General features: G+C 37.6%; 1 protein-coding gene across 2 annotated transcripts; it reads left to right on the plus strand.

The window, feature by feature from the left end:
* Positions 1-10,484: 10,484 nt before the first annotated feature.
* Positions 10,485-52,045, plus strand: DCN (decorin). 2 transcript variants are annotated; one of them, XM_036298713.1, is made up of 8 exons: positions 10,485-10,720; positions 14,623-14,878; positions 29,215-29,327; positions 37,828-38,041; positions 39,015-39,128; positions 43,485-43,578; positions 46,649-46,787; positions 51,299-52,045. In XM_036298713.1, the coding sequence occupies exons 2-8, from the start codon at positions 14,656-14,658 to the stop codon at positions 51,491-51,493; spliced, it is 1,092 nt and encodes a 363-aa protein (XP_036154606.1). In that variant the 5' UTR covers positions 10,485-10,720; positions 14,623-14,655; the 3' UTR covers positions 51,494-52,045. The 2 variants fall into 2 exon arrangements, with proteins under 2 accessions (XP_036154606.1, XP_036154607.1); XM_036298714.1 differs by lacking the exon at positions 10,485-10,720 and adding an exon at positions 13,690-13,845.
* Positions 52,046-72,089: the final 20,044 nt, after the last annotated feature.

The following is a 72,089-nucleotide window of genomic DNA, read 5'->3' on the forward strand; positions in this document are numbered from 1 at the left end:
TCATAAATACCATGTTCTTTGGAAACTTTAGACCAACTTAAGGGCCTTTTAGGCTTCCTCCATGTGAATAGGAGTTCACTTTTTGAATAATAAGAATTATATATGCCCTGACCAGTTTGACTCAGTGGATAGAAGGGTCCCGTGGCCTGTGGACTGTCGGCCTGTGGACTGAAGGGTCCCAGGTTCGAATCCAGTCAAGGGCATGTACCTTGGTTGCAGGCATATCCCCAGTAAGGAGTGTGCAGGAGGCAGCTGATCGATGTTTCTCTCTCATCAATGTTTCTAACTCTCTAGCCCTCTCCCTTCTTCTCTGTAAAAAAATCAATACAAAAAACATATAAAAAGAATTATATGTCACAGGGGGGCATCGGAATTTTAGATGCTTAGGTGGAGCATGACAAAAAAAGGTTAGGAACCACTGCTCTAGACATTGTTGCTCCAGGTAACTTCACCCGGTAAGAGCATTATGGGTAACCATCCCAGGATCTATACAGAGTATATTTAACACATAGGAAATGCAATCAATATAGCCCTTAGATTACTGTTATTGGGAATCTCTGCAACAGTTGGAAAAAAGTTTTGAATTATCTCACAAACAAGTCTTATTCTGACTTGATCTCAATAAACTAAAGGGGCCATATGTGGATAGCCCCCAAATATCTGTAACCCTGACGTCTCTTTTGGGTTAATCATTTCTAACATTAAGTTAACTATAAAAGATTAGAATTGTTTTTAGAAGATTGGGTTAGGAGTTAATAAATATTTTTTACAAAGTGAAACCTCTACCATTATAGTAGGCCATATGATTTTACATAATACACTAACGAATACTTTGATTATAATAATCATGCATTTATTAAAGCATATAATGAAAATATAACTGCCATATAATGATGTAAGTTTGCAGACTTGTGTATTATTTAGAGAAATTAGTGTTAAGTAAATAATTAATCATTCAAACATAGACGATGATAAAAAGTTATGATATTTGTAATCAACTGGCTGAATTTTGAGGCTCACTGAGTTATGGCAAAGATGAGGGTTGAGATAGGAAAGATGCACTATGGGAATGCCGTGGGATATGAAAAAGGATGTGGAGAGGCACATAAGGCTAATATCCAACCATTTACCTTCGCCCACTATGTGTCATGCCTGTTTTAAGCACAGAGATATAGCAGTGAATAAAAAACACAAATATCCCTGCCTTGATGAAGCGTTATTTCTGATATCCATACTCGGCATTCCTTAGTATAAATTAAGTTTGGAGTGAACTGAATTATGATTTTTATTTTTATTATTTTTTTAATATATTTTATTGATTTTTTACAGAGAGGAAGGGAGAGAGATAGAGAGTTAGAAACATCGATGAGAGAGAAACATCAATCAGCTGCCTCCTGCACATCTCCTACTGGGGATGTGCCCGCAACCCAGGTACATGCCCTTGATCAGAATCGAACCTGGGACCTCTCAGTCTGCAGGCTGACGCCCTATGCACTGAGCCAAACCGGTTAGGGCAGAATTATGATTTTTAAATTATGAATGAAGAAAACTTCACTTCTCCCACAGTTTTTGCCTGGTACTGATTTTTTTCCTAAAAAATCTTTACACAATGCTTAAATTATTTCTATTGTTTGAAATTAAACATTTAAATGGTTTGTTTTTAACTTCAGCATACTTAATATTTTAAAAGAAAATTTGAAAGTACTTTGCAGAAATGCTATTCTTTCAGAAAGATGTTGTCTTTAGTACTTTCATAAAAATAGCTAATTTGTATAGGAAATATCTTTAAGAAGACCAAGATTAAAAGTTTATTTGACTCTGTCAGTTTGTTTAACTGAATTTTATAGTTACAAAACATTCCCTTATGTTCCTTGTTTTATAGAACTGCTGTGACAAGACACAGAAACTTTACTAATGCTCAATTATCAGTACTGAGCAGAGAACTCAAAATATATGCCTACTAATAAGGAGTTAATACTGTCATTCTAAATGCATTAGCTGACCTTCATTATATCCTCAAATTTTGTAAATAAATATTTAATAATATTAAAGCTTCCTTGGTAAAGTACTTTCTACATAAATCTCTATATTTTAATTGTTATTGTTTAATTATAGAGGCCCATTGCACAAATTTGTGCATAGGTGTTCCCTCAGCCTGGCCGGCAATCAGGGCTGATTAGGGCTGTCTCGCCTAGTCCAGCGAGGAGGGACGGAGGGAAGCTGGCCAGCCACGGGAGGTTGGCTGTGTGAGTGCACTGACCACCAGGGGGCAGCTCCTGCTTTGAGTGTCTGCCCCCTGGTGATCAGTGTGCACCATAGTGACCGGTTGACCGGTTGGTCGGTCAACTGGTCATAATGGTCGCTTAGGCTTTTATATATATAGATGGGTACAGAGTTTTTGTTTGGGCCGATGAAAAAGTTCTGGAAATGGGTAGTGGTGATGGTTACAGAACATTGGAAATGTACTTAATGCCACTAAATTGAACACTTAAAATGTAAAATGGTAAACTTTATGATATGTATATTTTGACCTCAACACACACAAACAAAAATGCCCTTGAAACCATGAAATTTGTAATGACATCATTATATACTGGTTATGTAATGTTGGTGCCACCACATTTTAATTACGTGTTGGCAACTGTCAGGATTTGCAACTATGTAAGATAAAAAAAAGAAAAATCTTCACAGTATGTGGTGTAACCTCTCAGCAGCTGTCACTGAGTGGTTTTACTTTCCCCAGACAGGCATATAATGTTCTTATCATTTAGCACAGTGGTTCTCAACCTGTGGGTCGCGATCCCTTTGGGGGTCCAATGACCCTTTCACAGGGGTCACCTAAGACCATTGGAAAACACATGCATAATTACATATTGTTTTTGTGATTAATCACTATGTTTTAATTATGTTCAATTTGTAACAATGAAAATACATTCTGCAGTTCAGATATTTACATTATGATTCATAACAGTAGCAAACTTACAGTTATGGAGTAGCAACAAAAATAATTTTATGGTTGGGGGTCACCACAACGTGAGGAACTGTATTAAAGGGTCACGGCATTAAGAAGGTTGAGAACCACTGATTTAGCAGGTTAACAAATCACCTATATTTAAAAGCTGCTTTGATAGCACACATTTCTATGGTTTTTGGTCTATGGGAAGAATCAAATACTTTGTTTCTAGTTGGATTTTGTATTGTGTTGGACAATGAGTGATGCTAGGAAAGTTATTGAAACTGGCCTCCAGGAATGAAGATGTTTCATGAGAAGTCAACCTTTTGATGAAAAATACTTGGAAAATATGAAACCTTCAACACTAAATGTGATCATGCCTCGAATTATTTTTGTTATCTCCATGGTCTCATAATTATAAAGTAAGCTCACATATGTGTGAGTTAAGGTTTTTATAAATGATATGTTCAGACATCATTCTATTAAAATGCTCACACATAAATAATTTCTAACCAGTAATATTTCCTCAAGTATTTGAAGTGGATTTATTAAAAATGCAGGATTGTTTACAAAAATAAAAACATTCATATAATTTAAATTATAAAGCATGTTCTACTCTGTTGTCATGCTAGTCTATATCTTTACCAAAAATTTCTTCTCGTGAATTATTAAATAACCTCAACAAGGCAAATTACAAGGGATGAATTACTGCTATTTAAGGCACAACTTGAATCAAGGCAAACAGTTTTCAAGGTGTTATAACTATCTCAGAAAAATTTCCTAGTCTACATCACCATTTTGCAGTATAGTACATGGGATATTAGAATAAAGCCTTTCATCTATTTGCCCACTTAAATTCTGGATGGCTGTATTCTGTGGAGAAGCAGTTACTTTACCTAGGATACAGGACCAATGGAAAGGAGACTATGTATTTACAGACCAAGTAGGTGCCATGCAGTAAATATACACTGTGCAGACATGACCTGCATTTGAAAGCTCCAAACTAAACAGGACATAACTTTCAAGCTAGAGTATGAATCAAAGGCAAGAGGAAGAAGAAACAATCTCTTGAAAGTCTCAGTTTATTCTGAAATTTTTGTTACTTGACATGAACTTACATAGCTTATCCTATGAGACAGATTCTGTTCTATACCCTTTGCAAATAGGCTCATGGCATCCCCATGGGTAATAAAGTGCTATCAATGGGAAAACTGCTTAAGATCACAGGCATAATTAATGGCAGAGCCAAGAATCAAACTTGAGTGCCCCAGGGTTTGTGTATTCAACTATTATACTGTGCTACCTTTTTGAAAAGCTGGGGAAGAGAAGTAATCTTTGTGGCGGGAGATTACAAATACTGCAGGGGGGCTCTGCTTTCTAAAAGTCAGGTATCACACGTGATTCCATTCTATCTGCTGTGCTTGGCCACACTCTTTGTTTTCTTTGTTTGAAAAGAGAGTGTAGCACTTCCAATGCAGTCTGCGTAGGTGGGTTTATGGTAGCAGACCTTATTTCTAGCAACCCTAGCAACTACTAAGTAAACCAACAGAAGCACAGCCAGGAGGTGGTCTTTCAGGCATCGCCTGGCTTTTGTCTCCCTCTTTTGTAGTTTCCACTCCTGATATGTATATCCAAAGCTGGTCCCATCTGTAAAATGTCAACATTTCTGCCCTCATGGTGTGAGAAGCCTTTATTAAACACAAGGTCTTTTCCCATGTGAGAATTCATAGGGAAAGAGTCTTCGGTTAATCCTTCCTCCTTTTTTTATTCCATAGCACAGATTGCATGATTTCTCCATAATGAATCACACTAGAGTCACTATCAAGATCACAAATCATTTTTCTAGCCTAAAAGACGGACTCACACAGAATGCTTAATTTCTTAGGATGTTTACCTATATCGAGAGCTTTAGTTAACTTGATCACTTTTGTCTGGTGCCTTTTTCCCACTTAAAGAATGTCCTCCTTGGGATTAAAGATGCAAAGAACTGAACTCTTTCCTGCCATTGATTACACAGCAAAAGAGCTGGTTGGTGTGGCAAGGAAAACAGCGTGTGGAGTACATGACTTCTTTAAGCATTAGTTCTGTGCCTTTAAAATTATGGCAGTGCCTAACTGATATGGTAATGATGAGTCTTAGCTGAGATATGCCCTTAAAGAACAAACCACAGAATAGATCCTCCAATAATTTATCTTTAATATGTCACATGAGCTTCCCGAGCAGTGACCCAGTTTTTACCATGCTCATCTTCTTGTTACTAAGATATTAATACACCAAGATGAATGAATAAACCTGCTAGTTTTCTTGATTCTACTTTCCCCACCCCGCATATACTTGCTAGATTTCATTTGCAACAATAAAACTTTTATCATGTTATTACCTCCTTCACGTACCTTGATAACATCCAGCTACTGAAATAGTAATTGGCACATATTAATCACCAAATGAATACTTGCTAAATAAATGAGTGAATAAGAAAGTGCTCCATGGGAGACTTTCAAGACCTTCCACAGTCAGGCTCTACCCTCATTTCTTTCCTTGTCACCATTCAGTTATTACCATAGACTTGGAACTTCATTCATTGTGTGACACAACATGTCAGGCACCATGGCAGTTTTGGATATTCAAGGATGATACAAGAGCTCATGGCTTCTTTGAAAGGAAACATCCACTTAAGTTGCATTTGTTTATTGTCTTGCTTTCCCATGGCCAAGGATTTGATAGAGCTTTTTCACCAGCCTAAAAAGCTGTCTCTCTCCTTTCACATTCTTTTTGTCCCTCAGGATTCAGGTCAAATTGTACCTTGTTCTCCATAAATATTCACCTAACCACCCTAGTGTATCATGATCTTTCCCCATCCCTTCTCTGACTTGCTAAGATAATTATTATTAAGTACAACAACTTAACTTTGGCCAGGAATTATAATAATACTAGAGGCCTGGTGCATGAAATTCATGCATGGGGGGGGCGGGGAGGGCCCTCTCAGTCCAGCCTGCACCCTCCCTGCACCCTCTCCAATCCAGGACCCCTCGGGGAATGTCCGACTGCCGGTTTGTGCCTGCACTTTTAACAGATGGCAGCTCCATTGTTGTTTCTTTCTCTTCATGCTTCAACCCATTGGAATTATTAGGTATTCAAAGTGTGTATACATTTTGGGGGGGACACCCCGTATATCTCTAGTCAGTGGTGAAAGGAACCAATGGTGGATTTTGAACTCCCAGACAGGGAACTTCGCTCACTTCCCACATGTCACCCCACTGCACTCCCTCCATGTCTCCCTCAGCGGCCGGCCCAGGTGTGCAGGAGGCTTGGCTTCCTTTGTCACCTGCTCCGCCAACTCCATGGCTCTGGCCAGCACCGCCATCTTTGTGGCTATAGGCACCACCATCTTTTGTCGTGGAGTGATGGTTAATTTGCATATTATACTTTTATTAGTATAGATAATTCATTATAAATTTTTTAGTATGATAACTCTAAAATGTCCACATATATTGCTTATGCCCTATCTCCTTACTCCAGTCTAAATGCTTCGTGGGCATGTCTTTCACTTTATAATGTTTGTTTCTTGGTATCTTTCAGAGGGCCTAGTATTAACTTTTTCTCCCACAGTGGTTTCTCAGTCAATATTTGTTGATTGATTGATTGTTGATAGTTTACTGGGAATTTCCTTGTATTTAAAGAGAGTGTGTCTTGCACACACTACTAGATATTCAATAAATGGGGGCTTGTTTTCCCAGTGCAAACTGATTAACCAACATTGTAGAACGAATAATAAATCTGACTGCAATTGACAAAACAGATGTTCCTGAATATTCAAGAAGAGTAAAATAATTAAGAAATTTGAATACTTCTTGGGTTAAAGCAAGGTACACATCTCCATATCTTTTCCCTATCTTAATTTATAACTTCCCCTACCCTTGTCTCTATAATCATTTATCCTTCATTGTTCAGAGTAGAGATTTTTCAGTTTGAGATCTCTGGATTTTTATGAAGTCCATGAGTGGATTTCCACAGGATTTACTTGGAACCCAGTAAAACACTATGCATGAAGAAAGCCAAGCAGTTCTTTAACAAGTACAAAGTATGAGTTTAAATCCAAGCTCATCTAACTATGAAGTCCTTGTTTTTCCAATTACATCATGGACTAGGGGATTTCTCAGTAGAAAACACCTTGGGCTAGGAAAAGGATGCAGTCTGTTTAGTGGATTGGTGTGTCCAAGGAAAGGTCTTTATAATGACCACCACAAGAGTGCCAGCAGCAAATGGGACAGTACTGTGTGCTGGGATGTATCAGTCACAACTCTACATGTTTTATATATTAATCCTTTTTAAAACTCACCACAGACCTATGAAGTGGGTAGTGTTAGGGTTACCCACATTTTATGGATTAAAAAACCTGAGGAACAGAGAGGTTAAATGACTTATGAAAGGCACAAGGACACTGGACACAGTGGTGAGGGGCCAAGGAGTGGAGTCACGTGGGAAAGAAAGAAGATGCCCAAGGAAATAGTTTTCTACTGCACATCTTGTCTCAAGCCATCCCACATTCAAGGCTGCCCTGAATTCCACCCTAGTACTTTTCCTTGGCTCAAGGAGAAAATCTGTCTAGGGTGGCAGAAGAAAGAGCCAGACAACCCACTGTAGCCCCAGACCTGACTTTGAAGAGTCAGTCTAAGAATAAAGCAGTCACGTCAGGTTTGTGATACTCAGTTGCTTCCAGACCTCTTAGAAAATAAAAGGGTGTCATAAGAAGACCTTTCTGGGCTCTGGCATTCTTCACATCCTTAATCTGCAGGCACAATTTAAATCGCTTGCATTTGATGTCAGTGAGAGAGAGTGACTAGCCTTGGAATGAACTTTGACAGCTTGCAGAATATCCTTACCCTGTTAACTAGGGAGTTGTCAGTAGAAATCACACTTTAAGTGGTTTAAACAGCAGATGTGGTATGTGCTCTGAATTTGAATATTTCAAATATCTACACAGCAGCCAAGGTTTCTGTGAGCCCTACCCCCACACATTCCAAACCAACATAAATTTCAGTAGTCTTCTTACAAGACCTGCTTCTAGCCTCAAAATGTTCCCATTTCCCATTAGATTACAAGAGACCTGAATTCTGATGACGGTCCCATGGCTTCTTGGTGACTTAATGGTATATGACTTTGTAGTGACTTAGTTTCTTGTATCTAAAAGCAAGTGTGGCAATATATGTAACTTAATATCTGCAGGTACAGATTTTAAAACCATGTTTGATAAAATCCTTGGGGTTTTAGAGGTGAAGTTCTCATTAAAATTTAAAAAATGGAAATATCCATTCTTATACAAATACAAAGTTTAAAAAGAATTATAACTTGGTCACAGTTTTTAAAATAGTCTGCAAAGACATGCTACCCAAGAATTTTGATAGTTCAATACTTAAATTTCTGTGTCTTCTGAGTTTGATCTTTCTTAAAATGTGTATAGTAATGGAAAACTAGAAGACCTGAGTGTTAGTTTCTGCTGTGCTTCCTGCCAGCGAGGTGAACTTGGGCAGATCACTGGAGTCCAGTGTTCTCATCTGTAAATCATGTAGTAAATGAAGTAGTAAATATAATTTCTCTTGCTCATTAAAAAAGAGCTCCATTTATTGGGGTCATGCTTTGAGTTAACATGCTGTATGTATGTTGCCTCCTTGCATCTTCACCCCAACATTATGAACAAGGTAATAATTTTTGTCTACTTTACAGATATGGAAACTGAGACTTGGGGTGGTTAAGTGAATTGTCTGAGTTCGCTCAGATTGCTAGCAGAGGGAAGGATCAAGATGTGAACCTTAACCAAGATGATCCACATCATGTCTTCTCCTTTTGCCCTAATTCTACTTTTTCTTTAATACCTTTATACCTCCCTTCCTTCCTTCCCTTCCTTCCTTCCCTCCCTTCCTTTCTTTTCTCCCTCCCTCATTCTCTCTCTCTCTCTCTCTCTCTCTCTCTCTCTCTCTCTCTCTCTCTCTCTTTCTCTCTCTCTCTTTCTCCCTCTGTTTCTCAATAATTATTGCTGTTATTTGTCGGATATACTTTGGTAGGAATGCTTTTTGATGAGGAACAAGCCAGACTGGGCAAAATAATAATCATGGTGTGGTCCATAACCAATATTCTGAATGCCTTCATGGAGTCATTCAAGTATTTCCTGCACATTCACTGTATGCCATGATTGTGTTGGGTGCAGGGACTCTATAAATATGAAGATGATGTGCTTCCTTCAGGGGGGTCAGGCATGTAGATAAATAGCTACAATAGATAAATGCCATACAAGAGAATATCAGAGGAAAAATTAATCCAGGTAAGGAGATCATCTGCACCAATGTCCAGGGAAAACAATCCTTGCCTTTTTCTAAAACGTCAGAATTACTGGAATTATAATTATTAACTGTCAAGGGAAAGAGGAGTGGGGTAAGGTGTTAAAATTAGGGAGGCAGGGCTTGGGAAATAAGGTAAAATATAATTTGGTAACACCCTCTCCCCTCCTTTAGTTACCCACTCTAGAATTGAATTCCTTGAAGTTTCATCAAGCCAAAGAGTATTTGCTGTGGAATAGTATACTTAGATGGCCAGTGGAGGGAAGAAGGGAGGGTGGAGAATGGAGGGGGATCCTCTCATGTTTCACAGATGCTGATTTCAAGTTTCCACCTGGTAATAGCCTGGGGGAGAGCATAAAGATACAAGTCAAAACAGAGAGAGACACAGAGAGAGCTAACAGCATTCAGCAAGGGAATTACAAAAACTCAAAAAAGTCCCCCATTAGCTAAATAAAGGACTTTCCTTGTATTTGCACTGTCTTTTTTTCTATTTACTGAAATTTGCAAAGAACCGTAGACTCTATTGCCTCTTCAAAGTTCTAGATTATATAAAAGTGTAGTCTATGAAAATTAAACTTTGCATATCCAGGCTAAATTAACTTGTGACTGACTTCTAGTTTCTGTGTGTTTTATTAAACAACAAACAAAAAAACTCGGAGACAACAAGAAAGCTTTTAAACTATGAGTAATGAAAGTAACAAATGGCATGCTTTTCATATAAAACCACGGCTTTCATCCAGGACCCTTTAGAAACACATTCAAAATATATAGAAAACCTCCACTTGAATTTGCACAAACAGCCCTAGGCAAGTAGGAATCCGAATGAGTCTTTTCACATAAGGCTACTCATTTATTTTCACAGACCGCATTTAAAATAACTGCAAGATTCATTTCATTCCATTTGCCGGTCTTATACAACAAGAAAGCAAGAAAAACTGCCGTTTCAGAAGTATAATAAATGTTCCTTATAAACAAGACTGGGAAGGGCGGATAGCGGAGTCGGGGTGGGGGTGGGGAAACAAACCCTTTAGTTGCAATAGTTTAGGGAAATGCATCCACATAATAAAAGAAATTTCAAGTCAAGTTCCTCCACTCTAGCACATAAGCAGTTTAGAATCTTAAGCAGATGTAAAAGAAATAAAGCAAATGGGGGGGGGGGGAGGCCAATAAAGTTTCTGGCTACAATACAAGAGACATATCATTACCATATGATCTAATGTGGGTGTCAGCCGGGTAGTGTTCATTGAGGGAAACCTTATTTTTTATCTGGGCTATGGAGTAGAAGCAGGAGATTTTCAACCTAGTGACAGGCACAGAGCAGCACCTACCCCCTCCTCCTTCCCACACCTGCAAACTCTTTGCTTGGGCCGAATATTTAGTGTAATTACATCTCAGCTTTGAGGGCTCCTGTGGCAAATCCCCGGATTAAAAGGTATGGTTTTCAATAATTGTCCTGAACTCTGCTACAGACTAATAAAAACTTGAGGGAAATAGAGATTATTTGGTGGGAAAAAGAAAAGAAAAAGTAATTGTGCTAAACTTTTAATAATCTTTACGCAGCATTTAAAAAAAGTATTGCTTGAAAACAGAAGTTAAATATTTGGTTGAATGATCAAATGCATTGTTTTAGTTCTTTCTGTTCTTGCAAAAAGAAAGGGATATTTATTTTAGAAAATCTATGATCTAAAACCATGGCCATCTGTATTTATATATTTGTATTTGTACTAATGAAATGTTTAGCTCTTTCGAATCTATTTATAGAAAAGTATTGTAGACTAGCATATTATTCGTAGTTGCATTATATATTTAAGGATTTATTTTCTTCCTGAAACCTTGTTTATTTTAAGAACTTTTAAAACCTAAGAGAAGTCTCTGGTCATTAGTTGTAGAAGTTTAGTGTACATTTCTACAACCTATAAGAAAATATAAATTATCACCAAAGGTGAAAATAAACATTGGAAACATTTATGCTGATTATTAGAGACCTAACGAAAGTAATACCACATTTAATTACATAATTTCTTAAGTGTAAAGAAGAAACCCTGTCTGTATTTTCGATATAAATGAAATTTTATAAGGTGCATTCATTATGAAAGGAGGGTGTAGGTTATTTTTTATCTCCATTGCAAACAGGGTAACCTGATGGCCACTTGGTAAGTGGGCTCTGGTAATGTAAATACCTGTGGTTTTTTCCTTCCCAGGGCTGTTTCGACCAGAAAAAGAACCAGACGCCTCCTAGAGTAGCCCTTATTGGTGGATAAATGTGGTTCTACTGTTTATTTTAAAATTATTTCTATTTTATTGAGGTTTTTAATTCACCTAGTGCTGGGGGGTTTTAATTCTGCTCTGCATTTAGAGCTTCACTTATCTCCTGAGGGTTAAATTTTGACTTTGAAAGTCACTCATAAATGACATCATGCAAATATTGATCTGAAATGATATAGTTAATTTAATGGGCTGAAGTAGTCTCAGCAACCAGAGATTGTTATTTTTGATAAAATACTTATAAATTATGGCAATGAACTTTAGTAAAGTAGTGAGATTATTCTTAGCAATTAGCATTTAGGAAAGAATCATGTATTTTAGAGTACTTAACAACAGTGTAATGAAATTTATAAAGTCTTTTATCACAATAATAGCCTGCCTGGTTTCCACATGGGTAACTGTTGTTTTTTTTATTTTTCTGTTTTCTTAAGGAAAGAAGGAAATGATTAAGTAAATTATTAGCACCAACTGCCCACATTAATTGTTTTAAGATGCTGAGTATTCAAGTATTCAAGTGTCAAGGCACTATTTAAAAGAAGTTAGTTCTTGAAGAAATTTGTATAAAGTTCTTGGACATATTATTATTATTCCCCAGGACAATCAGGGTTAAAATGCATGCATACACACACACACACACACACACACACACACACACACACACACACACACTGACAGCTGTAAACTGCCTGTTTGCATGCAGCTTTAACCAAAAATAATTTTGTGTAGAGAATTCCTACCATTTTAACAAGAGTAAATATATATAAATGATAATATTTCCTTGAGCGAATGCTCAACATTTCCATATGTGGGTGAATGAAATAACCAGGTAATCTCTATCCTGGAGAAAAGATCCAAAAGTGACATCTGCATTAATTCTAGTTGCTGTTTATTAAGTCTGCAACTACTTTGCTTAATTTTTCTTCTAAAATTGTGAGACATTAAATATGCAAGGCTAGCAAACTTGTGGTAAACCATAAATTTTGCATTTTAATGTGAAACAGACTGAAAGTCCTTCCCTTAGTTCCAATCCAAGGGAACACTGCCAAGACAATAGAGTCTCCGTTAAAAGGCAATGCGGTAACTGAGTGGGAATGGGCTCCCAGAGGAAACCGGATACTGAACTTAAAGGGGCAGTGTGAATAATTAATCTTAGTAATATTTTTAAATAAAAATCCATAAGCTCATATTGTATATGTGTTGACTTTGACATACTTTAGTAATAAATATAAACTAAGAAACAAAAGTATAAGAAATTGAAAATATTTATTCCCTCTCTGGAGGATCTACCCAAAAATTTCCCAAAGATTTATTAGGGTTGGGGTATATGAAGACTTTTTTTCTTATGCTACAATTGGATTATTATAAACAATTATTTAGTTCTAGTTATAAATGTGCAGCTTTAGTTTGGATTCTTATATGTGTATAATTCAAAGTATAGGTGGTGGGACTAAAGATAATATCTGCAATATGTTTTGGGAATACTTAGAACATTTTCAACGAAGTTTTTTAAATATATCAACTCAAAAATAGACTGCTCTCTACATGATCAACTAATTTTTGTTACTCAGATTTATTAAGATTTAGTCAATTTTGTTTAGTTCTCTTAAGCTAACTAACTACATAATCAATTCAACAACGTAGCTATATATGTATCCATAAGTGCTTAATGAATGAATGGATGCATACTGTATGGATTTGCCAAAATTGTACTTTTTATTTGTTTATAAAATAATCCTATAGGTAAAACCAAATAATACGTCATATAAAATTCAGTTAGGATTTTCCATATGTGTTATTGGTTCATTTAAAGTGATCAGTTTGAGAAACTATCTAATAGAATTACTTTTAAAAGTGAATCTTGCTTATACCAAGTTGAAGCTTGCAGTTCTATATCTTTCTTGTGCTAGAAATTTGATATTAAAAAAAAAAGATAATTTATGTTTTAAAAAATCAGACTAACTGGTTGCTTAACACAAATTAAATAACTGGTGTTAATAAGTTGATGATCAATTGAGTCATTTACGTGCAAAATATTACGCAAGGCCGGGTACAAAACAAAAATAAGACATGCCCTGAAGGAGTACAACTTCTATTGGGAGGTTGGGGGGGAGGGGGGCAGAACAAGCACGCAGAACAAATTACAATATAATGTGATAAGTTCTTTAAAAGAGGTTAAGAGAACATGTTTTGGGAGCACAGAAGAGAGAGAAAGCAGCATCCTGCCTGGATGAGCCAGGGAGAAACACAGGAGAAGCCCATTAGCTCTCTTAATCTTTGCAACACTCTTACAAGGTAGGTATTTTAAATGGCAATTAGCTTTGAGGGTCAGAGTTTTGATGGGGCCTGGGAATGAAGAGAAAATGGAGAGGCATGTAGCTAGATGATCAGTTGGTACCAAATTATGAACAGTCTTATATGCACCACAGGGAACGTAGACCTTATTGCTAAGCCGTGGATGTCAACAAAGGGTTTCCAGCAGAAGATGATACAATTAAATTGGACTTTTAGAGGATAACTTGGGCAGCAGAGTGGAAGGTGATCTGGTGCAGAGGGAATATTCAAGGCAGATACCAGTTGGAAGCTCTTATCATAGTTCCAGGAGATAAGAAGGGACTGGACCAAGATAACTATGGTAGGATGGAGAGGTAAGATAGGCTTTCAGAGATATCTCTGAAGCAGGAATTAGAGATCTCAGGTATATAGTCAAAACTTTATTTGACTGTGGTATGGCTTGCATTGAGTGAGCACTGAAAATTTCAACATGATTCATCCATAACAATTTTGTAAATGATGTGAATATATAATAAGTTGTCTTCATTGAGACCCCAAATTTAAAACAAGTAATGTAAATAATATTCAATTTTTCCTTCATAGGTAAATAGCCTTGAAAGTCAGTCTAAATGTACCTTATCACCTTTTAAACACATTTTTAAGACTCTGCTTCTTAACAATCTATTAAAACACATGAATATATATATATTTTTTTACTTTCCTTTATGCTCACTTCACTGTGGGGTGTTATAAACTAGGCAAGGCTACTCTTCCAAACCTTTTGTTTTTTTTCCCCAGGTTCTTTGGTTGTGAAAACATATGAGATAAGTCATGAAGGCAACTATCATCTTTCTTCTGCTTGCTCAAGTTTCCTGGGCCGGACCTTTCCAACAGAGGAGCATATTTGACTTTTATGACCTCATGCAAGCAGATGAGGCTTCTGGGATAGACCCAGAAAATCCCACTTCTTATGATGCTGACTTTGAGCCTCTGGGGCCAGTGTGTCCCTTCCGCTGCCAATGCCACCTTCGAGTTGTCCAGTGCTCTGATTTGGGTGAGTGGGATGCAGGCTCTCTTTACCTACCTTGTTTGTTATATTCCTGGGAGTTCAGCACTTTCAGTTTTAATCACTGCATTTCCAAATGTGAGAGACAGTGCCACCTAATGAGAAGTAGAGGAAGCAAATAGGATAGAAAGAACTACTTCAAGGTTAAGATCATTTTTTTTTTTTAAGTCACAGCTCCATCACTTTGCAACCTTGAACAAATCATTTTTAAAAGGAAATTTTTTTTGAGCCTCATGGTCCCTCTTCTATAAAATAAAATTTTAAGCAAATCAATGTCTTACATTCTGTGATTCCAGAGTGATGGTTTATTTTAATTAGATGATTTTTTTTTTCATGAAGTCTTAAATATTAAGAAAACCTGGACAATCTCTTTATTCTTGGCTTAATCCAGACAAACAGAGTTCAAACATTGCTAAATTGTAAAGTATGCAGAGTTATCAGAAGCAAAACAAGTAAACTTTAAGAACAAAGGATTATCTTTCAAATGTCAGAATACTCCCTTATTCTCTGAGTCTTAGTTTTGCCTTTATTTTTGGTATTTTGTAATCTAGCTATTTATATTTTTTAGAATGTTTCAAAGTAAATATTTATAACTAAGGTATGGTGTAAATAGCCAGTATAATCACAGAGCACATATCTTTAGCCCACCACTGTATATACAATTTGATTTATCATCTTTCAAGAAAAATTTGGCCTGGGAATTTCAATATACTCAGAAGATAAATCTCCAAAAATTTTGAAGTCCCAGCACATGGGCCAAAAGGGAATCAACTTAGTTTACATGGCAGCTGATTCACATTCCTCTTTTCTTTTGGTACATTTTCCTTTTGGAAAAAAAAAAAAGAAAGAAAGAAAAAAAAATACCTCATTAAAGGATTCTACCATGGTGCACTTCCTTGTGGAAGAAACCCATAGCCTAGTAGGACTCTTTTTTTTTTCCAGAAACTTTATATTTATTAAAAACATGCTTTCAAGCAGAATTTTGCAGGGGAAATTGCCACTAACTTCTACAGTTGGAATAAACTACTCCCAGGACCCAGGAAAATATGACATGTTTAAGAACACTTAAAAACAAATACTTCGAAATAGCTTTTTCAATACCGACATAGCCATTTGAAACCCAAATAAGTGTACAGAAAGGCTATAAAAGGACTGTAGGATAATTCCACTGGATTCGTTCATTCATTCATTCATCAAATATATTGAGAGCCCACAATGGGCCAGATCTTTTTTAAGCCCTGGGGAGAAAGGAATGAGAAAGACAGATATGGTTCCTGTTTTTGTGAGTCTGAGATTCTACTGGTGGTGATTATTGCTTTTTTGACTTGTGTAATTGCTGCTGGGGAGATTAGGTTACTATCAAATTCAAAAGAAGCTTCTATAAACCTCTAGAGATTACATGAAAAATACGTGAAGGCAGAAAAAGCAATGGGGTTGAAACTATCTGCACAAAGGAATCACCATATAGGATGGATATACTAGAGGGAAAATTTTTCTGAAGTTACTATGATGGCTGAGTTACCAAGAATTTTGATGCAAGTTAAATCTCACCTTGCCTCTGAGCAAGGTTAAAAGACTTCATGATTACTCCAGCACATATTATCAACAGGGAAGGATTGATGTTTTTAAGAAGGGAAGACTTGTCAGTTGCTTCACTTAAACTTTATTTTTCCATAAATATAGTTTTACTTTGCTTGTACAATAAATGGTCCATAAAGTTTGATTCTGATAACATATTGGAACCATGCTCCAATTGTCCATCATGAAAAAGGTCCAAGCCTATTGTGCAACACTAAGCAGAACAGTATAGTGTTAGAACAGAAACACCAAGGTTCATTGGCTTGGGTGTCTGGTGCTAATTTTGTTGTTGTTGTTTTGTTTTGTTAACTTTGTGTTGTTTTCAAATGAGAATTTTTTTTACATGATCTTTTTTCTAAGGGCCAGAGTGTACAGCATTCTTTTATCATATATAGTCTTACTGACTCATAAAAAAATAAGTAGCTAAAATTCTAATAATGATTTGTTTTGGGGAACCATTTAATTAGGAGAAGTGAGTTTTAGTGACCATTGGGCTCCTCTAAGTCTTTTAGTCTATATTAATTCACAGATGCATATTTAAATATATTGTCAACAATGTTGGTCAGATATTTCTAAGATAGAAAATACATTTCCTTTTTATATATTGTTTTTATTTTTCAATCACAATGATATATATTATTACATTAGTTTCAGATATATAGCACAGTGGTATGACATTTATATAACTTACAAAGTGAAGAAAATTGAAAAGAAAGAGCAAACCATTGCCTTTAAAAAAGACACTCTATTCACATTTTCAACTACTATCTCATTCCTGCTCACTTCATGACTTTGGAAAACTATTCAGAGTCTTGAGATCTTTATTAGAAAAATCACAGTCAGTCTTAGAAAGCTCATTATAAGTGTGAGATACCTGATTCACAGTAGAGAATCAAAACTTTTTTTTCTATGTGATGATTTTGTGGAGTAAAAGATGAAAGAAAAGTAGAAAAAAAGCAAGGAAATGTAAACTCACTTATAGTAAAGGCAATGCCATTTATTTTATTGTTAGTTTTAAGTTCTCTGATGATCTGAACACAATGCTTGTATTATTAGAATAGAGAAAGCTGCTTGGCACATTGAGATAAATGTAAATGCTTATCTGTATCAGAGGCTAATGTTTTCTTTGGAATTTTCTTGGCAGAGCTTTCAATTAGCAGAGAGAAGCTACAGTGTTAAAAGGCAAAATCTTTAAACAACTTACTATCTAAATAATGTTTAATATAAACAAGCACTTTTTAATTAAAATGTTTGACTATTTTGCCACTACGAGTTATTTCTGACAAAGTTAAGCAACATCAAATTTATAAACAGTTCTTTTAAATTTAAGAAGTAAAAATCGTGAAATTAGAATTGAATAATTACTCCATGGGAAAATTGAGACCTTCAGGAAGATACACTGACTGTGTTCCTAGTTCTATCTTATCAGAATAATATTATATTATGTTTTCCTAGAACATGGCATATCAAGAAACTAAACATATGCCTTAACCTGTTGGAGAAAGTGATGAATTCTCCATAGATATTGGCCAAGTTGGTTTGACTCTAAGTATTGCAATTTTGCTTGTAATTTGAACTGGACTTTTATGAGGACTATATCTTCTTTCTTATTCTATCCTCTTAAAACATAAAAAAAATCACTCTTAATTATAGCATTTATAAAAATTATTAATATAAAGATAAATGTAGGAACAGCAAATTCAGAAATATGGGTTACTTTAAAATAATAAACTCACAATGCAACTCATTCTTGTCAGATCTTTTAAAATTGTCCTAATATTGGTCCTGTGACTGGATGCTGTGTTTTATGTACTTTGTACCTTGAAGAAAGACAGGTCCCCTTACTTGTGTTCTCTTTAGATTAGCACACCATCTTTGGATCAACCTTCCAACTGACACCATTTGTTTGGTAATGACTTTCATTTTATTGCTAAAAGGCAGATCAGCCCTGACAGATGAAATAAGCATAAGCGTTGTTTTTTGACTATTTATCTAAATTAAGGTAACAGCTATTGATACATTTCTTATAAACAAGATTCAAAAGAATTCAAATACCGTTTAAAATTATTCAATAATGGAAAGAACTTGGATTGTGCAGTTTAGCGATTCTGCTCAACTTCTGCTTTACCATTTATTACTTGTAACTTGAAAACTTTCAGAATCTGTTTTCTCATTTGATGAATGAGAATATATCTTCATTAGTTAAAAATAAAAATATTTTAAATGTCTACCATAATAACTGTTACATTCAATTTACCATTCAGACAAAGTTGGCTAACAATATGAGGCTATTACTGATATTTTATTTTATATTTCTTTGAAATTAAGAATTTCTAAAACTATATGTCTTGTCAAGTTGGATACAAAATTGTCTTCTTTCCCCTCCCCCCTAAAGAGGGCCACATCACCTCCAATGTAAATGGACAAGAGTTAGAAAGTTTAATAATTGTGCAATTATTAATTCAGTGTTCTCCAACACTATGCCTTTGAACAAAATGAGTTTGGTTGAGTGAAGCATTAAGCACAATAAAGCACTAAGCTATTTTATAATCATTTTATAAATGACTCACATCTACATACCTAGCCCTGTAGAAATGTCAAAAGATGGAAGGTTTTATTTTGTCATGTAAAATCATTAAAAATAAATACCATTCCTACAATGTACCTCATACCACAGAAGAGATTTTAATTAAAAAAATAAAAAACTTGAGAAAACTATAACCCTCAAAAAGTTGGTTTTCTTACCTTTTTTATATCATTTTCTCAACTGTTAGGGGTCACAACGTGGGACCTACTATAATCCAGCTCGTCTCTTGTTTGGGAAAGTTAGTTTACCAGGAACAAACCTTATATATGAACTTGTTATATTTCCATGAAATCAACACAGAAGAATAAATGAGAGCGATTTTGTAGAGGGGTATAAAGGATGCTGGAAGCTCAGTTGCTTTCTGGCTGTACGTCTGCCTCTGTAGCAGCCGGGATGTGGGGTTTAGATGCATCATTAGGAGTTTAGATAATCAGAAGGGCAACTCCAAAACATGGTATAGGAACAGTACTGTGCACATAGCATGCCCAGTAGGTTCCCTAAATTAGTATTGGATAGAGGTGGAGTATGACAGATCCTCAGATAAAGCAAGAATAATAGTCAGGAGCAACTCAGCTAACCAAGGCTCCAGACGCAAAGGGGTTACATGGGCAAGGGGAAGAGAGGAGTCAGAGAAGGCCAAAGGAAACTTCCATCTCCCTGACCTGAAGGAGAGCTGACACATTCTTGGTTTCCTTCTCAGTCTCAGGAGGGAGAGAGAGGCAGCTGTGTGGGATCAAGGCTTTTTGTGAGACAACAGCTGTGATGCATCCTCCTCTGTAAGACCATCACTAGCTCCAGGGGACAGGATGGGAGCAGGTTAGCCAGAAACTGGGTAGAAGGGGAAATGCAGAGACCCTTTAATTTTAACTTTTCTCCTTCAAAAGAGTAGCAAGAAGATTATATATTTTCTTGAAAATAAGGATAAAGAAGAATTAAACAAATTGGCACTTTAGTCTTAATAAAAGGAGAAAGCCTTGTAGCAGCTACACTCTAATACTCAAGATTAACCTCTAACTTTGCAGATTGCTTTAGAGGCAACTTCTGCTCTTGTCTAGTTCTGTGTTTTCATTGTAATATACATTTACCTTGATTATTCTTTAACAATAAATGATATATAATAATTATTATTCACTACCTTTTTATTACCTGTTTAAATATCTATTTTCTCTACCAGAAGGGAAGCATGACAACAATTTATCTTTATAGAACCTCTACTCAGCTAGATGCCTTGTACTTGCTAGGCTCTCATGCATTAATAAACACTTGAGGAATGAATACATAAACAAATGCATGGCTTAGTATGTGGATGAGGGAATAATCCTATAACACTTTTGATTCTTTAAAACTGGAAACAGGATGAACATGTTTGACTGGGAATCAGTTGTCATAGAATTGTGGTCATAGAATTATGGTTCACCTTCTTATTCTCTTTGGGGATGATCTTAGAAGGAAGCTTTAACCTTCCGTGAGTTTATTTGGAAAAACAACCTAATTGAAGAGGGAATCTTCTATTTCTCAAACCTGATCCAACTACCATTTCAGTCTAATTGCCATTTTTAAGAGGGAAAGAGAGAAACTTACATGGCTTGAGCAAAAAGGTATTTTGATGAGGCTGGACGTGTACATATTGTTTTGGTTATATGCCCAAAACTGAAATGTATCACCATTATCCTACATATTAAATTGAAGACAGAATTACAAAAAAATATTGTTGCAAATCAACAAGAATAAATCATGGATTTTGGATCCCTGCCACAGGGCAGGGGAAAAATAAAAGCATGTTTTAGGACAACCTGGCCTTTGTCCAACATGATGTTTGGCAGATTGCTGACACTGGCTAACAGAACAATGCTATCCATCATTGCAGCAGCTAGGGAAAAATGTACAATTCTTTTCACTAATAAGTCTTTATTTCAGAAATAATTTTCTGTTAACATCATGGGTTGAATTTTATTTACTTTAATAAACAATCATATTTTCAAGAAGATAAAGCTCCTTTCACAGAATTTGGGAGAGCAAATACTTAATTGAGCCCAGCCGGCATGGCTCAGTGGTTGAGCATCGACCTATGAACTGGAAGGTCAAGAGTTCAATTCCCGATCAGGGCACATGCCTAGGTTGTGGCTAGATTCCCAGTGTGACAATCAATGAATGATTCTCTCTCATCATTGATGTTTCTATCTCTCTCTCTCTCTCTTCCTTTCCCTTCCTCAATAAAAGTCAATAAAAATATTAAAAAAATACATAATTGAGAATAGCCTTAGAAATAACTGCATTTTAATGGAAAATTTAGAATTATATTAAAGTATGCTCATTGAAAAATAATTAAATATAGGGAACCAGTCTGTTCCTATTACTATTGCTGGAAAAATATTACCTCAAAACTTGGCAACTTAAAAATATAATTTAGTTTATGATTTAGGTACAGGAGATCTGAGCAGAGCTCAGAAAGACTGTTCTCACTTGGGGTCTCTCACGCATTTGTAGTCAGGTGTCAGCTGTGGCCATAGTCGTGGGGTTGCTAGCCTTGGGCTAAGCACCCAGGTAAGAGCTCACTCTCATGATGGCATTTGGCGCTGCTGTGGTTGAGAGCTCTGCTTCCTGACGTCTGGAGCGTCTCAGGTGGCGTCTCCAGCATGTGATCTCAGCACAGACGGGATTCTTTCTCACATAGCCTCTGGCTGCCCCCAGAGCAAGCATCCCAGAAGAACTGGATAGCAGCTGTGTAACCATTTCTGATCCAGCTGCAAAAGTCATGCTGTGTCACTTCCATCCACCACATTGCGTTAGTTCATAGAGGCATTATGAGGCCAGGCCAGATTAAAAGGGAGGGAAATTTGAGTCCATTTCTTAATGTGGTTGGGACAAGTGTGTATTGATATTGGATGGGAGATATGATAAGTGTCATCTTTGAAAAATGCAAATGTCTACACAGTCACTTACAATTATATGCATTTCTTGACAGAAAGAGTGGCCCAACATAAACACATATTTTCAGATTTGCAAAAGAGTGTAGCTTTGCTATCATTAAGATAGCAAACAGCTGTCTTATTGACTACAGACAGCTTTTAGGGATCTAATTATTTGTTGGGAACATGTGCTTACTAAACTGAGGGGTCAGCATCCAAAGATGGAGCTGGTAGATAAGCTGTCAAAAGGCTCTAACCTTCATGGGAACAATGATGAGTGCAGCAAGAGGAGGAACTGACTGACCAAACCAACCAAACCAAAACCCCACCCAGGACCAGAGCTCTAGGTAAAAAATCTGTGTGTGACATACCTTCAAAAGAGATTTCAACTTCTAGAGAACATGCATTTTAATTGTATTGTTCCGGAAAAAAAAAAAACAACAAAAAAAACAATCACCACCGCGTGTTACAGACATATAGACTAGTTATCAGCAAGGTATCTTCTTATTGATGATAATTATAGACCAATAATTGGGATTCTGCTAAACACTGTGATAGGATATTATTTTGCAGGATATGTTATTGAGTTATCAGCAGAATTTTATGGAAGATACAGGAAAACTGAGGGCTAAAGAGCCTAAGCAACTTGCCCAGTGATCCTAAGAATTAAGAAGAGGACCAAAATTCAAATTCAAATAAAAATTATAAAAAGATTTTAGAACATTTAAATATACAAAATTTACAAAATAAGAGACAATAGTCCACCCATCACCAAGTGTCAGGAATTTTCAATGGATGCCAACATTTCCCTATATATCCTCACAACTTTCCCCTCCCATATTATTTTGAAGTAGATTTCAGACATCATTTCTTTTTAATATATATATTGCTTTATATATATATATATATATATATATATATATATATATATATATTGCTTTTAGAGAGGAAGGGAGACGGAGAGAGAAATAGAATCATCAATGATGAGAGAGAATCATTGATCAGCTGCCTTCTGCACACCCTACACTGGGGATCGAGCCCACAACCCAGTCATATGCCTTGACCGGGAATCAAACCTTGATTTCCTGGTTCATAGGTCAATGCTCAATCACTGAGCCATGCTGGCCAGGCAAACATTTCATTTTAAGCAACAAATATATCAGCATATTTCTCTGAAATATTAAAAATTATATATAACACAATAAAAACAACCAGCTCATATCTAAAACTAAAAACAATTTCTTAATATCATCAAATATCTATTCAAAGTACAGATCATCTCATAAAACCATATGTTTTATTTTACAGTTTACTTGTGTGAATTGGAGTCCAACTGTAGTACATATATTACAATTATCTCTTTTAAATTATAGTTTCATCTACATTTCTTCATTTTTTGATGTAATTATTTTGTTGACAAAATTTGGATTTTGTTGAATCCATTACTTTAGCAGATGTTAGGATGTTCTTTTGACCTCTTTATGTCTTGGAAATTGGGAGTTACATCTTCAGACTTAATAAAATTCAGGATTGTAATTGTTTATTTGCTTATTTGTTTGTTTATTCTTGACAATAATAATCCAAAATTGAGAATCTGTTTCTATCTCCAAAAGTTATAATCAATCCCTTTCACAAGAAATATGAGAAATATATGTTGTTCAAAGCAACCATGTGGGACAGAAAAGGCAAGCTTATTCAGATACACATGTGACAAAAGGTTCCTCACAAATATATACAAATATATCAAAGACACATAAGAAAGTAAGAGCAGCCCTAACCGGTTTGGCTCAGTGGATAGAGCGTCGGCCTGCAGACTGAAGGGTCCCACGTTCGATTCCGGTCAAGGGCATGTACCTCAGTTGTGGGCACATCCCCAGGAGGCGGTGTCCTGGAGGCAGCTGATTGATGTTTTCTTCTCAACATCTATGTTTCTAACTCTCTATCCCTCTCCCTTCCTCTCTGAAATCAATAAAGATATATATATATATATAAAAAGGAAGTAAGAGGAGCAATTTTCAGGTGCAGATAATGGGGATGATATGTTTGATAATAGCGTTTATTTCTAAGATGTTCTTGAATAATCAAGAATCAGAAAGAAAATTGTGATTATCATAGCCAGTTGTACCCTAATACTTCTGAAGAAACATAGGAACCCTCATGAAAGCAAGATGTGAAGAGATGATTGTAATAAAATATAGCAGAAAATACCTTGAGGCCATGGTCTGAACTTGTTCAGTATGGGACATCAGGGAAGACGTATGATTTTAAATTTAATCATTCGAAAAACTGTCTCCTGTGTATAAAGCGGTAAGGTCAAAGCTCTGATGAAAAATAGTCATTTGTCCTTGCTTATCCAGAACTTATAGAAAAGAAAGAAATCGTAATACAGTACAATAAAGCAGAAGCATATATATAAAGGGTTTGGAATGGAACATGGGGATCATCATTAGCTGGGTTGCTTAGGATATATATATATATATATATATATATATATATATATATATATAGTATTTCTTTACTTTAGAGAGAGGAAAGGAAAGAGAGAAGCATCAATTGTTTGCCTCTAACATGCACTCTGACGTAGGTATGTGCCCTGACCAATACCTCCACCCCTGACCAGGATCATGCAGAATATTTATATGAATAACAGGCACATTGGGTAGTTCTAGAGTGAGGACTCATACCATCTTGGTCTTGGTCTAGTTTAGCTATGAGCCACCTAGGATAAGTCATTTTACTTCATTCGGTGTTTGCTTTTTTAACTATGAGAAGAGATTGTTGGACTAGCTCAGCAGTTCCCTGATTAATGGGACAAGTAAAGTTTTTTGATGTTGAACAAGTTAATTTTTTATTAAAGTCAAAACCAAATTCAACAACATAACAACCAGCTTCCATCTGCTATTAAAATTTTTAAAAAGTAAATAGAGGGTATATTTAAAATGAAGGCAGTGTGTGTATGTAAGTGTCTGTGTTATGTGTGTGAGAGAGAGATAATTTATATTAAAACTAACCAGAGTGCCTCATTTTCTTTTTTCTGATTTTGATGTAGACTGATAAGAACTTCATCATATAGTTGACCTAATCAGCATTTTGGAACCATAGATTAGCTGATACTTCCCCTTCTGAGAACTCAAACTGGGATAAATTCTCAGTTATCCTCTGCCTATAATTGTTGAGCAAGCTAGTTAACACCCCAATACTCTGTCTTGTCATTAAATGTACAACATGTTACTGGGTCTCTGTCAGAACAATTCTTGTTGGGTACACATAGGTAGGACAGAAAAAACATGCTGTTGGAAGCTGGCAGAATAGTCTTCTGGTTTGCATTTTATCACTCCCAGCTACAGGAGCTTGTTCATGTCATCAAACCTTTCTAAAAATCATCTGGAATAATGAAATGATCACACTGCCTTACCTATTTCACTGAATTATTATGAAGTAAACAAGATATTTTATTTTTATTTGTTATAAACTGTAAAGCTACATAAATTTTAAGAATAAAATAGTGATATGTGAAATCCCCCAAAGAGATATGAATTTGATAATATTTTAAAGAAGATTGTAATATTATGATTTTGATAATTAAAATGACTTTCTAAGAACTAAATTACAAAAATCACAAGCCTAAAGATGTTTTTAGCCCTAGCTGGTTTGGCTCAGTGTATACAGCCTCAGCCTGCGGACTGAAGGGTCCCCAGTTCAATTCTGGTCAAGAGCACATAACTGGGTTGTGGGCTCAATCCCCAGTAGGGGGTGTACAGGAGGCATTGGATAGATGATTCTCTCTCATTGATGTTTCTATCTCTCTCTCTCCCTTTCCCTTCCTCTCTGAAATGAATAAAAATTTTTTTTTTCCAAAAAAGATGTGTGTCTGCAAAATCATGAGGAAATAAAAGGTATTTAATCTACCCCAAGCATTTCCTGGTCTTATAAAATCTAGGATAACAGTATAATCATTGTCAGCCATCCAAATATATCATTTCTTTCTCTTCACATCTGAAATTTATTAGCACTTTCGCATTGAACAAATGTTAATAGAGCCACTAAAATTTAAGTCCAACAAATATAAAAGTAAGCAAACTGGTAATTAGGACTTTGACAAAGACCCCTATGAAGTAATGATGAAATGTAAGCAGTAACTTCTTTTCTAATTAAAGGAAATGTGCCTCTTCTTGTTTGGAGAACACTAATTATCAAAGATTTGGCAGAAGTCTGCCACTCCTAATTGCATGAAATAAGCAAACTGACATTTCTGAAAATGGCACTGATCACAACATAGTGTAGCTGAATAAGCCTTCTACAAGGCAGCTGTTCTGATGGTTGGTTTGCCGTTTGTCACTGAAAACACTTTATTCTTGTTATTTCTCTGTGAACTGTTTTTGTGAGTTATTGAAGTATAATTTATGCATGTTTAGAAACAGTGCATTTTTTATTTTTTAAATTACATTTTTATACAAATTTACTGTGGTGACATTGGTTAATAAAATTATACAGGTTTCAAGTCCACAATTCTATAATGCATCTTCTGTATATTGCATTGTGTGTCACCACCTCAAGTCAAGTCTCCTTCTATCAACATTTATCCCTGCTTTCTCTTCTATTGCCTCCCGCCACCCACCTTGGCCTTTGGTAATCACCACACTGTTTTCTGTGCCTATGAGTCTTTCTTTCCTTTTTTTACTTTGCTTAATCCCTTCACCCTCCTTACCCAGTCACAAACACCCTCCCCTCTGGCAGCTGGCAGCCTGTTCTCTGTATCCATGAGTCTGTCTCCACTTTGTTTGCTAGTTTATTCTGTTCATTAGATTCCACATATGAGTGAAATCATGTGGTTCTTATCTTTCTCTGACTGGCTTATTTCACTTAGGTTAATACTCTCTAGGCCAGGGGTGGGCAAACTTTTTGACTCGAGGGCCACAATGGGTTCTGAAACTGGACCGGAGGGCCGGAACAGAAGCATGGATGGAGTGTTTGTGTGAACTAATATAAATTCAAAGTAAACATCATTACATAAAAGGGTACGGTCTTTATTTTTTTTTTTTAGTTTTATTCATTTCAAACGGGCCGTAGTTTGCCCACAGCTGCTCTAGGCCCATCCATGCTGTCCCAGAAGGTGAATGCACCTGATCACATCTCACCTGCATTTTAACACATTGTTTGCGGGTAGTTTTTATCACGCGCTAACAGGTGGCACAGGCCATTTTTGCTAATTTTTTGCGCAAATGGCAACATTCAGTAAAATTAAATACGTAATTTACGTATTTACACGTTACCCACATTCTACGGCTAGTCTATAAAAAAATGTATTAATACGTGTCCCGCGCTCTACTACACTGGTAGAATGTATAAATACGTTTCCCGCATACAATGTGTTAATATTCACATCCTATATAATAAAAGCATGATATGCTAAGTGTCCCGTCGACTGGTCGGCCATGCAACCAATTAAAGTGTGATATGCTAATGATATGTTAAGGCCTCTCAACCCCTCGCTATGACATGCACTGACCACCAGGGGGAAGACAGTCAATGGGTTGACCAGTTGCTGTTATGTGCACTTACCACCAGGGGGCAGACACTCTGACTAGTAGGTTAGCTTGCTGCTGGGGTCTGGCCAATTGGGACTGAGTGAGATGAGCCAGACACACCCTGAAGCCCTCCCACGGTCCCTCCTCAGCGGACCAACCTCCCACGTCCTTCCCTGGCCCTGATCATGCAATGATCAGGTGGGGTCCCTCGGCCTGGCATGCACCCTCTCCCAATCCAGGACCCCTAGGGGATGTTGGAGAGCCAGTTTCAAATTGATCCCACAGGACATGCAGAGGGACCCCACTGGTATATGAATTCATGCACCAGGCCTCTAGTTTAAAATAATTATTGCTCACTAAAATGGGAACTAGACTTTTTTTTCAGAGCAGGTGATTTCAGATACATTTTCTGTAATTTTCACGGAAGACATGAAGATAAAATGTAGCTGCCTTGATATGCACTTATATGAGATTCAACATTGGAAGGCTATCTTCTTCCCAACATAGCAGTTATTATATGTGTTGTAACTTTTTAAATATTGAAAACTGTACATTGAATTATATTTCCCATGATGATGTGGACAATTTTTGTCTTGTTCCTATTCTGTCTCCAGTGCCTAATAAGTTGATGGTGTCTAGGAGATATTCAATAAAGCATTGTTGAATGAATGAAAGAATGATTTGCAATACTTCATATTTCAAATATGATGGAATGTTTGAAAAATATTTCTGACTTCTGATATACAACTTTAAAATACAGAAAAAAATCACATGAGTGACTAGTAGAAACTCAAATTTTGAGTGACTTCCTTCACCAATATGAAACAAAGTCAATGGAATAAAGGCAAACAGATATATAATTTAGTATTTTTCTCCATTAACATTCAAAATGATGATTTATTTTAAATGCTATTCATTTTGAAGAAAAGCAGTTCATCCTTATACATCTAGTTGAAGAAATATGTTTTAATACCATAGAACATTTGTTTGGTTAATGTGTTTACATTCATAAATTATAAATAATAACTCAGTTACTTAGACCAAAATTTAAGGTGTAAAAGGAGCGCTTCATATAATAAATTTTGGAAAAGCCACACTAACAATTTTAATTCATATTATTCTAATTCCATCAGTCATAAAACACCAACTAAACTGATATGGTTTTGGGATTCCAATTGAAATGGAAAGAACTTCCAAAGTTTGAATAAATTTTCAAGTTGTTGATGCAACAACATGGTTGCATATTTATATAACTTTAAATGTAGATCTGTGACCATGTTTGGTTTATCAAAAGGATCTTTACGTGATGATTTGGCAAAAGCTTTTCTCTACTGACGGGATATGTATATGAAGGGTACAGATTTACAAATAGCTTGCACTTAACACTTATCAAAACAATAACTTTCTAAAACAAGAACAATGAGGTATAATATACTGTATACTAATTATTTGAGCCATACTTTTACAAAATATTATTTTTTTATTTTATGAAGAAGAGTAATTAATAAAAATAATGTGTTCTGGTTACTGAGAAAATCAGACTTGGTTGGAAAAGGTAAAGCAGATATTTTAAACTATAATAGATATAATACCTAGAAAAGAAAAACATGATAATTGTAAAACTATCACTGCAACAGTAATTTCCTTGTAAACAAATCTTTTGTGACTCTGAAGTAATGTGCCCCATTTTTCTGACTGAAATGGCTTTTATTCTCATACTAGATCTAGACAAAGTGCCAACAGAACTTCCCCCTGACACTACGCTGCTGGACCTGCAAAACAACAAAATAACTGAAATCAAAGATGGGGACTTTAAGAACCTGAAGGACCTTCATGTAAGAATTTTTTTAAATTTTTGAGTTGTAACAAGATCTGACTAAAAATATTTTTCAAAACAAAACTTTGGTAAGGCCAAGAGTACTATGTGGTAATAAATAAGCACCTAAGTGTTTACTCAATTCTCTCCTTAGAATTGATAGAGGAGCATATCATAATCATTAACCCCTAAAAATCAGCCAATTTTTTATATATATGGCATATATACTTAGTATTTTCTTCTTAAGACTACATTAAATCTTAATCTCTCTCATGTTTCATGAATAAAAGTTTTTATCTTTCCAATTATATTGTACTTCAATAGTGAAGCAAAATGGACTGATCTCAGTATTATTTTATTACTTTGTTTCATTGTGTCTTTTGTTCATATAAGAGGTACAAATAACTTTGTAAGGTTGCAGACTGGCACCAAAGAAAAAGGGGTAATCATGTATAATTTATCAAGTATAATTCCATCTAAATTCCATATATATATGGAATTTATATATATATATATATATATATGTATATATACATATATATATATATATATATATATATATATATATATATATGGAGAGAGAGAGAGAGAGAAAGAGAGAGAGAGAGAGAGAGGTTGCGTTGTATTTCAGATTATGCATACTGCATTCTTATCTGTAACTTTGTTTTTATTATGATTTTCACTTACCTCTACTCTAGTACACAGCAACACATCCATTCTACCAGTCAGGATTCCAGCAGAAAAGAATGATATTCTCTAAAGCATTTCAGTAGATTTTACTAATGACTATTTACAAAGGGGTATGGGAACCAACAAGGCATTGTGAGGTACTCAAGCCCACAAGGCCTCAAGGAAGTAGGGAGTCCCAAAGCCATGAGAAAGGTGGGGAGCTATAGTCCTATCTCCTGATTTCTTGCCAGTGTCTTTTATGATTGAACCTAACTGGAGGTCAGAGTACAAAGACATATGGGTGATGAAGTCACCAGAGGTCAGCCTCCCAGGACATAGAGAAGGGTCGAGAAGGACAAAGAATGAATATAACTGTATTTGGGAGAGGGTACATTAAAAAATGAGAAGTGACCAACCTAATCAAGTAGGTTTAAGCCTTGCTAAGGTAGGCTTCTGTAAGAGCATATGTACTATCTGTTCACATAGGGCATCAGAATCCCTATAAAATGCATTAAGTAGTCCAGCTCTCCACCTGTGGTTTCCCATCAAAATATCATTGCACGGTTAGTGTTAATAAGCTAGATTTCAATGCCCAAAGAGAGACTAAAAGTCTCATTGTCTCTGTACTCTACTGTACTAAGCCACTCTTAAAATATTGAGTCTGGTCCTGGACATTTTACGAAGAGCATTAACCTTAGAGCATCTGAAGAAATATCATCATGAGGATAAAGAATCTGGTAGTTATGTTTACAGGACAATTGGTGGAGATGTGGATATCTAAACTGCAAGCAAAAAGGTCATGAGTGACACATTTGAAGGACCATGCTGGAGAAGATAAAATGAAATCTCTTGCTTCAACTACAGGATGCCAAAACTGTCCTATTGACAACTGAATGGAATTTTAGAAATGCAGATTTTTGTTCAACATTAAAATTACAATGTAAAGAGTTAGAATTTTCAAATAATCCAGAGGATTGCCTAGTGATCAGTTACCCATCTGTGGAGATAAATACCATAGAAACACATTCTTAATCTTGGGAATATAAAGGTAGAACACTCTAATTTAACATTAATATCTTTCTTTCTTTTTTAATTGTGGACACTATTGTAGATGCCCCTCATTTCCCTCCCACTCTTTACCCACCTCTACTCAACCCCTTTCACCCTGCCTTTGACCATCACTACACTGTTGTCTGTGTACATGGGCTATGGTTATATGTTCTTTGGCTAATCTCTACACATTCATTCATCCAGTCCCCTCAACTCTGACCACTGTCATTCTGTTCCATGTATCCATGCCTCTGGTTTTATTTTGATAATCAGTTTATTTTGTTCATTATATTCCACGTATAAGTGAGATCATATGGTATTTGTCTTTCTTTGTCTGGCTTATTTTGCTTATCATAATAATCTCCAGGTTCATTCATGATATTGCAAATGGTAAGTGTTCCTTCTTTTTTACAGCCTGTAGTATTCCATTGAGTAAATGTGCCACCCTTTTTTTATCCACTCATCTACTGATGGACACTTACTTCTCTTAACTGTTATAAAAAAATAATTGAGGGGTTGTAAGAATAAGCAATACACATTAAAATAAAAGAATAGTCTGGTTGCTATCTATACTAATAAAACTGTAATATTCTAATTAAACCAGATGACCTTCCACAGAAGCAGGGGCTGCAAGGGCTGAGGCAGAGGAGGCTGCTGTGGCGGCAGGGCCTGAGCCCCTTTCACGAATTGCATGCATTGGGCCTCTAGTATATGATAATAAAAATATATGTTCAAGGGAAATGATGTAATTTAAAGTAAAATAAACTGATCATAATATACTATAGAATTCATATAATGAAGACAAAATGTAGTTAGCAACTTTGTGACAGCCAAGATGAGAAAGGCAATAAGCATTTATCCACTAGGAGAAAATATACAGTACTTTAAAAGGAAGCATAGATTTTATTTTTCTTAAGGTTTAAAGATTCTCACCTAACTGGTGTAGCTAAGTAATTGAATGTCAACCTATGAACCGGAAGATCATGCTCAACTCCCAGTCAGGGCATATGCCCAGGTTGAGGGCTTGATCGCCAGTGTGGGGCGTGCTGGAGGCAGCCATCAATGATTCTCTCTCATTATTGATGTTTCTATCTCTCTCTCCCTTTCTCTCTGAAATCAATAAAAATATACTAAAAACAAGATTTAAAGATTCTCTTTGGAACAGTTAACTAAAATAATAGCACATATAAAGTTATGTAGTCAATCTATTGAAGTGTCCAACAATATAAACACAATATGATATCAGTAGTGAATGATAGGAGCACCAAATATGATAAAAATACCAGGCTACCAGTTAGTGTATTGAGAAAATATGGAACAAAGAGGTCTTATAATATTAACAGAATTTTTAAAAGAAGTAAGAGGTTTTTTTATTTTTATTTTTATTTATTGATTGATTGATTGATTTTTGGGGTGTGTGTGTGTGTGTGTGTGTGTGTGTGTGTGTGTGTGTGTGCAAGAAGAAAGAAATGTAGAAGAAAACAAGAAGCAGGCAAATAAAAATAGAAACTGGCAGGAATGAAACATCCAAGCTCCAAAACAGTGGAGGAGCTATAGGTGTCAAACCATGACCTAATGGGATCCATCTCCACTGCTAGGTTATTGGGCCTGAGCCCCTACTCGCCCTCTCTGCTTTCATGTTATGGTTTCACTGAGAGTGAGCCAATTATGCTGCCAACAAGGTTTGTCAATAACTATTTCATTCGTCACTGGACTAAGCTAAAAAAGGAATATTATTAGTTTCAATAAACTAAAATATTTTTAAAATATTTTTATTTTTGTTTACCCTCAAGCTACTTTTCTTTAAAAAAATGTTTTTATTGATTTTTAGAGGAAAAGGAAGGGAGAGAGATAGAAACATCAATGAGAGGAAACATCAATTGGCTGCCTCCTGCATGCCCCCTACTGGGATCAAACCCACACGTAGGCATTCACCCTAACTGGGTATCAAACCAGTGACCGCCTAGTGCATGGGTTGACACTCAACCACCGAGCCACACTGGCTAGACAAGCTACATTTTTTTTTTAAGGAAGGAAAATTCTCTTTCTCTAATTCTTACTTCCTGTGTGTTTAACTATAATCTGAATAATTTGTTTAAACTCCTCATAACCTGAAATAAGAGATATCAGATATCTGGATGTTCTCATTAAATCTGGCATTTATAATAATGAGTCTTTCTTTTCCATATTTCCTTCTAAGTATGTTTTTAGGTAATTATCATCTTGGCAATCTCTACTTCAAAGTATACATTGGAAGAAGAGAGAGAGTTTATTAGAACTTTAAGCACTCAGAGGATGTTAAACAGCTATTTTTCTCTGTCTCTTTCATTCATGATCATTTTAATCCTTGTTATTATGCAAATAAACACTATAATTTCAGGTAGGAAAGCCACACTTGAATGAGAAGGGAAGAAAGAAATGAAAATTTAGCAAGGATTAAAATAAAAAGGATTTAACTGAAAAATGTCCTTTTTCCCCCTTAATTTGATCAGTTTACAATTCTCTGGTTCATCATGAGCTGTACATGTTGTAAGAGGAGTATTTTACTTATAGGAAGTAGAAAAACTACAAAGTTATATAAAATAATAAAAATTGAGTATTATAATGTCAACATTCAATATATTTTAATTGAAGTTTAAAAAATCTAGTAAGGACAATTTTCAAATTAAAAATTGTCAAAGATTGAATAATAAAAACACTTGTTTAACAATTACTACTTAATAGATAATGTTCTTAATACCTTATATGCATTAACTTGTTTAATTCTTATAACTATATTTTTTGAGGTAAACACTTTTATTTTTAAACTTTTTCTTTATGTTTTTTACTGGTTTTAGAGAGAAAGGAAGGGAAAGGGAGAGAAAGAGAGAAACATCGATAAGAAATATCAATCTATTGCCTCCTGCACACCCCCTGCTGGGGATTGAGCCTGAAACTCAAGCATGTGTCCTGACTGGGAATCAAACCTGTGACCCCCTGGTGCATGGATTGACACTCAACTACTAAGCAACACTGGCTAAAGGAGACGCTCTTGGTAATCCCCTTATACAGATGAGGCCACACAGGCACAGAGAAGTTGTTATTTGATCATAATCACACAGCAAATAAGAGCCAAAGCTTGTGATCTAAACTCAGGAGCAGTCTGACTTGATTCTGCGCACTGATAATTTCCTTTTAAATTTAATAGACACCATATAATTCCTAAAAACAACACCTGGTGCAGTGTAAGTGGCTTTGAAGAAATTGTACAAATAAATTCAGGTTTTCATATTTTTTCTTTCAGTTTTATTGAAATATAATTGACCTACAGTACTGTGTATATTTAAGATGTATACCATAAAGAACTGACTTATACATATTACAAAATGATTACCACAATAAGGTTAGTTAACATCCACCATCTCATATAAACATTAATTGTTTTCATGATGAAAAATTTTAGGATTTGCTCTCTTAGCAACTTTCAAATATACCATAGTGTTAACTATAGTCATCATGTTGGACATTATTACATCCACAGTAGTTATGTATCTTATAACCAAAAATTTGTATCTTTTTATCACTCTCTTGGATGAAGATGGTGAAAATACTTTTGCTCCTACTTCTACCTAATTTCTATTGCTCATCATATTTTTCATCACCTCTCCCTGCCTCCCAGGCTAGATCACTTTTGTCTTTAGTTACCAAAGAAATAGGTTGTCCTGATTTTTTAGTATGTGCTTCAATTTTAGATTGAATGGTACTCAAGGCATTTCTTACCCCAAACAACACACTCTCTTCTAATTCAACTTCTGTGGGCTTAAGTTAACTAATGATAATCCATTTCTGCTTGTTTTTCTTTTCATCAGCTGATCTGAAGAACACCTGGGGTTCACCTTTGACCTTTTTCTCTGGCAGCTGGACTTTGTCATTCGCCGGTGTAATTAGTTGGTTTTTTTTCCCATCTCAGCGTTTAGCCTTGCCTGTTACTTTATAACTATGCTTTCTTAAATACATATTCCTTTGTATGGGACTAACATTAACCATCTTTAGCAATATTGCATATACACGAATAACTTTTTCATGTGTGGATCTGTTTAGATGAGGCTTTAATTTACTTAGCCCTTACAATTTTACCTCATTATAACCAAAATTTTCAGTTTAATTTTCAAATTTTTTTTTATTCTGAAAACAGAGATGCTTTTCACTGGACTATAACTTTCAACTCACAATAATATTTGAAAGGTGCCTTGCAAAGAAGCAGTCTATACACATTGTCATTTTTAATCCTCATAACCCTCTAGGTCAAGCATGTGAAACTCAAAGGCTAACATGGACCAAATAACCTAGGCATGTGGCCTGCAGGCCGTGAGTTTGACATGCTTGCTCTAGGTGCTATTATTATTTCCACTTTACTGAAGAAATAATTGGGGACAAATGTCACACTGTCACCAAAATTTAGCAGCAGTTATTTCTGCATCATACTCATAGGTAGAAGCATTATCTAGTTATTATCTAGTCAAAGACATACTACGTTATTACCTGAAACAGCAGGTAATACATCATCAGGTTGCCTTTTTAAAACATATTTTCAAACCATGTTTAATGCATTTAATTATATCAAACTTTCAGAATTTTCTTCCACAGATGGCAACTGAAGATTTCATTTGCACTTAAAAGTAAGCATCTAGCCCTGACCAGTTTGGCTCAGTGGCTAGAGCGTCGGCCTGTGGACTGAAGGGTCCCAGGTTCGATTCCGGTCAAGGGCATGTACCTTGGTTGTGGGCACATCCCCAGTAGGGGGTGTGCAGGAGGCAGCTGATCGATGTTTCTCTCTCATGGATGTTTCTAACTCTCTATCCTTCTCCCTTCCTCTCTGTAAAAAATCAATAAAATATGTTTAAAAAAAAGTAAGCATCTAGTGTTTGGGGTGTCTTTTAATGACACAAGTCCTCTCAATCTTTCTCTAGCTCTGGCTTTTACTGATTTCCAGAACATTTGGCTTGTTAATATAAATTTATTATTATGTAAATCTTAATAATAAGGTTTTTGAACTTTCTCTAATATTCATTAGAATTTCTTAGGATTTTGTTTCAATCATCAATACATAGTTTAGGATTTGATAAAATTATATTAGTTATAATAAGTTTTAACTAGTCAAATGATGTGAACTACATAAAGATGTACATGGTTTAATTAACCAGCTGTTAGTAAGAAGAAAATATTCTTGCATTTCTGAAAATGAAAGTTATTACTTTTCTGTTACTCTAATTCCCTTTGTGTCCCTCTTCATTTTCATATATGCATAAAAGTGTACCACAAGCCCTAGCTGGTTTGGCTCAGTGGATAGAGCATTGGCCTGTGGCCTGAAGGGTCCCGGGTTCGATTCCAGTCAGGGGCACAGGCCTGGATGCAGGCTCAATCCCCAGTAGGGGGAATGCAGGAGGCAGCCAGTCAATGATACTCTCTCATCATTGATATTTCTATCTCTCTTTCCCTCTCCCTTCCTCTCTGAAATCAATAAAAATACATTTTTTAAAAAAGTGTACTACAATCGAAAATGAAGGGTCAGGAACCAGGGGTTGGGGGACAAGTGAGAAAGGAAGGGGCCATCTGTAATATTCTCAACAAGAAAAAGTTAAAAAAAACAACTTGATAAAATTACCCTCTTAATTAGGCTTAGTTGATAAGAGACTTAAAATAAAAAGAATGGTGTGGTCCTTAGACATACAGATTGCTGGAAGAAAATTAGATAGTCCAGAAATAGGTTTGGCAATAGCTATAAGTATATGAATAAGAAGTAATTTCCTATATTAGGAGAACTCAGAAACAGAAATTTAAAAAATTGCCAAAAGTATTAATATACTTGGCCATATAAAACCTTTATATGTAAAAAGGGCAAAAAAGTAGAAGAAAAGTATATTTATGCTCTGCATATCATATCAACTACACCTTTGTTCTCTTAACTAGCTATTAAAATTTATTAAAATTTAATAAAAGTGAGAAGCATTGTGATTAGGCAATCCCTTCCCTTCCCCCAAAATACAGTAAATAGTAGTAAATGAATGGAAACTTCTTAAAGCTTTCAAGAGACAAGAAAATGCAAAGTAAAGTAACAAGCTACAACATAATGTACTAATTTGGCAAACTTTTGAAACATATTATATCTAAATTTTTGAGTCTTCAAGAAAATTTTACTGTTTTGCACTGCTGGTGGTAATATAAATTGATGACAATTTATAGTGGAATCCATGACAACAGTTAATAAAGATGGATGTAGAGGTTGAAAAACTGAAGAATGGATGCCTTTTCAGGTATCTTATATCACTCTAGTAACTTCAATCTTTAGAAATATTGTATATAGTTTTATATATGTATGTTACATTATATTTCCCTCTCCTTTATTTCTGATGTTCAGGTCTTCATACACTTTTTTGTTATTGTTGACCCTCACCTAAGGATATTCTTTCCATTGCTTTTCAGAGAGAGAGTGGAATGGTGGGGAGGAGAAAGAGAGAGAAATATTGATGTGATGTGAGAGAGACACATTGAGTGGTTGCCTCCCACACACATCCCGACTGGCGGTGGGGAGTGAACCTGCAACTCAATTGAACCCAAGACCCTGAGCCACACAGGCCAGGGAAGATCTTCATGCACTTCTTAAAGGAATCACATCTGCTTGATCTTTACTGATTTCTTGCAACTTTGCAGGTTTCTCTGCTAGTTCCATGAATGGCATGACTAGACTACAGACTTGTTTTATATATGTGTGTGGAAGGTTTTGGAATTAAGAAAAGGTTGTTTTTGTTCCCTATCTACAGACATTGATTCTTGTCAACAACAAAATTAGCAAAATCAGCCCTGGAGCATTTACACCTTTGGTGAAATTGGAACGACTCTATCTGTCCAAGAATCAGCTGAAGGAATTGCCAGAAAATATGCCCAAAACTCTTCAGGAGCTTCGTGCACATGAGAACGAGATCACCAAAGTGGGAAAATCTGTGTTCAATGGATTGAACCAGATGATCGTCATAGGTACAGATATTCTTATAACTCTAAGACCAGGATTCACACTTTACCTTAAGACAGCGGTTCTCAGCCTGTGGGTTGTGACCCCTTTGGCGGTCAAACAACCCTTTTACAGGGGTCGCCTAAGACCATACTGCATATCAGATATTTACATTACGATTCATAACAGTAGCAACATTACAGTTATGAAGTAGCAACGAAAATAATTTTATGGTTGGGTTACAGCATGAGGAACTGTATTTAAAGGGCCAGAAGGTTGAGAACCACTGCCTTAAGAGATTCCAAGTAAGCTTTAGCTGGAGGGAGGTAAATTAGCTAGAATTTACATGTTTTAAGTCTATAGGAATGGCAGGAGCAGGGTCAGAAGAAATGGGATTTTGAATCTGTGCCTTACAATGTTTTTATTTCATGTCCTTAGGGATCTGGAAATGTAGAGAATGCTCTAGAGCTGAAGTTACCCTACTGTATTTAAGATGCTGTACTGAATTAGAGATATTTGGTGATACATTTTCATTTTGGGGATTATTGCTATTCTGAACATATATAAATCATTTGCTTTAAAATATAAAATTATAAAATTATGATTTATAATTGGCTTACAAAATGTTAGATTAAATTATTTAACAACACCTTTAATGTATTTTAGGAAAGTAATAGCCCCATAATTTGTAAATACTTGCTTTTGTTGATTTCTGGGCAAAGCTGTGTATGCAACTTAAATAATGTTGTTTTTGTTACTGCTACTCTTGCATAAATATTTGCTTTTTGTTGTTGTTATTTGTTGTTTGTTTTAGTAAGGGCCATTTTTACCAGATTTTACAATCCCTTTGAGGAGCATTGTTTTCCTTTCTCTTTTGATTTTCAGTCACGATGTTATTGAACCAAATTTCTGGTAAATTCCTTGTTGTAACAGACACTACTCTGACTTGCAGTATCCTAAAACTGTCCTCTAAAAGCTCTGCACTTACTGCATTTGTAGAACTGGGCACCAACCCACTGAAGAGCTCGGGGATTGATAAGGGGGCCTTCCAGGGAATGAAGAAGCTCTCCTACATCCGCATCGCTGACACCAACATAAACGCCATCCCTCAAGGTGATAAAAAATTCTCCAAAGCAATTTGAACATCTAAATCCTAAGGCTTTTACATATAAAAGCAAGCATTTTAGAAATTTGAATGGTGACTCAAGTGGACAACTTATTTCTAGTAAATTCTCTATCCCTCGAAGTGTTTCTACTGAGCCTGGCAGACTACTGGGCCATCTAGGCTCACTGTAGAGGTGAAGTCTTTTCTAAGATGTAACTTAATGTGCCATGGCTTTATATGATAGAACTGTGATTTCACAAAGAAAAAAAAGAACAGCTTTATGCAAAATATAGATAGATGAAGTAGAGTAGCTGCAATTTAAAGTGCAGGTCTTTCCACTCCTTCATGCTGCCAGATGGTTTGTTTTAAGAACAATCTTTGATTTTGCTGTCCTTGATGTATCTTCCTAAATATCCCTAAGTAACATATTTCATCACTGAGTCATCTATTTTTCTTGACTTTCTTATGTCCTTTCCCTATCCTAGGAGCTCTTTTCTCATCTTGCTTTTATTTTCTAAACACTTAATAACATTACAATTATAGGAACCAAATTTTATTCAGCACTTGACCAAATGCATATCATGGGTTCTGTTATTTGTGCCAAATGCTTTTCATGGATTCTGTTATATGAATCTCAAAACAATCCTCTGTAAGTAATATTTTTACACCTGTTGTATAAATGAGGAAAATGAGGCAGAAAGAGATGAAGTAAATTGTGATCAATGTCTTGGAGCTGGGAAGTGTCAGAGCTCCAGTGTTTGACTATTTCACTCTGCTGTCATATTAAGCCCTGTCTCCCTGCATATTTATATATGTATCTAACATATGAATCTACCTTTCTTAGGCTGAGACCTTCAGCCTGAACATCACCAACCTTTGGGGAGTTTTAATTTCTACATGTTATTTTCCATCACTGATAGACACAGGCAGTGGAATGGAATGGAGAGATTATAAATTCACTCTTGAGTTAGACCAGTGATTCTCAACCTTCATAATGCTGTGACCCTATAATACAGTTCCTCATGTTGTGGTGACCCCCAACCATAAAATTATTTTAGTTGCTACTTCAAAACTGTAATTTTGCTACTGTTATGAATCATAATGTATATGTTATGAATCATAATGAATATTAATAGATGTAAGACTTGTAATGCACACACATAGTATTTGGCCCAAAGTAAGCTGTCAGTATGTTTTGTCTTAAAATGAAAACAGAAAGGAAAGATAAAGTAACTATAGTTTAGGTTCTTTGGCTCAATGCTACAGTGCCAAGGCTAATGATGTTCTTTATAAATTTGACTCTCTCTATCCTATGCAAAGTTGTCTTCCACAGTCAAACTTCTTCCTGGCTATAACTTTCCTTTTGGGAACCTGACATCCCCAAAGGGAGACACTTAGAAACCAGGTAAGAATGATAGATGTGATGATAATTGTTGTTCTAGAGAGGCTACATTTTAAAAAACATCTTTGCATGGTAAAAGGGAAGAAAACATTTGCATTCATTGCTTTTTATATACTTAACTTGTTTTATTCATAGGAATTGTTTAAAAATCCACATGTATTTATTCTATGGAGATTTAGGTGTTTGAAACCCTTTATTTGAAGAGTGACTGTGATTTCCTGATACTTATTCATCAGAATAATGCAATTGCGATTTCATTTCCTCCAGTTAAGGGCATGCTATTTTAACTCCCTTGGGCTGTCTGGGAACTTACTACATTCCTACTTAGTTGCTAGATAATCTACAGCATTTGTAACTTTGCATCTCTGTTTCCTCATCTATGAAATGGGACAAATGAAAAATAATTTAAATATTGAAAAAATTAAAGGAGCTAAATTAGAAAAAGTGCCAATGTCAGTGTTTGGTACACAACAGACATTCAGTAAATAAAATCTTTCCTTAGCATCATCCATATATAGAGACTAACTTGTTTTCAATCAAATATGGACTAAACTTTTACATTAAATAGACAATCTTAATAGACTTCAGTGGGATGCAATGAAAATTTGGGACCAGATATAACCTGTGACTTTCCACTTCTGTTCTTAGTGGGCAAATAACCAACAGTTTCAACTAAGCAGACATTAGTTCTACATGTAACCAATTTGCAGTTTTCTTTGTAGTTGTAAGTGGGACAATATGCTCTTTAAAAAGTTGTATAAAAACATGATACCTCCTCAGATGGCTGGTGGAAATGAACATAAAATATGTAAACTTTTATATTTATATTACTACATTTTTAGAATTCCTCGTCATTCAAGAAGTTCTGTCTAGAGGTTTAGTACATACTTTGGATCTAAAATGATTTCCCAGGTGCTCTACATATGGCACATAACTTGATTATAGGCCTCTGCACTCCACTTCTAACAGTCTTGATTTTTAAAATCCAAGGAAGCTTTAGCTCTTTCTGGACACCCATGCCTGAGGCATTTGATATTTTTATGGAAAAGTTGATTAAGACTAAGGCCAATATATCAATTAGTGTTTATTTTATTTTTTTTAAAATCTTTCTACTGATTTTTTTAGAGGGAGAGAGAAACATCAATGTGAGAAAGAAACATCAATTATTTGCCTCCTGTATGTACCCTGACTGGGTACAGAACCCACAACATGGGCATGTGCCCTGACTGGGAATTGGACCAGAGACCCTTCAGTGCATAGGATGATGTTCAACCAACTGAGACACACTGGCCAGGGCATCAATGTTAGTTTTTAATGATGATCATTAATGAAATAACTAGTTAACTTATATAGTCTATAATTTCTTTTTATAGTTCAACTGCTCATCACTTCCTTTTAGAGTAATTATAGTTTATCAATGACAGTGTTAGCCCATTAACAAAGGTGTAATAACTTAATAAGATTCAGGGCTTCACTGCAGTTCCACAATTGTGTCCTAACAATTTGTAGGAGGGAAACATCTTCTACATGATAAGCACAGTCCATGTTTTTGTTAAAATCAATCTAGGAGAAAAGTGAAGATGTCTCATACTACTTTCAAGAGCATCTTATCTAATAAAAGAGAAACATGCAAATTGACCATACCTTTGCTACATTCATAAGCCATGCCCACCAGCCAATCAGAGCAACTATATGCAAATTAACCCAACCAAGATGGCGGCAGGAAGCCACAGAGCTGAAGCAAGCAAGAGGCTTGGTTGCCCTGGCGATGGAGGAAGCCAAGCTCCCCGCCAGCCTTGGCCGGCTGTGGGCTCACTAAAGGCAACAAAGTTTCAATTATAAAAGAAAAATAAATCCGAGATACCTGTTTCCAACCAGCCTCCACTGGGAGCTTGGGTAACTGGGGGCTGTGGCCAGCCTGCAAACAGCCATCAGCCTCTCACCCAGACTGGCCAGGCACCCCAGTGGGGATCTCCAACCTGAAGTGGCTGTGGCCAGCCTGCAAACAGCCATCAGCCCCTCACCCAGGCTGGCCAGGCACCCCAACAGGGACCCTCACCCTGATCTGGGACACACTTCAGGGCAAACCAGCCAGCCCCGACCCGTGCACCAGGCCTCTATCCTATATAATAAAAGGGTAATATGCAAATTGACACTAACAGCAGAACGACTGGGAATGACTGGTCACTATGACACACACTGACCACCAGGGGGCAGACGCTCAATGCAGGAGCTTTCCCCTGGTGTTCAGTGCGCTCCCACAGGGGGAGCTCTGCTCAGCCACAAGCCAGGCTGATGGCTGCCAGTACAGCAGTGGTGGTGGGAGCCTCTCCTGCCTCCTCAGCAGCGCTAAGGATGTCCAACTGAAGCTTAGGCCTGCTCCCCACTGGCAAGTGGACATCCCCCAAGGGCTCCTGGGCTGTCAGAGGGATGTCTGACTGCCAGTTTAGGCCCAATCCCCCAGGGAGCGGGCCTAATCCAGCAGGTGGACATCCCCTGAGGGGTCCCAGACTGTGAGAGGGTGCAGGCCGGGCTAAGGGACCCCCCCCCCGAGTGCAAAAATTTTTGTGCACTGGGCCTCTAGTGTATTATTATAAAAAGGATGAAGGGAAATAAGGAAATGCAAAACTAATGAACAAGATGAAAAGCAAGTTGTTTGCCCTAGGTGGTTTAGCTAAGTGGATAGAGCATCAGCTTGGGGACTGAAAGGTCCCAGGTTTCATTCTGGTCAAAGGCACATGCCTATCTTGTGGGCCTGATCCCCAGTATGGGATGTGCAGGAGGCAGCCAATCAATTATTCTCTCTCATCATTGATCTTTCTATCTCTCTTTCCCTCTCCCTTCCTCTCTAAAATCAGTAAAGCTTTATAAAAAAAAAAAAGAAAAGAAAATCATTTGTAACTGTATGTCTTTTAGAAATTATGCTTACCTGCTATTTTAACATTTTGTATCTATATTCCAGGTCTTCCTCCTTCCCTTACTGAATTACATCTCGATGGCAACAAAATCACCAAAGTTGATGCAGCTAGCCTGAAAGGACTGAATAATTTGGCTAAGTAATATTTTATATTTTTTAATAGCGTTCTATCAGTATAATGGCTAGGTATATTAATGCCCACATGCTCAGAATTAGAAACATGATTGATTTTTTACTGTACCACATTTTTTGTTGTTGTTTACAACAACCTCAGACTTCAGCTAGCCCAATTATTATTGTTAAATAAACACTAATGAAATAGTATACTTACTGTAACCAAGATCAACCTCCTAGTTTATGAATGCCCTATTATTGCAAAATTAAGATATATCATACTACAAGGCATTCAATTAAATTAGTATGTTCATTCCATATGTTCTTAGTTGCATTGAAGGTTAAGTAAATTATAACACAATGTTCAGAATTTGAAAATGCATTAAAATTAAAGCTACCAAGATATAGAAATATTGGGCATCTTATACTACATTATAGAGTTAGAATACTATTCATTATGATGAGATTCCCTAATGCTTATTCTGAAGAGTTTAAAATGTCTCTGGACCTCTAATGTAGCATAAAATATATTTTTAAATGTCTGGCCCTTTTTCACCTTTTCCCCCTTTATAAAATGATCACTAATGCCTGTCTTGCTTTCTAACCTGACTTTAATCATTCATATATTTGCAACCTGGTTAAGTAATAAAAAGAGGAGAGTGCTGGAAAACTCTTTCAGTTGTCTTCAAGGACACTCTGTTCTTGAGTCACATGCATTGCTGAATGTTTTTACAGAGAAGCATGGTGTTATGCCAAATTGGCTAACTCCTCTTTTTATATGTAAATTTCATGGTAGATAAATAAATACGAAGTATTCAGTTCATCTTTGAGAAATATTTACTCTGGGGTGGGTATATAATGCAACTTTTCCTATTTCTGTGGATATTTTTCAATGACCCAGTGGATGGTGAGGGCTGAAGATGAGCACATGCTAAAATCCTTTAATTAAAACTATTTTAAATACAGCTTCTAGTGTAGAAAGTATTTTTCAAAATAGTGTTATGCATCACCAACCTTTCTTTGTTGGTTTGATCCCTTCAGCTACAGGGAAATGTTGGAAGATAGGTTGCATTGCTTATTGTATGCAATTGTCTTTAGGACAGCTGTTACTATTGGATCAATATTTGGATGAATAGTAGGGATAAGAATTAACAATAGTCTAATGTTCTAAATATGGTAACTCATTCATACTCATTGTACCTTTTTAATAAAATAGTTATTATTCTGAACTGAAAATGATATGGGTATTTTGAAATTCTGCACTTAAATATTAATGTCATATGCTTTGTATCAAATAGAAAGAAGTATAAAGAGCTGGTAAACTTTGAAAAGGTCAATAGAAGTAAGGATTTCTGTTTAAATGGATTGAATTCCATTCATTAAATTAGAGAATATTGCGTCATTGGCCAAGCAAACTTTCCTTACTCTTAAATTTATCAAACACATCTGATTTTGGAATCAAGTCCAGAAAAATTTGTCTATTAAACCATGAAATCCTTGTGTTTTCTGCTTTTCACTGATGTTGGGACATGAGAAATATTTTGGTGCTAAAAAATCAAAACTATGACAAGAAGAAGAAAGCAGCCATTGATCTCAGAACATTGTTGCAGGGCACATATTCCAATGAGTTGTTGGGAACAATGGGGGAGAAAATAGTGTGTGTCCCTCTGCAAAAGGAAAAAATATATTTTCAGGCAGGCTTCTCGTTTATTACACACACACAGACACACACACACATATGTCATCATATATATCAATAAATATTATTATATCATCATCTCTCCCTTACAAGGTATGATAATCTTTGATGAAACGAATCATGGATTGTTGGTCCACGTGTCTTCTGCCCTCACAAGCTAGGATAATATCTTGAACATATTAAGTTCTCCAATATATAAGTAAATTATTTAAAAACTAAAGTCTCCTTAAATAAATTATTAGGCATAATACATTCTAAGGAATGTGTTATCCCAAAATGGATATGGGATTTAGAATGTTGTAAGAAATAGGAGATATGAGTTTGAAATAAAAAAGGAAAGGCTAGAAACAAGAGATGAATGCTTAAGACTAAGGAAGAACAAATATATTCTGAGTCAAGATTCCAGGTTAAGACTCTGTAGCTAAAATAAACCAACTCTACTATTAATTGCCTAAACTCAGTATACCTTAATCTCAGTTATTTCAACTACCAAGTCATGGTTCAAACTGGGAGACTTTGGTTACCTAAGCCAGCATCTAAACCTTAAAATGGCTCAAAGGTCAGAGCTAGCTGAAGGCAAGTAGAAACTATCCTATAAAATGTGCCCACGTCTCCTTCACTGCATTTGAAGAAACCCAATAGATTCTTCCTCTTTCTCTCCCTTGGAGCTTTCTGATCTCTTCCAATATCTTCTTGTCTAATCCCTAGAGATTTAGGCCAGAGATCAAGGTCAGAAACTGGGGATGTCGGAACCAGGTACATTCTGACAGAAACAGATGGTCATTGAAGAATTCTTTCTAAGTAGTATAAGATGCTAATCATGCTAACCTTTCTGGAAGGTAGGCTTATTGACTCATTAGAAACCTGTGCCTTTTATTTCCAAAAAATAAATGTATGTGCTAAATTTATAATTGCTTAATTTCCAAAGTAACCAAAATGATAATAGTATTTCTTTTATTTCTCTCCCAAATGTATCCACTATATTCATTATATGGAGAAATCACATTAATGGCTATTCATTGATTATTTCAAGCTCTATGTTAGTACTGAATATACAAAACAGTCACTTTGCTCAAGGAAAGACATACAAGTACACAGTCCCTTCCTTGAGTTTTACAAAAAAGTGACAGCAGGATGCTTAGTATTTGAGCACTTACTGGGGTACCAATTCAATCTGCTACTGTCAGAGGAATTTTAAAGAGGGTAACTCTAAGCTGAAATCTTAAGAAAAACTGGACTTTGTCCAAGTTCAGTAAATTTGGAAAAAACACTCTAGGCAGAGGGAAGAGTAAATGCAAAACTGAAAAATGTCCTTTTTTGTGAGTCGGTTAATCACGTGCCTGTGAGAAGGCATCCATGTGTGCTGAATGCCCTCGTTTTCTCTTTGCTGTTGCAGGTTGGGACTGAGCTTCAACAGAATCTCTGCTGTTGAAAATGGCTCTCTGGCCAACACTCCTCACTTGAGAGAACTTCACTTGAACAACAACGAGCTTCTCAAAGTGCCTGGTGGGCTGGGGGAACATAAGTACATCCAGGTAATGCAATGCCACTAACTATTGCAAATAATATCTAGTGAGCAAATCCTCTTCACTGGGATGCCAGGAGGTGGGGAGCTCTGCTTAGAAATCATTTAGCAAAGAGATATTTTAATGTTTCCACATAAATAGTCATTCTAGTTTTATACAATACTAGTGTCCCGGTGCATGGATCCATGAACATTGAAAGGAAATTAATTAGAAGAAATATTTTAATACTCCTATTTGCCCTTTTTCTATAATAGAAGTGTCAAACAAATTCACAATTGACAATGACAGATCGAAACACATGCGTGCAATTGGCACCAGCGAGAGCGTTAGATGTTATCGTGCATGTGCTGGTTAACTTAGCCTTTTATCTATATTTAGAAAAGGCTAATATGCAAAGTGTCCCATTGGTAGTTCGACCAAGACACCAAGAGTTTAATCGCAGGCTCTGACGTGTGCTGACCATCAGGGGGTGGTGTGGGACAAAAGAATGCCCCAGATGGCAGCTGGCAGCTGGGGAAGGAAGGCCCTGGGCGGCAGTCAGAAGGCCCCAGTTGGCCCTGATCTTTGGCCAGGCCTAGGGACCCTACGCATGCATGAATTTCATGCACTGGGTCTCTAGTACATATAGAATAAACTTGCTTAATAAGACCTGTTTTCTGATTTAGCTAAACTTTTTCCAGCCCAGTGAAGCATACCAACTTCTCTTTCAAGTAATTGTCAGCAAAACAGCAGTAAATATCACATGAAGCAGATTATTATTATAGCTCATGCAGAGAGAACAAAGGATAAAATATTTAACTGTAGCATTGTTTGACTATATTCTGCACAGTGAGAAAACTTGAAGTCATTTTCAAGGTCCACCATTTCTTACCTCTTTTCAGTCATGTCGTTTCTAAACTTTCTAAATCTCCATTTTCCGGCTAATGGAAAAAAAAAAAAAAAAAAAAAAAAAGGATTTTACTGAGTCTCCTATCTACCTACTCCAGGACTTCTGTGAGGATCAAAGGAGATGAAGCACAGGAAAATGCTTCACAGACATTTGGTTAAAGTGTAAAATGTTTTCACCTGGCAATAAAGCAAGTCATGTTCCTGGGCTGAAGAAACTCCAAGGAAGCTAGTCGCTAGGGAGAGGAAGCCAGGTATTGCTATGTGACTTTATTACCCAGCGCCCACAGCCACTGTTTCTTGGGCTAGGCTGGACTGTGGGCTGCATTTTGCACCATGGGGTCTTGGCGACATTGGCTGCAATTTGGTGGGGTGTTGCTCCTGGGTGGTGGCAGGGCCTGTGTCCCACTTGAGGGAAGCCGAGTGTTGGTTTGTTGGCACCATGTCCGTGGTGCCATTTATTTTTAAATGGCCAGTGTGCATCATGGCAGCTCCTGCATTGAGTGTTTGCCCCCGGTGGTCAGTGTGTTTCATAGCTACTGGTCAGATGGACACTTAGCCTTTTATATATATAGATAGGTCCAATTAATTTTTTTTTTAATTAAGGCTATTGCCTTAAACTTACTATAAAGCTTGATTCCAGAAAGTAATATTTTTTTCTGAGGTAGGTACTTTCAAGTCACAGATCAGTGTGATAACATACTGATTGGAGAAGATGATATAATCTGTGACACACAGATATGGAATAAAATCGTAGGTTTAACATGTAGCTTCAGCAGATATCATATAGGTCAAAATGGAATGTTTATGTAGCAATGTGACTGAATTAACTTTATATAAACTATGAAGTTAATCCTCAAAAGGATTAGAGGACACGGTTCAATGACCCGCTGTAGTAATAGAGCATTAAATTGTTTCAGAGGTTTACATAGGTACTTAGTTCTTTGGTGATTCAGAAATTAAAACTTGACACTGACACTATGTTATGGTAAAACCATTTTATAAAGTTGCTCTTTAGATAATCTAGTATCTCAACTTTATTACTTGGGGGCTCAAGATAGATTTATCTTTTACTCTGTTATCAATGATATCAATAAATTACTGATATTTATAAATGAGTTGTGACAAAAACTCCATATTAAATTGGTATATCACAATTTTCATTATTTTATGCTAATTCTTTTTCAGTGGGTGCTTGATGATGGTAGAGAAGAGAGTAAGCAGGTTTGAAGCCACAAGTAAAACCAGGTCTTTTGAAAGACCTAATAAGAATAGGTATAACAATGGTATAACAATTACCATCGTTAATATTAGAATTTTAGTTGGTGGTGGGTTTCGTTTGTTTGTTTTCATTTTTAGATCTCAGTATAATCATTCTCACCTTCTTGATTGCTCTTTTTCCAATGTTAGTCTAAATACATTACTTAAAGTTCATATAATCAATTCCATGTGTTTATTAAGAACATTTATGAAATATGATGGGATGGGATGGGATAGAATAGAATAAATTTAATAAAAATCACTGTCATGCTAAGTATTTTTAAAAATTGTTTTATATGCACAGATGTATATGTACTGAACCTCAATATATAATGTGTTTCATATTGTGGATCACAGTGGAAAATATATAAAATATGCTGGTTTGAAGTTTTTGTTGAATATCAACAAATATCATAGACTTCCACACAGGGTCCCACATTCAGAAGGTCATCACTCTTGGTTTTCCATATCTAATAGTTTGTTCATATACTCATTTTATATCTCTTCCTATAGGCATCATGTGATTTCAACCAACCTACTTCTTTTTCTATAAATTTATAGTTTAATTATATAGTTATTCAACATCACCACAATCCAGTTTCAGAACATTTACATTACCCTCAATATATTTTCTTAATTTTTAGTCAGTTCTGAATCTCATCCCCAGACACAGGGGACCATTAATCTTCTTTCTGTCTCTATGTATTTGCCTTTTATGGAGATTTTATATAAATGTAATCATGACAATGTTTGGCTGTTGTATCTGGCTTTTTTAGGGTATCCTAATGATTTTAGGACATCCACTTTATAGCATTTATTACACTTTCATGTTCACTGGTAAAGAGCATTCCATTGTACGGATATACTACATTTTGTTTTCTAGTACACTTATTTTTTTAAAAAAATATTTCGGTATTGATTTTTTTATATATAGAGAGAAACATCAATGAGAGAGGAACATCATCAAGTGGCTGCCTCCTGCATGTCCCCTACTGGGATCGAGCCAGCAACCTGGGCATGTGCCCTGGCCGGGAATCAAACAGGCAGCCTCTTGCTTCCTGGGTCTAATGCTCAAAGGCTAAGCCACACCGTCCGGGCATACACCTTTGATTACTGTAGCTTTTGATTATGTTTTGAAATTGAGAGTGAAGGTCCTCTAATTTTGTTCTAATTTTTCAAAATTGTTTTGGCTACTTTTGTTTCCTTGCATTTCCATGTAATTTTAGAATCAACTTGTTCATTCCTACTAAAACAGTCTATTAGGACTTTAATTATGAAAAATTAAAGAAGATAAAATAGAGATATTACATGCTTGTTAATTAGAAGACTTGATACTATCAAGATAAAAATTCTCCACTAGTTGATCTAAAAATTTCACACAATCCCTATTAAAGTCATGAACAAAACAGAAAAGGTTTTTCTCTTAATGGAGCTTTTATTTTATAGGAGGAAAACAGACCAAAAAAAAAACCACAAAATAAATATATAATGTGCTCTATAGCGATAATTGCTATAAAGAAAAGTAAAAAAAAAAAAAAAAGTGTAATAGCAACAGAGAATGGCAGAGTGGGATGTTTGGGGAAGACTTTTCTGCTAAGGGGAAATTAATTATACGAGGAAGTAAGCCTGGCAGGCAGCATGGGGAAGGTTATTCCAGGCGGAGGAAGCAGTGTATGCCGGCTGGAGGAGGAACCATGCCTTGTATATTAGAGGCGAAGCAAGTAGGCCAGGGTGGTTGGATTGAACAGTGAAGGGAGATGAGGTCAGAGTAGAAGGATATCAGGTCATGTAGGATTTGAATGCCAATGTGAGAACTTTGGATTTTATTCTGCATGACATGGGAAGCCAGTGGGATATTGATACAAAGAAGATATAAATTGGCTTAGTTTTAAAAGTAATTGCTTTGTGAACTAAAAGAAAATAAATAAATAACAGACTTGAGGAAGGCAAAAGAGGAAGCAGGAAGAATAATCAGTGCAACTTCAATAACACTGAAGAAGGTAATGGCAGCTTTGGAAAAGGATTTGGGAGTAGACTTGGGGAGAAGAACTGGATTATATGTGTATTTTACAGTTGGAGCTGGCAGGATTTGTTGGAGATGGACAGAGAGTATAAGAGAAATGAAGGAGTGAGGATAATGACAATGTTTTTAGATTGAGCATCTGAAAAGATTGAGATGCCATATACCAAAATGAGGAGACTAAGGAAGGGAAAAGCAAGTTTTAAAACAAAGAGAGCCATCAAAATTTTGGGTTGAGAAGTATTACAGTATTTAAACTGAAGGATGAAAATAGAAAAAAAGAATAAAGTAGTTACATGAAGAGCCTCAATGGATTCAGAGGAAGATAACTATTTTCCATTATTTCATGTTGCAGGTTGTCTATCTTCATAACAACAACATCACTGCAGTTGGAACTAATGACTTCTGCCCACCTGGATTCAACACTAAAAAGGCTTCTTATTCAGGAGTGAGCCTTTTCAGCAACCCAGTTAAGTACTGGGAGATCCGGCCAGCCACCTTCCGATGTGTCTATGTGCGCTCCGCCATTCAGCTTGGAAACTACAAGTAACTCCCAACAAAGCCCTTATTGTTATAACCTGGCAAAATCCCATTAATGCCATTGCTCAAAAAAGAAAAAAAAAAAAAAGAAGAAAATGAAAGCCAGATACTGAAATCTTAACTGCAATGTGGATGTTTTTCCCACATGACTTATCATGCGTAAAGCCAAATATGCAGTTAAAATAATTGCCTACAATAAAAAAGTTTTGCCTGTCATTTCAGAATCCTTTTTTGAAGCTTTCTGTTAATGTTAACTGAGCTATTGCAGATATTCTTAGTTCACTAAATGTAAAATTTGGAGAAAATATGTATGTCCAAAATTTAGTAAAGCTTTTCTTAACAATTTTCAGAAGAAATTAAATTTTAAAAGTATCAATCTTCTGTAACTTATAGGATGGTTAGTACCTTTGACATAAAGTCAAAAGTCAAATTCTAGCTTTGTATTAATCCCCATTATTACTGGAAAAGCCTTATTTGAATATGTAAATTCAACACAGGCTATGTAAAAATTTTGCTGTCATTATTTTGAAAAAAATAAATTCACAAGTTCACATTCAAAATATTACTATGGTATAAAAGTGTAATTGTAAACCTTCCCTAGACTTAATTTCCTTAAAAAATAGTCATTGCTTTCTTGAGATAAATAGCACCTTGTTTCAAGTTCTTAGATATTTACTCTGCTCCTGTCCTTTAACATTTGTGTATTGTAACTTACATGATCTATATTCAATGTCAAGCTGATAAAACACAAAACTGGCTTTTTCTGAGTGGTGTAGAAAACTGATATCTTATAGTTACTAAGATACTAAATCAGCTTTAAAACTCTCATGTGTATAATTAGGCTACTCACCTGAATATTTCTGTAATTCCTAGACATATTAGAAACATTTATTGCATCCAGTTAAACCTTCTTTCAATTTTAGAATTTTTTCTGCAGAGTTTAGAAGCAACTATCAAAGCAGACCATTCAACAAGCCTGGGGAATGGGATGATTGACCAAGAATAAATATTTATCAAAGAGTGTATTTATGCCATCAACATCTAATAAGTAAACATGGGAAGACAGTTTGTTTCTTCTACAATGTTGAATGTTTTATGGTTGTATATACTGAAAACTGAATCCAAACTGCTTTAAACTAAAAAAAAAAAAATGAAATACAAAATAGCCCTGCTATTAGGTGAGCCTTTAGCTCCAGTTTGATCCAAGTTCTACCTAACTGCCTCAGCAGTTCTTTCAGCTCTGACTTCCTACACTGCATTTTCTGGCTGGATTCTCTTACAGTTGCAAAATATAGATCTCCCCCATTATTTATCTCATTCGGGACACAAAAGAACATTAGCACAATATTTCCAGGAAAAGTCATGAGATTCTCTCTGATTATTACAAACCAACTTCACAATGCTGTAGTGTCAGTGAGCAAATATTGTTACTTCCATTTCATAGAAAAGTAAACTTAAATTAGTAGAAAGAACTTTCCTGTAGGTAAATACCTGATACAGACCTGGCAACAGAGCTTTCTCTCTTTTTCTTTGTACAAGGCAGGGTTTGGTAGAAAACTGAATTTACCCCAGAGAATTCACATGAAAATAGTTTTATGAAGGGATCATTACAGGGTGTGCAGAGTGTATTGCATCAAACAAGGGATGGTGAGGCACCCAGAGGCTGGCCTCTGGTGGACAGCCATTCCCACCATACAGCTGAAGGAACAGGGAAAGAAATTGTGTTTCTGGAGCCAAATGAGAGGACAGCTATGGAGAACATTCCTGTCCAGGGAGCCATGTCCCTGAAGGAACACAATTCTGTCAGAGGTGAGGTACTGAAGAAGGACATCTACTTTTCCTAATACAGATCCTTCCACTGTTCAAACCTGAAGGAAAGACAACCATGAAGAAAGCCAGGTAGATGAAGTCTTATCTGGAGCAGGCCAGAGAAGAGAGGAAAATGACCTGGTTGAGGAATTTGGAGAATAACTAGCTCAAGTTTTCTAATTGTAATTGCAGGGTTAGTGAACAAATTCTACCAGCCTACAATAAGAATTACACTCACATCATATGCTATCCCAGGCACATTTTCTGAACCACAGTTACTTTAGACTTTTTTGCATTGATCAGAGTCCTAATGCATAAAAAAGCATATATTTGATGAAACTTTGTCAAATGATTAGCTGAATCTGCTTTTCCATTCTTAACACCAAGCTATTTTTATAATGACTTTGACTAAAGCAGAGTTTACTCATTTAAATAAGTATGGTTCATGTTAAAAATCAAAGTGTAAACAGAAAACCTACACTGTCAATATTAAGGGGCAGTCAGTTATGTATTATACAAAAATTTGGCAGAAAACAAAAATAATATTTGGATAATGATGAGAATCATGAGAATTAATGCCTAGAGCTCTACTAGTAAGCTGTTGCATTTAAAGTCATATTTTTCTTTTTACCAGTTACTGTTAGAGATGTACAAAGCTTTGTATAAGCTATTGGATTTAGCTGGACTTCCATGAAATGATTATATTGGTGATATTTATTCATAGCCTTGTATCAGGCAGTAACAGGGAGGCTACTTATTGGTTTGGCATAATTCATTCATTCATTCATTCATTTATTTATTTATTCATTCACTCAATAAACTAGACATAGCTCCTAGTGGAAAAATGAAAACAACAACAATAGCTATTTGTTTCTGGAGTTTTTTCAGTGCATGCAAACTGCCAGCTTCTGTACTAGGCTCTTTTTGGACCAGGCATTTATTTATCACAAAAATTCCACAAGAATATACTATTCCCATTTCATGGATGATGAAATTGAGATATATAGGAAGTATAGAGTCAGCATTGTAACCCTGATTGCTAATCCAGTTAGGTTTGGCCTTAACTTTTGCAATAGTTTATACAATTCATAGCATTGTCAAAACCAAAGGTGTAAGTCTTAAAACACTAAGAAGGGAATCTATTCATGGTTCTTAGCAGTTCTTCAGCAGTGTGTTAATAGGTTAGGGTCTTGAGGTTCAGGTGCCATCAAGATAATAACTGTCCTTAGATTGAATACTGCCTTAACTATATATACATGATCTTATTTAATACTTACAATAGTCCTATGGGCTATGTATGGTTATTTAATGTCCCTTTTACAAAAAGGCAGGGGAAGCCCCAGAGTGCTCAAGTAATTTTTCCATGGATAAACAGCGTATAAGTAAGAAAGACAACTCTTCCATCACTTCAATGTGTTGCCTTCTGCTACTTTAGAAAAAATGTATTTGTGTCTAACAATGAAGCATCAATGAACATTCACAGTATTTTCTGTCTTCTTTGGAATATTGTGCAGGGCTATAAAATAACGGGTAATTCCACCAGCTGCAATTAGTATTGTTACATTTCAAAAATGGTGAATTCATTCATAAAAAATTGAAAATATTCTACAGTAACACTGTTTAATTTTGAAAATGTTCTATATCAACATAAAAATGTCCTATATCACTAGCTACACATGTTTATGGAGCATTAAAAATGTGATAGAACTAAATAACATTTTAAATTTTATTTAATTTCAATGGTTTTAAAGTTAATAGCCTTGTATAACTACTTGATATCACATTGAATATCATATCCTAAATACTCCCAATGAGTTTAAATATGACGTTCACAATACAGAGTGGATTTCTATCCATGCAAAAATATTTACTAAGCATGTGTTGCATATTGGGGATATAATAATAAATAAGATGCCCTTCTTGACTTTAAGGGATCTTAAAGGACACAATCATGTAAGCAAATAATGGAAATGTGGAAAGATAAATTTTATCATATATAGATATAGATATAGATATAGATATAGATATAGATATAGATACAGATATATAGATATAGATATATAAAAGCCTAAGTGACCGAACAACCGAATGGCCAGTCAACTGGTTGCTATGATGCACACTGACCACCAGGGGGCAGACACTCAACGCAGATGCTTCCACCTGGTGGACAGTGTGCTCCCACAGCAGGAGTGCCGCTCAGCTGACTGATGGGTGCCAGATGCAGGGCTCATGGCTGGCCACAACAGCCCGGAGACCCCAGAGGAGCGGTAGTGAGCCCCCTGAGCGGCAGCAGTGGCAGGTGCAGTGGGGCCAGGATAAGCAGGAGTGGTAGGCAGGAGTGGCAGGCGGCGTTGGACTGCCAGTATCAGCTTGATCCCAGCAGGCTATGCCAAGGGACGACAACTATGCATGAATCCGTGCACCAGGCCTCTAGTCTACACTAATAAAAGACAAAGATGCTAATTGACCATACCTTCCCTACACCCTAAGCCATGTCCACCAGCCAATCAGAGCAACTATATGCAAATTAACCCAACCAAGATGGCAGCGGGCAGTCACAGAGCTGGAGCAAGCATGAGGCTTGGTTGCCCGGGCAATGGAGGAAGCCAAGCTTCCCGCCGGCCCTGAGCCGGCTGTGGCCTCCGCTCATGGCAACAAAGTTTCAATTATAGAAGACAAATAAATCCCAGATACCTGCTTCCAGCCAGCCTCCTCAGCAGCACTAAGGATGTCTGACTGCAGCTTAGACCTGCTCCCCACTGGCAAGTGGAAATCCCCCGAGGGCTCCTGGACTGCCAGAGGGATGTCTGACTGCCAGCTTAGGCCCGATCTCCCAGGGAGCAGGCCTAAGCCAGCAGGTGGGCATCCCCCGAGGGGTCCCAGACTGCAAGAGGGCACAGGCCGGGCTGAGGGACCCCCTCCCTGAGTGCACAAATTTTTGTGCACCAGGCCTTTAGTAGTAATATAAGCAAGTTACAGCAGATTTCAGGAAAAGAGCTATCAGCTTTGCCAGGGGAGCAGAATATGCACAGAGAAATATGGAAGACCTCACTGAGACAGGTAATGGTTCAGGTGGGTTTTAATGAATGTGAGAGTTCAACAGGGAGACTTTAGGGAAAGGGGCTTCAAGGCAGAGAGTAAGTTCAAAGACTCAGAGGTGTACCTCGGCAAGTCTTCTCTGGTGGGCTGGCATAAAGGAGCACTTACTCAGATGCTTCACTTTCTCTGAAGCACAGGCAGTAGTTTACAACCAGAGATATATACACAGAGCTGAGGACAGCATTAGGGGAAACCACCTTCTCCTCTTCCCACGGGATTGCTGAGTCCCAAAATATCAATTTCCTAGAATGTTCAATAGGAGGGAGAAAATGTCTTCTCTCTTACAATCCCAAGGAGCCTACACTCATAGTGAAGAGGAGGTTTCTATTAGAAAGCATTCAGGTGTTCAAGGTCCGTGTCATCACTAGATTTATTTTTTTTCCAAACAGGACCTGGAATGCTGCACCCTTTTGCTTTAGTCCTTCCTGCTCCATATTGTACCTTTCCTCTTGTAGGGCAAAAGCTTGCAGTTACCATGCTGCTTAATTAACAACTGAGTGAGGGACAGGTGGGGGTAGAAGAATAGGGAAGACCGTTTTGGACTTTTATCTCCAAGGCAGATCCTGCATTATACCCTTTCCATCAGCAAAGTTATTTCTAATTTTGTTTCAGGAACAACAGGAGATAAAGGACTGACCTTTTAGTATCCCTCTCTCAAATATCTATATCTATATCTATATCTATATCTATATCTATATCTATATCTATATCTATATCTATATCTATATCTATATCTATCTATCTACATCTATATCTACATCTATATCTATATCATCTATATCTATATCTAATCTATCTATAGATCATCTATATTCTATATATTCTTTCATGTGAAATAAAGATCTAGGTGGCTCATTCCCTTGATTCAACATTTGCTATTTGCATGACTTTGGAAAATTAGCTTAGCCTGTCTGTGACTGATTGCCCTGTCTGTAAAATGGGAGTAAAAACAGTACACCCCTTATAAGTTGGTGTGTGAATTAAGTGGGTTGACATATGGTGTGATTCTTTTATCAGAGCCAGGCACCTGAGAAAGACTCAAATATGTTGGGGCTGTTGCTGCTATTCCCCAGAATGCATAGTTAGGGCTGCAATAATTTCAAGGGGTATTAGGTCCTTAGAACTACAGTGGAGTCTGAGATTGTGTATTTCAAACAAGCTCCCAGGAATGTTGCTGCTGTTTGAGGGACAAAGCAATCGAGTCCTCCCATTACCTAATGTACCATGTCTGCCTCTTGTGTCCCACTGGTAGGCCCCTGTGAGAAACCACCATTGTTTTCATTTTCTAAAGCTACTATAACAATGTGCCACAAGCTGGATGGCTTAAAACGATATAAGTTTATTCTCTCACATTTCTAGAGACATAAAGTCCAAAATCAAGGTGTTGATGGAACAATGCTCCCTCTGAAGTCTCTGGGGGAGAATCCTTCCTTGCTTCTTCTGGCTTCTGATAGCTCCAGGCTTGTGACAACGTCACTCTAATCTCTGCCTCCATCTCCACATCGCCTTCTCTATTCTTATCTTGTGTGTCTGTGTCTATTCTCCTCTTCTTTTAAGGACCATACTTATTTTTGGATTAGTCTCCACCTCTCTTCAGTAAGACTGCATCTTAATTTGATCATCATCTTAAATAGATCATCTTAATTTGATCTAATCTAATAAAAGAGAAACATGCAAATTGACTGCACCTCCGCTATGCCCCAAGCCACGCCAACTAGCCAATCAGAGTGACTATATGCAAATTAACCCAACCAAGATGGCAGCCGGTAGCCACAGAGCTGGAGCAAGCAGGAGGCTTGGTTGCCCCGGCGATGGAGGAAGCCAAGCTTCTCGCCTGCCCTGGCCAGCTGCAGCCTCCACTCAAGGCAACAAAGTTTCAATTATAGAAGATAAATAAATCCCAGATACCTACTGCCAGCCAGACTCCACTGGGAGCTTGGGTGCCTGGGGGCCGTAGCCAGCCTGAAAACAACCATCAGCCCCTCACCCAGGCTGGCCAGGCACCCCAAGGGGGACCCCCACCCTGAAGGGGGTGTGGCCAGTCTGAAAACTGCCATCAGCCCCTCACCCAGACTGGCCAGGCACCCCAGCAGGCCCCCCACCCTGATCCAGGACACTCTTCATGGCAAACCAGCCGGCCCCAACCCATGCACCAGGCCTCTATCCTTCCTATATAATAAAAGGGTAATATGCAAATTGACCCTAACAGCAGAACGACTGGGAATGACTGGTCACTATGACACACACTGACCACCAGGGGGCAGACGCTCAATGCAGGAGTTTCCCCCTGGTGGTCAGTGCATTCCCACAAAGGGAGCTCTGCTCAGCCACAAGCCCGGCTAATGGCTGCCAGCACAGTGGTGGTGGTGGGAGCCTCTCCCACCTCCTCAGCAGCACTAAGGATGTCTGACTGCAGCTTATGCTGCTCCCCACTGGCAAGTGGACATCCCCCAAGGGCTCCCAGGCTGCCAGAGGGATGTCTGACTGCCAGCTTTGACCCAATCCCCCAGGGAGCGGGCCTAAGCCAGCAGGTGATCATCCCCCGAGGGATCCCAGACTGTGAGAGGGCACAGGCCGGGCTGAGGGACACCTCCCCACCAAGTGCACAAATTTTTGTGCACCAGGCTTCCAGTTTTCAAATAAAGTCACTTTCACAGGCACTGTGGGTCTCATCTGCAACATATCTTTTGGAGGGACACAATTCAATTATTAACACTTTTTATCTTTATAAAAATGGTTATTTATTTTCATTCTTATTTTTACTAAAGCTTTTGTTTGATCCTGTGTAGTTTGCAGAAGAGGTTAGAAAATGTGATTTACTTCTGACCCTTTGTGTTTGGGTAAGCGCCCTTCATACATTCATGTCAGCTTAGGCTGTATCATTTCTGTCTTAAGGGCAATCATTTTTCCAAATCCAAATTTTCCAGAACATGGTATTTATGTTCTTTTAATGCAGTCCTCTCCAATGATCTTTTTTCAGCAATGAAACTTGCTGTCATACTCATCACCTAAATCCAGCATAATGTGGGTCTCCAGTTTCCTTCTGGTTCAGTCAGTATACTGAGCTGTGACTATTATCTTTTCTTTTTTCCTCCCTCCTTTTCTGTAATACTATTCCAAGGAACTCCTTCATTCCACAGTTCATTGCAGCTACAGATACAGAATCTCATGGCCTTGTCTTTCATACAAACAATGAAACACCTAATCTCTTGAGTAAACTAAAAACACTCTCTGCAGCAGTTTCTCCATCATACAAAGTTCCAAAAAGGCCTGGTTTAAGACTCCTCCTTAATGCACACAGAACCATGTCTTGCCCAGTCAGAGTGGAGACTTCCAAGGCAGACAAATAAAATGGAGGAAAGAAAAGCAGGACTGGGAAATAGGACAGGAGAGGGTGGAGTTTTCGATTTTATATAGGACGGTCAGAGGAAAATCCTTCAGATAAAGTGATATTTGAGCAGAGATATTAAGGTCTGAAGGAAGCACAACAAAAAGAAGGATCTCTAATGAGGAAGATACGCAGAAGATTCTAGTAACAGCAGAAAGGGCAAATGCAAACAGTTAGGAAGGAGAGGCAAAATATGACATGAGGTCAGAGAGGTAATGAGAACCTAAATCTTGCAGGGCATTTTAGGCCATTTTAAAGATGGCCTTTTCCTCTGAATATGCCAGGAATTTAAAATTGTATAAAAACAGTCTAGATTCTGTTTCCCACAAGAGCTCACATTAACAAAAGTGCAGCTTGCCTCACATGTGGGTTGATAACTTATTGGCGGGTTCTCAGAGAGGAATGACTTGATTGAACTGTCTATGAAAGAATACTCTGGCTGTATGGATTATGGAGGGACAGTGATGGTCCCAGGGGAGATATTTAGATTGTTACTGCAATAATCAAGGCAGAGATGATAATGGTGTTGACCTGGATAGTAGCAGAGAAGGTGGTGAGAAAAGTCACACTGCAGAAGTATTTTGAAGATACAGAGGACAAGAATGCCTGAGAAATCAAATGGGGTGTGAGAGAGGAACAATAAAGACAGAGATTCTTCTTCCAAGCATGTTGGCCTGAGCCACTGGAAGGATAAAGTGACTGAGATGGAAAGACTGTGAGGAGGTTGAAGTGGAGGGGATGGAAATCAGCAGTTTAATTTTGGATGTGCTCCTTTTGAGATGCCTATTCAATTTCCATGTGTCTGTATGAAGGAGGCTTTTTGGATCTAGGCGTCTGGAGCTCAGGGGAGAGGGCGGGGCTGTAGACATAAATCTGGAAGATGCCAGAGTATAGATGGTCCTTCTTTATCAGTGCATAAATGACTTAACATAATTCAAACTAAGTATTCATACTGTACAATGTTAGCAACACATTTTTACAGAGCCAATCTGGCCTTTTGCAATGTTCTTGTGGTTTCTAAGATAAATAAACATATTATGTCCCCTTCCCCCAATGCCTTTTCAGAGATCCTGACAGCATTTCCAAAACAGTTCTTACTTGAACAACACAAAGAAAGAAAAACCTCCTGAGGAGAAAGGATTTTATTGTTTTTAAAAATACCTGTTTTTCTCTTATGAGTTTAAAATTGTAAAAAAACAGTCTAGATTCCGTTTCCCACAGGAGCACACATTAACAAAAGTGCAGCTTGCCTCACATGTGGGCTAACTTGCTGGTGGTTTGACAGTTGTGAATAGACAGTCCTGTTCCATATACTAGTAGAAAGCATCGCTGAAACTGCAGGAGTCCCCGTGGGCCTCAGGCACTGTACTAGCACATTTCCCTAGAAAACCATGGAAACATATAAATTCCACAGGTAGGTCATTATTTCATGGGATGCTAGCACAGGCAATTCTCTAATAACTTGTATGGATCATAAATTTATAAACAATCCATATGGTCACTTGATCTGGCATTAATATGTAAAAAATATAAAATCTTTCTATTAAGATAATTGACTTGTTCCTATCTTTTCTCACAATAGCTATGTGTGCATGCTGGGTTGGGCTATGAGGGTAGGTGTATATCCACTTGCAATATTAATATGCTTTTGAGAGAAAATAAAATTTTAATTAATATAATTATTAATTCATTTATTCCTTTATTTCACATATTGTTTGGGAACTTGGAATATCACAGAAACTATGCTAGATCTGGAGAAAATTAAAACCAAGAAATGTATATTTTCGTCCCTGTAGTAAAAACTGCAGGACGTGACAGTGAGATATTATTTCAATAAACTTTAAAAATGAATGAAAAGGTAATATCTGAGATGGTTCTGAAAGGAAATGAAAGTTAAAAGCATAGTATACCCGTTCATGATTAAAAATTATAATGTTAGAAAAATTTCCTGTGGCTGTCCTTGACTTCAGAAAAAAAACATCTGGAACACTGTAAGAAATACCAGGCCACCTACAGATCACAAAGCTTTTACTGAAGTCTAGGGAATGATAAACAGAGCTTATGAGACCAGATGTTTCTGGACACTGTTATTGTGTTTAAGATCTTTCTCATGCCATCTGGATTAATAGATGAATTCTTTCCAGAGTATTTCTTTCTAACTTCAGCAACGCTCAAATGTAAATATATTTGAAATCTATTTCCCTAAAATAGACTTAGTAGATTTCTGAAAGGCAAAGTTAGTGCGGAAAAGTGCAACTACCCATGAGTGAAATGTACAAGGTAGCCCAGGTTTAAAAGTGGCTGTCATGTTCACAAAGCCTCCATTTGCTCCTGACCTCCAGTATCTGCGTTTAAACTCTTTTCTCAGAAACAATGCCTAAGGCTCTAGTTGGCAAAAGTTGGAAATAGGGTAATAATGTCATTACTCTTTTCATAGGTTGCTAGAACTCCTTGACTTTGATACTTTCTGTCTCTAGCAACTAGCAAACCAATTTGGTGGTATTGTTTATTTTTTTCCAGTTTTATTAATGTGTAATTGACATATAACATTATAGATATTGAAGGTATACAACATAATGATTTGGAAATATGTATATACATATCAAAATTATTTCCACAATAAAGTTGGTTAACATCCATCAGTTAATATCCTTTCTCTGGATTTTCTTGCAGTAGCAATAATAATAATAATGATGATAACAATAACAATGCTATTTTGCATTGATATGACAACTTTTGGTTGGCAAGTATATTCACCAATATAATCTCATTGCTGTTTTACAACCAACAGTCCAATTGATTGTATTCTGATAAAAAAAAAAAAGGCAAGAAATGAGTAATGTAAAAGGGCTTCTATAGACAAATGAGATTAACGTGGTTTTAATCCATTAACGTGGGGACAAATAATTGAGTTGCTAACAAGAGTTGGGAAAGAAAAAGTTCTCTTTTCCTGCTCCAGATTCTTAATGATATCCCCTCTACCCTTTCATTCTCATACTCTCTCATGTATCAGTTCCATCCGTGTTACGGACAGAATGCTTGTGACACCCCAAAATTCATATGTTGAAACCCTTATCCTCAATGGGGCGGTATTAGGAGGTGAGGCCTTTGGGAGGTAATTACCATTAGATAATGGTAATGAGGGTAGAGCCTTGAGTAGGATTAGAGTCTCCAGAGATCTTGCTTTGCTCTGCTCTCTGACATGTGAGGACACAATGGAAAATTGGCCATCTGCAACCCAGAAGAGGGCCTGTACTAGAACCCAATTGTGCTGGCAGCCTGGTTTTGAACTTGCAGCATCCAGAACTGTAATAAATAAATTTCTTTTGTTTACAATCCACCCAGTCTATGGTATCCTATCTAATAAAAGAGAAACATGGTAATTGGCGTACAACCGCTACCCTTCTCATTGGCTAATCAGCAAGATATGCAAATTAACTGCCAGCCAAGATGGCGGCCGGCAGCCAGGCAGCTTGAAAGTAACATGAGGCTTGCTTGCTTCAGTGATGGAGGACTCCAACGTTCCCCACCTGCCTTGCCGGCCTCTGAGCTTGCAGTTTAAGAAACATTGTAACAAATATGGAAGCTAAACAAAACCCCAGAAACCTGCTTTCAGCGAACCTGGGATCTCAGAGCTGTAGTTATACATTGTTTCGATTATAGAACCAAAACAAACCAGATACCTTCGTTCATCAGCAGAGGCCTCAGAGCTGGAGCCAGAGCTAAAGCTGGCCCAGAATAAAAAAAAAAACACAAAAAAACGGAGCAGTTGGGAGCTTCAGTCCCAGCCTGAAAACAGCCCTCAGCCCCTCACCCAGACTGGCCAGGCACCCCAGTGGGGACCCCCACTCTGAAGGGTGTGTGACCAGCTGCAAACAGCCATCATACCCTCACCCAGGCTGGCCAAGCATCCCAGTGGGGACCCCCACCCTGATCCAGGATAACCTTCAAGGCAAACCAGCCAGCCCCACCCATGCACCAGGCCTCTATCCTATATAGTAAAAGGGTAATATGCCTCCCAGAACCAGGATCAGCGGAGCCGTGAGGCCTCCTGGCACCGGGATCAGCGTGACAGGGGGCAGCGCCCAAACCCCCTGATCACCCTGCGGCTCTGTGTGTGACAGGGCGGGGCCACAACCTCCCTATCTGCCCTGCTCTGTTCATGACAGGGGAAGGCGCCCCAACCCCCTGATCAGCCCTGCTCTGTGCCTGATAGGGGGGAGCTCCCCAACCCCCTGATAGCCCTGTGGCTCTGTGTGTGACAGGGTGTGGCACCCCAACCCCCCCCCCCCCCACGGGCCCTGCTCTGTGTGTGACGGGGTAGAGCCATAACCTCCCCATCAGCCCTTCCCTGAGTGTGACAGTGGCGGTGCCCCAACCCCCTTATCAGCCCTGCTCTGTGGGTGATAGAGGGCGGTGCCCCAACCCCCCCCCCCCCATGGGCCCTGCTCTGTGTGTGATGGGGTAGAGCCATAACCTCCCCATCGGCCCTGCCTTGAGTGTGACAATGGCGGAGCCCCAACCCCCTGATCGGCCCTGCTCTGTAGGTGATAGAGGGCGGCACCCCAACCCCCTGATCCGCCCTGCCCTGAGTGTGACAGGGGGCGGTGCCCCAACTCCCCTATCGGCCCTACTCTGTGAATGTGAGAGGGGAGCTCCTCAACCCCCTGATTGACCTTGCTCTGTGCGTGACAGGGTACGGAGCCCCAACCCCCCTGATGGGCCCTGCTCTGTGCGTGACAGGGGGTGGCGCCGCAACCTCCCCATCGACCCTGCCTTGAGTGTGACAGGGGGCGGTGCCCCAACTCCCCAATCAGCCCTACCCTGAGCGTGACTGAGGGTGGCATCGCAACCTCCCAATCTGCCCTGCTCTGTGCATGACAGGGGAAGGCGCCCCAACTCCCCAATCGGCCCTGCTCTGAGCCCGACCAGGGGCTGCACCTAGGGATTGGGCCAGCCCTCTGCCACCCGGGAGCAGGCCTAAGCCAGCAGGTCGTTATCTCCCGAGGGGTCCCAGTCTGTGAGAGGGCACAGGCCGGGCTGAGGGACCCCCCCCTCCCCCCCGAGTGCACAAATTTTTGTGCACTGGGCCTCTAGTCTATATAATAAAAGCCCAAGCAACCATTACGACCAAACGACCAGAACGACCGGTTGACCAGGCACTATGATGAACACTGCTCACCAGGGGGCAGATGCTCAACACAAGAGCTGCCCCCTGGTGGTCAATGCGCTCCCACAGCCAACCTCCCACAGACAGCCAACCTCCCACAGCCCGTTCTCCCCGCCTGGCCAGCCTCCCCATCAGTCCTGATTGGGGTGGCCAGCCTGCCAACCTCCCATGGCCCCTCCCCCTGGCCAGCCCTTCCCCGTGGCCGGCTGGCTCCTCGATAGGCCTCGATAGCCGGCCAGGCCAAGGGACCCCACCAGTGCATGATTTCATGCACCAGGCCTCTAGTTTTATTATAGTAGTCTGAACTGATTAAGATTATTTTCACCATCATAGAGTTTCACATTCTTGCTACATGAATGGGTCAGAACAGAGCATTTCAGGGGTGGAGATCCCTGTGGGCTGTGGAGCTAGTGTGCTCCAGGTTTCAGAGCTGAGGGAGAGTATGCTCAGGGGTCCAGGCAGCCCATGTGGAAGCTTGGGCTGTAGCCTCTGACTCTAAATCAGCTTCCAAGGCAGTGGAGAGCAACAATGAAAACACCTGCCTTGGACCGCTCTACGGCATTAAATTTCAAAAGAAACAAAACAAAATTGTCAGGATTTTGATTAATTTGGGGAATATTTATGTGCACTCTTTTATTTATTTCCCTAAGACCTGGGTGTAATAGGTAGTTAATAAACGTTTGTTAATTGAATTAAGAAGGAATAAACACAAGTGAATAGAGTAAGCTTTTAAAAAAATGTCTAGATATTTTTTAGTTTTTTTTAAATTAACTTTATTGGGGTGACATTGGTTAAAAGATTATAAAGTTTTCAAATGTGCTTTTGTTGTCCAAGAGAACATAATATGATTTCCATTGCCTTCATGTTGTTGAAATGAACAAAGGTTGTTTCTGGTCAATAGACTACAGTCATTGATTTGTTCATGAAAAATCTGGGAAGCATTTTCATAATCTATCAGCAAGTACCACTAGCAAAACATCCAAAGCATATCCTCAATCTGTCCCTTTTTCATCAGCGGCAACAAATTCACTCCATCATATCTCACCTGGGATGTGACATATTATGAGTGATTTTCCTGCTTCCATTCTTTCCCTTTCTCTACTCCACTTCCATACAATGCCCACTTCTACAATAAGACAATCTATAAATCTGTACAATTCCTTGTCCAATGTTCAGCACTAACATGACATGCTTGTCCTACCTCAGGACATTTATACTTTCTATTCCCATTGTCTGGGACACCTCGATCTATGCTCCAATGCCATTCCCAAGACCATGATTTATGGAGCAATGTGTATTTTCCATCCCAGTTATTTCTTTTCTTTTTCATAATACTTAAATTATTTTCTAAGATGATCTCATTTTCTTGTTTATTACCTTTTCCACTCCAAATAGGTAAACTCATCTGTCTTGTTTGTTCCTATATGCCAAGAACATAGGTTAATTCCAGACACATATTTGGGCATTCAATATATCTTTACTGAACAAATGATTAAATGCATAAATGAATGCCTGATCAAAGAAGAATGGTTGGTTAGTCTCAATACATACCCAAACAACTAACTACTCAAGTTCTGAATTATTGTTCAAAACTGTGCAGACTAGCTGCTTTTATGTATCTCCTTTTCCTTAATTTGGAGTGTTTGGAAAAAGTCCAGCTAATAGAGATGATTTGTAACTTGTGTTCTGCAAGAGGAATCTGAAGGAGTAACTTGGATATTAAAAGGGAAAAAATATGTTCAAGGGGACACAAGATTAGTACATTTAGTAAAGTCTTCATCACTCCTTGTAAATTTCCACAGATATCGGATTATGAGACCAGTGTGTGCTAGTAGCAATTCTGATATTGAAAATCACTGTTTATCACAAAGTTACTTTCATTTTGCCATGAATGTCCAAAGAATGACTGATGAGAGAAAGAATATGAATGAGGAAGGAAGGAAGGAAGGAAAAAGGAAGCAAAGAAAGAAAAAAGGGAGGGAGGAAGAGAGAGTGTGGGGGAGGGGGAAGAAGAAAGGAAGAGAAAGAAAGAAAAATTGTTACATTTCTACAGCTGGACCAAATTAGAAAACCAAATGACATTCTCTAGGTTGGATTCTGAACCCAGAAAACTGTAGTTGTGGTAAACACCACATTATTTTTAGCAAGCAAATGAGGGAAAATCACATCTGTAGTACTGGGTTCTGTAAATGCTGGTGGGCAAGACAGATACCTTAGGACAGACACAGTCTTCAGAACTGTAAAGTATTGTTACTTGTGAAATGGAAAATTAGAGTTAATGAAGTTTAAAAACAGTCACTTAAAAAATTCCTTTTAGCAGACTGAGCAAGGGTTTGTTTTGGGTTTGGCTATGTTTACCCTAAGCATAATGTCTGAAAAGCTTTCTTTGGTCATATCAGACTGTCCATCTATTGAAAAACAGTATTTTTTTTTAGATGAAGTAATGATTTCTTCCAGATTATTTTCTTCAAAATAAATACTGTATGGACATGGAAATGAAGGGAGGTGTGCTTGAAAAATACATTATAATGTTTATCACATTATTTGGAAATGTGATAGAATTTGTAGAACATACAATTTTAATTTTGTGTTATATCTTTTCTCAAATTTGAATCAGAAAGTATAATGTCATTTCAGAAAACTACTATAATTCCCACACTGTGAAAATTAAATTAAAAGTTATTAAGGTTTCATCCAAAATGCTCACATAAGCTTAACAGGCAAATTCTTCACTTTATTTTTGCTTGGGATAAGAGTAATAAATAAGATAGAGACTTAGATCATACTTAGAATACAATTCAATAAAATAATGAATCTTCCATTAGCATTTAGGAATTATTCATTATTAAGAATTAGAAATTGTCTCTTCCTGAGACACTATTTTGATAGCAAGCTGCGTAAAATTATGATACCAAAACTAAAAGGAACCTTTATTTCAAGGAGCTAATTGCTTCAATGATTTAACTTTAATTTGCTTCATTGTTAGGTAGGTAAGGCTGATGCAAATGCGTACTATTATATCAATGCAAGTATAAATTATGAACTTTTGGCCTCATCTCAGTGGCTGCGCATTGACCTATGAACCAGGAGGTCACGGTTCTATTCCAGGTTGGGGCACATGCCCAGGTTAGAGGCTCAGTCCCCAGTAGGGAATGTGCAGGAGGCAGCCTTGGTGATTCTCTCTCATCGTTGATGTTTCTATATCTCTCTCCCTCTCCCTTCCTCTCTGAAATCAATAAAAATATATTTTTAAAAACCTCCTACCCTGTAAAGAACATTGTTGGAGGCACTACAATTATAACAACAACATAAAAAGCAAGCATGCTTGTCATTGTTGGTGGATATATATGCACACACACATACAAAAAGTAACAAAATAAATTTTAAAAAGGCTAATTGTAATAGGTGCTATGAGAGGAACAAAAGAGTAATTCACTGAGACTGGTAGGGAACATGCTGAGAGCAAAGCCCAAGGACTTATAAGTGCTATATAAGACAGAAGAATCTGAGGTGAGCTGGGGGTGGTGGAAAGGGATATGGAAAGCATGAGAGACAATATTACTTATTTCAAGAATGGTAGAGCTGGGAAGTTATGGAATATGGAAGCAGAGGTTTTGTTTCTGAGGCCAGAATTTCTTCATCTTTAACACAGGCTTAATAGTTTGTATTTCCCTTGGTTTTAATAAGGATCAGGTCAAATTGAAAGGGCTTCTATATTGTAAACCACTAAAATGTTAGTAATCATTATTATCTTTGTCAAGTATGGTAAACTAGTGAATTTATCTGCGCATCATGACCATAAAAGACTCCTTTAAGAAACAAGGCATTAAAATAAACTACTTATGGAGCCCTGCGTATACAACTGGATGTGTTTAAAGAAACCTGATTAGACCTGGAACATTGGAGTCCCAGTCTTCAAACACAGAATCTTGGACATCTTTCACCAATTCAATCAAAAAGATTTGTGTATTGATGGGACTGGGAGACCTGGAAAATTCATTTATATTTGAACCCTGACTCCTTTCTCAGTGTTACTTTTTCCTTTCCACATTTTGTAATACTTTTAGTCCAAAAGTGATAGTTGGCATTGAGGAAGGGAGGCGTAGGGCTCAAATTAAACCACATGTTAACTATATTTAAATAATACTTTGCCTTTTTTCCAAAGGAATGTTTCCCAAATATATAATATAAGATTATTCTTTATGCCATAGTGGAAGTAAGCAAAAATCCTAATAAATTGAACTAGTGAATCTAAAAATATCAGACATTCCCTTCTTTTGTTTTTTGTTTTTTTTTAATATATTTTTTATTGATTAAGATATTACATGTGTCCTTATCCCCCCACGTTAGCCCCTACCCCCCCCCCCCGGCTCATGCCCTCACCCCCCTGTTGTCCGTGTCCATTGGTTAGGCCTATATATAGCTTGCATATAAGTCCTTTGGTTGATCTTTCCCCCTTACCCCCACCCTCCCCTACCTTCCCTCCAAGGCCCGACAGTCCAATCAATGCCTCTCTGTCTCTGGATCAGTCCTTGTTCATCAGTTTATGTTGTTCATTATATTCCACAAATGAGTGAGATCATGTGGTATTTATCTGCTCTCCAGTTCCATCCATGCTGTGGCAAATGGTAAGAGTTCCTTTTTCTTCTTCCTCTTCTTAAAGAATACCTTTCAGCATTTCATACAATACTGGTTTGGTGGTGATGAACTCGTTTAGCTTTTTCTTATCTGTGAAGCTCTTTATCTGACCTTCTATTCGGAACGATAGCTTTGCTGGATAAAGCAATCTTGGTTGTAGGTTCTTGGCATTCATCACTTTGAATATTTCTTGCCACTCTCTTCTGGCCTGCATGGTTTCTCTTGAGAAATCAGCTGACAGTCGTATGGGTACTCCCTTGTAGGTAACTGACTGTCTTTCTCTTGCTGCTTTTAAGATTCTCTCTTTGTCTTTTGCTCTTGGCATTTTAATTATGATGTGTCTTGGTGTGGTCCTCTTTGGGTTCCTTTTTTGAGGGTTCTCTGGGCTTCCTGTACTTGTAAGTCTATTTCTTTCACCAGGTAGGGGAAGTTTTCTGTCATTATTTCTTCAAATAGGTTTTCAATATCTTGCCCTCTCTCTTCTTCTGGTACCCCTATAATTCTGATGTTGGTACGCTTGAAGTTGTCCCAGAGGCTCCTTACACTATCTTCATATTTTTGGAATCTTTTTTCTTTTTTCTTTTTCGGTTGGGTATTTTTTGTTTCTTTGTATTTCAAATCTTTGACTTGATTCTTGGGATCCTCTTGTCTGCTGTTGGATCTCTGTATATTATTCTTTATTTCAGTCAGTGTATGCTTAATTTCTAGTTGGTCTTTTTTCATATCTTCCAGGGTCTCACTAAATTTATTGGCGGTTTCCATAAAATTCTTGAAAAACCTTATAAACGTTGTTTTGAACTCTATATCCAGTCGTTTGCTTTCCTCCATTTCTGTCATTTGTGACCTGTTTCTTTGTCTCCGCATTTTTATGCTTCCGTGTTGGTAGAGTGGTTTTGTGTGCTAGGTGTCCTGTAGGGCCCAATGGCTCAGCCTCCCCAGTTACCTGAGGTGGACACTCTTGGTGCACCCCCTTGTGGGCTTGTGCACAGTCTTGTTGTAGTTATGCCTTGATTGTTGTAGGATCAGTGGGAGGAATTGACCTCCAGGCCAATTGGCAGTGAGAATCAGCTGTGTCTGCAGTGGGAGAACTTCTGTGCTGAAGACACCCTTCTGGGGCAAGACTTGCTTCAGTGGGTCTTTGGTGCTCACTGAGTCTGCCCCCTGAGTGTGTCCCTTATGGATCTTAGGAGTTGTATTCTGGATGGTCCCCCTCTGACAACTGGGCACACTGGCTCTTGGATCTAAGGAGGTGCTAATTTAGCCTCTGCCTGAGGTTACCCGGCAGGAGCTACGAAGAGAACTGCAGATTCCCCTTCCTTTTTTGGAGTTTGGAGGTGCCCTGATGAGGTCCAGCTGTGAAGCAATGCAAGCTGCTCTGGGGCCTTGGGCCTTCTCTTGGAAGTTCTGGGTCTGTCTGGCCCAGCTGCAATTTGTTAGGTAATTTTCAGGTTGCAAGGGGCCGTGGCATTCATATGCAAAAGCCTCTGCTGCAGCCTGGGTGGGGCTGGGTCTCAGGGAATCAAAGGGCGGAGCAAGCAGCTATGGCGGATCCTCAGCCCTGCCCTAAGGGGCCGCGCATCTCAGTGTCCAGATAATTGCTGCAATCACCTCTGAGGGAAAGCCGCCCTCAAGTTCAGAGTTCTGCCTGCTGCCAGACAGTCCAGTTTCTCCCCTTATGAGTCCTGGGTCCCCAGAGACTTTTCGGAACCAGAGTTCAGAGCAGTCGGGAGCTTGTGACTCCCTCCCAATTCAAAAAGACAGCCGCGTCCTCAGGTGCCAGCCCCTTTCCACGCGCGTGCGCACGCGAGCCTCCGTACCTCTGCACTTTACTTCCGCAGCTCCTCTGGGTCTCAGTGTGCTTTTCTTTCCTTCTAGCTGTAGAATTTCCACTCAGCCAGCCTTCCTGTAGTTCTGGATGATGTCTTTTTTGTCTTTTTGTTGTATTTTTGAAGTTGTTGTGGGAGGCAGCAATTTCCCAGTATTTACCTATGCCGCCATCTTAGTTTCTCCCCTTCTTTTGTTTACTTCTTTGTTCTTTTCAGTCACCATCTGTGTAGACAGCATATGTTCTAAGCACTAAACACATGGACACACATACATGTGTAATAGAAAAATAACACATGCTTGCATTTGTCACAAAGTGATTGAAGGGGCAGTAAAGGGAAATATAATTGAGAAGCAGGCAGGAAAAGGTGGACAGAGGGGAGGCAGTGTTAATAAGGATCCTTGTGATGTTCATCGACAAAATTACATTAGACAGTTGGGGAAGTGTTTTCAGTGGTTGTGATCCATGATCCAGCACAACAGCACAACTGTTTTTCTACTTAGATATTCATCTTTTAATTTTTTTCCAAAGTGGCAAAATGAGATTATGAATCATTTAAGGATTCCACTCTGAGTCATGATCATGGTGTCCAGAGAAATAATGTAGACTTCGGCTCTCATGCCTTCCCTCTCTTGGTTGCCTGGACTAGTTCACATCACTTCTGGGAAGAGCAACCC

The sequence above is a fragment of the Myotis myotis genome, unplaced genomic scaffold (genome assembly GCF_014108235.1).
Source record: "Myotis myotis isolate mMyoMyo1 unplaced genomic scaffold, mMyoMyo1.p scaffold_m19_p_3, whole genome shotgun sequence".
Lineage (NCBI taxonomy): Eukaryota > Metazoa > Chordata > Mammalia > Chiroptera > Vespertilionidae > Myotis > Myotis myotis.

What these genes read in the sequence shown, in the direction of transcription:
- DCN (XM_036298713.1), top strand. Translation starts at nt 14,656, where the DNA reads ATGAAGGCAACTATCATCTTTCTTCTGCTTGCTCAAGTTTCCTGGGCC. An exon ending in GGACTGAATAATTTGGCTAA is followed by an intron (nt 43,579 to 46,648) that starts GTAATATTTTAT and finishes TTGCTGTTGCAG; the next exon opens with GTTGGGACTGAGCTTCAACA. An exon ending in GGGAACATAAGTACATCCAG is followed by an intron (nt 46,788 to 51,298) that starts GTAATGCAATGC and finishes TTCATGTTGCAG; the next exon opens with GTTGTCTATCTTCATAACAA.